The sequence below is a fragment of the Nicotiana tabacum genome, chromosome 20, assembly GCF_000715075.1.
Source record: "Nicotiana tabacum cultivar K326 chromosome 20, ASM71507v2, whole genome shotgun sequence".
NCBI classification, from domain to species: Eukaryota; Viridiplantae; Streptophyta; class Magnoliopsida; order Solanales; family Solanaceae; genus Nicotiana; species Nicotiana tabacum.
Genome location: NC_134099.1, coordinates 155,889,870 through 155,956,921, shown reverse-complemented (window position 1 = coordinate 155,956,921; position 67,052 = coordinate 155,889,870). Strand labels below are relative to the sequence as shown.

Below are 67,052 nucleotides of genomic sequence, written 5' to 3'. Positions count from 1 at the left end.
TATCAATTACTCCTATTTGTTATAAAATAAAAGCAATGCAGTAAAATGTAAACAAGAAGAGATAGAGAGAATGGAGAAGTGTTTTCTTCTTTCACTTTGGTATAATTTTTCATTGCAATTACATGGCCTTTTATAGGCACAAAAAGTAAAGATGATGGACATAAAATAGGAAATTTAATCTTTAAGTTATTCACAACATAGGCATCCAATGTAGCATCCAATGTAGTATCCAATGTAGTATCCAATGTACAAACTATTCATAACACTCCCCCTTGGATGTCCATGTAAGATAATGTGCCTCATTTAAAACTTACAAAAAAAATATTGGGATGTACATAGTTATTTATAATATGCATTGTTTGCTGCCTCATTAAAAACCTTACCAGGAAAATCCAGTGGGACAAAATCTTGGTTAAGGAAAAGAGTGCAGCGTGTAGTTACTCCCCCTGATGAAAAATCACTTAATGTCTTGAAGACGACGCATTCCAATCTTATATATCAGTTTTTCAAATATTGAGGTTGGTAATGCCTTAGTGAACAGATCAGCCAAATTATCACTTGAACGAACTTGTTGTACATCTATTTCACCATTCTTCTGAAGATCATGAGTGAAAAAGAATTTCGGTGAAATGTGTTTTGTTCTATCTCCTTTGATATATCCTCCTTTCAATTGAGCAATGCATGCAACATTGTCTTCATACAATATTGTTGGAATATTCTCTTTCGAAGAAAGACCACATGTTTGCTGAATGTGTTGAGTTATAGATCTTAAACAAACGCATTCTCGACTTGCTTCGTAAATGGCTATTATCTCTGCATGATTTGAAGAAGTAGCAATCATAGTTTGTTTTGTCGAATGCCATGATATGGTTGTACCTCCACTTGTAAATAAATAGCTTGTCTGAGATCAACCTTTGTGTGGATCAGACAAATATCCTACATCTGCATAACCAATCAATGATGGCTTGGATTCAATTGAATAAAATAAACTCATATCAATGGTCCCTTGGAGGTATCTGAATATATGTTTAATATCATTCCAGTGTCTTTGTGTTGGCGAAGTACTAAATCTTGCCAATAAGCTTACTGAGAAAGCTATATCTGGTCGGGAATTATTGTCAAGATACATTAATGCCCCAATTGCACTAAGATATGGTACTTCGGCACCAAGAAGCTCTTCATCATTTTCATGAGGTCGGAATGGATCTTTCTTTATATCAAGTGATCTCACAACCATCGGGGTACTCAATGGATGTGCTTTATCCATATAGAATCGCTTTAAAATCTTTTCGGTGTATGTCGATTGATGGACAAATATTCCATCTTTCATATACTCAATTTGTAGACCAAGACAAAATTTTATCTTTCCAAGATCTTTCATTTCAAATTCTTTCTTCAAACAGTCTACTGTTTTTGGAAGCTCCCCAGGAGTTCCAATGATATTTAAATCATCAACATACACGGCGATTATAACAAATTCAGATCCAGACCTTTTTATAAAGACACAGGGACAAATTAGATCATTCTTGTACCCTTCTTTCAACAGGTATTCACTCAGGCGATTGTACCACATACGTCCTGATTGTTTCAATCCGTATAAAGATTTCTGAAGCTTTATTGAACAAGTTTCTCGAAAATTTTTATATGCTTCTGGCACTTTAAATCCCTCAGGTACTTTCATAAAAATTTCGTTGTCTAATGATCCATACAAATAGGCTGTAACAACATCCATTAGATGCATATCAAGTTTTTCTTGTACTACCATATTTATGAGATACCTAAAGGTGATAGCATCCACTACAGGAGAATATGTCTCCATACAATCAATTCCAGGCCTTTGGAAAAACCCTTGTGCCACAAGTCGTGTTTTATATCTAACGACTTCATTTTTATCATTTCGTTTTCGCACAAAAACCCATTTATACCCTACTGGCTTTATGCCTTCAGGTGTTCGAACTATGGGTCCGAAGACTTCACGTTTTCCAAGTGAAGTTAACTCTGCCTGGATAGCGTCTTTCCATTTTGGCCAATCATTTCTCTGTCTACATTCATTGACAGATTTTGGTTCAAGATCCTCATCTTGTTGCATTATTTCAATAGCAACATTATAAGCAAAAATGTTATCGATAACAATATTATTTCGGTTCCATCTTTTCCCGGTTGAGACGTAACTTATTGATATCTCTTCATTTTCATTATTTTTAGGTACCTAGACCTCCCCTAAGATCTTATTATTTGTTACGTCTTGGGGCTCTTCTTGAGCCACAACCTCTGTGTTATGTTCACTTTGATCACTTGCTCATTTTCTTCTTCGAGGATTTTTATCTTTAGAACCGATTGGTCTACCACGTTTCAAGCATGGCTTAGACTCATTTGCTTTAATTAATTATTCTGTCGGGATATCAACTCGAATTGGAGCATTAGCAGCTGGAATATGTGACTTAGTCACCCTTGGTAGGTTAGTGAATACATCTGGCAATTAATTTGAAATATTTTGTAAATGAATAATCTTTTGAACCTCTTGTTCACATTGATTTGTTCGAGGATCTAATGAGACAGTGATAATGCATTCCAATCTATCTTCTTTTTCAGCTGCTTATTTTCTCCCCCTAATGTTGGATATACTGATTCATTAAAATGACAATCAGAAAATCTTGCCGTAAATAAATCTCCAGTCATCGACTCTAGATATTTTATAATAGAAGGAGATTCATATCCAACATATATCCCCAACCTTCTTTGAGGACCCATCTTTGTGCGTTGTGGTGGAGCAATTGGAACATATATCGCACAACCAAAGATCCTAAGATGGAAAATATTTGGCTCCTCACCAAAAGCCAATTGCAATGGGGAGACTTTATGATAACTTATGGGTTTTATCCCCACAAGTACTGCTGTGTGCAAAATAGCATGACCCCATACTGAAATGGGAAGTTTTGTTCTCATAAGTATTGGTCTAGCAATTAATTGGAGGCGTTTGATCAATGATTCTGCTAGACCATTTTGTGTATGAACATGAGCAACCGGATGCTCAATTGTTATCCCAGTTGAAATACAATAATCATTAAAGGCTTGGGATGTAAATTCACCGGCATTATCAAGACGAATTGTCTTAATTGCATAATCTGGAAATTGTGCTCTTAGCTTTATTATTTGAGCCAACAATCTAGCAAATGTCATATTGCGAGTTGATAGTAAGCACACATGTGACCATATTGTAGATGCATCTACCAAAACCATATAATATTTGAATGGTCCACATGGAGGGTGAATGGGCCCACATATATCACCTTGTATACGTTCCAGAAATGCAGGGGATTCCATCCTAACTTTAATAGTTGATGGTCTAATAATTAATTTTCCTTGAGAACACGCAACACAAGAGAATTCCTTAAATTGAAGAATCATCTGATTCTTCATTGCATATCCATGTGAATTCTTAATTATTTTACGCATCATATTAGAACCAGGATGGCCCAACCGGTCATGCCAAATAATAAAATTATCTTGATTAATAAACTTCTCGTTTACTACGGCATGTGTTTCAATTCTGCTAATACTTGTGTAGTATAAGCCGGAGGAAAGAGCAGGTAACATTTCAAGCACATATTTCTTACCGGACATTATTGTAGTAATATAAAGATATTCAATCTTTTCATCATTTGTAGTCTCAATATGATAGCCATTTTGGCGAATATCTTTGAAACTTAATAAGTTTCTTTGAGATTTACTACAATATAGTGCTTCATCAATAGCCAAATTTATTCCTCCTGGTAGTAATAAATTGGCTCTTCCAGAACCTTCAATTAATCTTGTACTACCGACTATTGTATTAACATTCGCTTCTTTCATTACCAAATAAGAGAAATATCTCTTATCTTTTAAAATAGTGTGTGTTGTAGCACTATCCAGAAGACATATATCATCTTTATTAATCTTGAGTCCAATTGAAGATTGGGGAATTTTCATATTCTTCATAAAAAAACAAATAATACATCATAAGAAATATGAAAGACAAGCGAAAAAAAAACATTAAGAAATACATTAGGAATGTAGAAACTAGCAACACATGATGCATTAGGAAAATACACTCAAGAAAACTAAACTAGTTGCAAACATAAAAATAACAACTTTTATAGCTTCATTCCCAGTAAGATGATTAGTTCTTCAGTCAATATCCTCAAAGAAGTCTCCAACTTCTAAATGAGTAATATTTGTTAGGCCTTCAAAATCATCATCTTTATATGCAAGATGTGCCTTAGAATCATATTTATTTGAGGGACCTGCTTCATCATCATTATTTTGAAAGGTCAAGTGTGCCTCCACATTATTTTCTTTTTTCTTGAGGGAGGCTTGATAAAGTTTGACAAAATGTTCTGGCGTACGACAAATGCGTGCCCAATGACCTCTCATGCCACATCGGTGACACATACTGTAAGCACGTGATTTTTGCCCTATATGAGAATTACTCCCAAAAAATTCAAAAATAAAATGATTTTTCTTTGGTGTACAATTTTGTGATATTTTGAAGAATTATTTGTATTTGTCTGTGCGTGTTTATTCGCTAAATTAATAAAAAATACAAAAATATGTCGCATTTTGCATGTAGGATTTAATTCTACAATTGTTAGTAATTAAAATTGTTTTACAAAAATAAAAAATTACAAAAATAGGCATCGTTTGCATTTTTAGCATTTAATGTCCAAATATACAATTTTATGCTTAATTAATACTTAATTGTGCGTTAATTGTTATTGGGAGTTAATTTGCGCCTTTATAACTTAATTTAGTTCTTAATAATAGTTTAAGTATTTTTTTAATTTAGTTTTAGAAAAATAAAAGAAGAAAAGAGAGCGAAAATATAAAGAAAGTCGGAATTGGGTCTCTTCTTCAATTTCAAGCTATAGGCCCAAAAAATGGCCCAATCTTCCCTACGACCCAGTCCATTTCGAACTGGGTCGACCCAGTCCATTAACCCAACACCCCTTCTTCATTTTTGTCCAACACAAAACAAAACCAAAAAAAAATAAAAAAATAAAAAGTGAATTATCACTATTAATAGTTTTATTTTTTGTTTTTTTATATATAAAAAAATCCGAAAATATTTTATTTTATTTATTATTTTTATTTTATTAAAAAAAATATATATATATATATATATATATATATATATATATATATATATATATATATATATATATATATATATATAGTAATTTCGGAAATGATTTTAAAAAAATAAAAAATAAAAAAATAAAAAAATGTAAAAGAATGTAGAAAATTTAAAAAAAAAGTAAAAAGTTTTAAAAAATTTAAAAGTAAAAGAAGGTTGGAATTAAAAAATAAATATAAAGATATCTGAAAATTTAAAAAATTTAAAGTAATTGAAAGTAGCATTTTTAAAAGAAAAAGAAAAGATAGTGGTTTATTTTTTAAAGAAAAGTTAAATAAAGTGAGATTCTCTTTTAAAAAAAATAAAAAGTGGGATTTTAAATAAGATAAAGTAATTAAAGTTGGAATTTTAAAAATAAAAGTAAATAAAGGTGGGATTTCTTTTTCTAAAAAAATAAAAGCAATTTGTAAGTGGGATTTCTTTTAATTAAAAAAATAATAAAATAATAAAAAAATAAATCTGAAAATTTCGAAAATTTTGCTATAAATAGAAGAGAAAATTTAGGAAGAAGGGTGGAAAAAAAGAGAGGAAAAACTAGATAGAGAGAAGAAAAAAGAGGGGGCGGAGTGAGAAGTATACACCCGATATACATTCTGGATACACTGAATATACAGGGGCAGAATTCATTTTGGAGAGTTTTGAAGTTGAAAAAGAATAGTTACTGCTTCATTGCCTCGCTTAAGATCTGAAATAGTCAGAACCTTCCTACCTTTTACTTCTTCACTATACTTGGAGTCGTTTATAGTCTCTTGGGTTTTCTGCTATTCCTACTGTACTGGTTTGCGATGTTGCTGAATCTGCTGTTGTTGTGTTATTACTGCTGCTGACTTCTCCTTCTTTTGTTCTTGTACTGCTGTTTCCAGGTACACATTTGTACAATCTCGGCTTGAAGCAAAAAATGAAATATTAATCAGGCTTTGTTCCTGTTGAATTCCTCCTGTTTAGATTTGTGGTTGAATATAATTTTTCTTTCTTCGTATAAAGATGTAGTTGAATGATTAATGAATAATGAGGTTGCATATGTATACTTTCTTCATCTAATAATGTTAGTTTAAATTACGGAGAATAATTAATCTGTTTTGATATTATGGTCAATCTCATGTTCTAGTATTATTGAATAACAGAATATAAAATGAAAGCAGTTTTTCTTTGTACAAACTCGATCGCAATTTTCCATTCGCATTAGCCGTAAACTAATAACTAATAAGTTACGTTTTTCAGCATGTAAATAATTAAGAGATTTTCTTTTATTTTAGAGACGAACTTAATAGAAAATATAGTCATTGTAGGTTTATCCTTTAAAAATAAAAATGAGACGAGCCTCGCCAAATAAAACGTATAGATTGCGGGGCCCTCACAAAATGTATGGTTTAATTAGAATTCGGAAGGACCGTTTAGCGAATTTCACGGTCTTCCCCAAAATAATAACGCGATAGTCTCTTTAGGCGCGTGTTTAATATTTTACTTTCTTAAGCCTGGGTGTGCATTTCATGCGACCCGAATCCAAATCCCAAAACATCAAATAAAACGTGTTCCGGATTGTGGGTGCATTTCATGTAACGCAGTCCAAAGACGTGTTTTAAGCGATGTTCATATTTCTTTTAAAAACAATAATAATAAAGCGGTTAAAATATAAAATTTGCACATAAGTTCATATTTGTATAAAATCAGATAATCAAGCCGAATATAATAGTTGAGCGACCGTGCTAGAACCACGGAACTCGGGAATGCCTAACACCTTCTCCCGGGTTAACAGAATTCCTTATCCGGATTTCTGGTACGCAGACTGTAATATGGAGTCATTCTTTTCCTCGATTCAGGATTAAAATTGGTGACTTGGGACACCCTAAATCTCCCAAGTGGCGACTCTGAAATAAATAAACCAATCCCGTCTCGATTGTCCTTTAATTGGAAAAACTCCCACGCACCCTCGCGGGTGCGGAAAAAGGAGGTGTGACAGCTCTGGCGACTCTGCTGGGGAAGAAACCCAGAACCACTGGTTCAGGGTTCAAGAATTCGAGCTTAAAATAATTGTTATAGTTGGCTTTATTTATTATCTGATTTTTTTACATGATATATGCCCAATGTGCTAAATGACACTTTTACCGCTTTAATATTATTTGAATTATGAATATATACAACTGCTACGAAACCCCCTTCTTTCTGAGTCTTCTAAATTTATGGTGCACACGTGCGCGTGGCCCACCTTTCTGTTAAAGTCATACCAAATAAGACGAAGTTGGGACAAGTAACTAGGCCGGGTAGACTTTCGTGCTCCCGGTACGTTGCCCCCGCTTCGGCTCAAACTGTCCGTTTGGGTAAGCCAGGGCTAGATCAATATGCCTCAGGTTTTTTCACTTAGAATAACTCAGCTTCATGCCGGATCCCTAGTAGGAGCGATTGTTTGCATCACGTGCATTTGACTTTGGAGACTCAACACAGGGGTTGGGTCTGTCTAGGACAGGTGTACCAAAAAAAATTGACCATCCTGATGCATCTTACTTGCTGCTACTTGCGCATTTATTTGATCCGGATTTGTGTGTTGACTGACTTTTGAATATCATGAATAATATTTTAAAATTGAAAAAAAGAAAATAGCGGTTAGGGAATTGACTGTTTATTTTTGGAAAAAAAAAACCAATGCCCAAATAACTGTCAAAACTCTGCCGAAATTTTGAGAAAATGAAAAAAAAATGTTTTATTAGTTTGTTTTATTAAAAGCAAAAGAAAAATAGAAAATGAAAAAAAAAGAGTCTTATTTTTAAAAATGGTTTTTTTTATTTTATTTGCTTATGAAAATGCAAAAAAAAAATAAAAAAATAAAAAAAGGTCTTTCATTATTTGTCGCAAATATATATATATATATATATATATATATATATATATATATATATAAATCCGAAAAGTTTTTTTTATTTCCAAAAGATATATATATCTTTATTTGTTGCAAAGAGTATTTGTCTTGCCAAGAAAATTCAAAATAAAATTCCAAAAAAATATGTCTTGCAAAAAATAATATAAATATCTTTATTTTCCATTGTTGATAAAACAAAAATAATAAAAATGTTTTCTTTTAGGAAAAAAAAATCCGAAAATATTTTGATTCCTCTTTCAAAATTGAAAAGAAAATTCAAAATTCAAAAATATTTTTTAGAAGCATTTCTTTTATCAAAAGTAAAATTCCAAAAATATTTTTTTTCTTTAGAATAAAAAAAAAGACAAATGGAATTCGAAAAAAAAACTTCCTTTTACTTTTGAAATTTTCAAAGTTCAAATCAAAAGAAAAGGAATTTTTACGAGTTTTTCTTTTAAAAAGAAATCAATCAAAAAAAAATATTTATACTTCCTTTGAGCAGTTCTTTCACAGTTCCAATAAAAAAAATATTAGTTCATTTACTTATTCACGAGGCCCGAACTACGCGGGTTTGATTCTCACTGGATGTGAGATACGTAGGCAACCCTCATCGGGTCCAACCCCCTTTTTTTGCTAAAATAGCCAAAAACCAATAAATAAATAAAAAACGTGTCAAAATTTTAATTTTGTCATAAATAAGTCGGGCAGTGTCCAGCCTCCCATTTGGCTAAAAAAAAATAGCCAAAAAAAATATGTCTAATTTTAATTTTGTCATAAAGAAATCGGGTGACGCTGTTTTATCAAGACATAGCCGAATGTTCCCGAAAAGGACGCCGGAAGGCTGACTTTGCATAAACAGCCACTTTTTGGGTCATGTGTAGGATTTTGGTTCAGTTGACCTACACGGCCTTAAAAAAAAAATCTTCGTCCCCGAGGCGCTGAAGGGCCGTGTTTGCAACACCCGGTTTTTATTGTAATTTGAAAAAAAAACAAAGAGTCAACGGTTAGGTGAATACCATTTGGATTTTTGGTCAAAATAAGCCGACCCAGCTTTGACCACGTCTTAAACCGTTCTTGCCAAAATAACCCTAGAGTATCTTTCAATTATTGAAAGGCTATTTTCGTAAAAGAATGAACAAGTTTGTAAAGTGTCGTAAAATAATACTCTCCGGCCTCAAAATTTGGAAGGGGCCACATTTGAAAAATAACCGTTTGATTGTCTTTGTCAAACGGGAAAAGAAGCTGGTCGTTTATTTTTGGAGTTTGTAAATCTTTTAATTAGAATATGTGGGTTGTTTGATTTTCGAGTTTGTAGGTCATCTTCAAACCTTTGAAACCCAGTTTTGTTTAATATGAAAATTGAAAAAAAAATGATTAGTATTGTTTATCTTTTATTGGTCCGAACTACGCAAGGTCTGATTCATGCGGGGACATGATACGTAGGCAATCTCTATAAGATTCGACCACCACAATAAAATATATATAATAAAATAAAATAAAATATAAGTGAATAAAATTTTCAAGAAAACTGGGACGACACAAGCAGTCGAGCAAATGCATAATAGAAAGGGGATATTTGTCTAGGAGCATTGCATCTCAACGTGTAATTATATATGTGTTAAATTCTCAAAACTAACAAGTTTGTTCATTTCCAGAATTCAAGCAGTTAGTTTCTCTAAAGAGTATACTGGCATATTATCATTATCACACGAGATCAAAAGGACGAATACCCGAAAGTATGTCTATCCCAGATGTTGACACAGGTATTGAGCTAGAGGAGATGGATGTCGGGAAAATGAAAGAAGAGATGTTTAAACTCAAACAGCAAATGGCTGAAATGTACCAGGCTTGGTCTACAGGGCAGTTACCCCTATCTTACCCAACTAACCCTGCTCCATCAATGACCCAAACTCAGGATAATATTACCACTGAATTATCCCCAAATTTCCCCATTTACCAACACTACCGAGGAACCACCTCTCAAACACCGCAGTCTCCACCTCCTAAACCAGTTTCATACTTTCCTCCACATGTGACTCCTGTTTTCGTAGCACCTCCCCCGGCTACATTCCACAAATCTCCTAGTGAGCCTACATTCCAGGCCCAGGACAACCAATATTACCCCCGGAGCCCACCCTCAAAGCCTCCGAAATCCATTCAACTGCTCCTCGTTTTGATATCCCAACCGAAATTGACAAGCCAGCCAAAAATGCTGAACAAGAAGAAATGTTCAGGAAGGTCAAAAGTCTAGAACAATCATTCCGAGACATGCAGGGATTAGGTGGGCAAGTCAGTGTAGCTTACAAGGATTTGTGCTTGTTCCCAAATGTACAATTACCAGTTGGTTTCAAGATGCCTAAATTTGACCTATACGATGGGCACGGCGACCCAGTAGCCCACTTAAGGGGTTTCTGTAGCAAGATGCGAGGAGCTGGGGGAAAGGATGAATTATTGATGGCTTACTTCAGTCAAAGTCTAAGCGGATCAGCTTTGGAGTGGTATACACGCCAGGACCATGGGAGATGGTACACCTGGGATGACCTGGCACAGGCATTCGCATACCATTTCCAATACAATCTGGAAATCATCCCAGATAGATTATCTTTGACAAAATTTGAGAAGAAACATAATGAAAGTTTCAGAGAGTATGGTTTTCGGTGGAGAGAACATGCAGCAAGAGTGGATCCTCCTATGAAGGAGAGTGAAATGGTAGACTACTTCCTCCAAGCCTTGGAACCAACTTACTATGCCCATTTGGTTTCAGCGGTAGGGAAATCATTCAACGAGGTAGTGAAGATGGGAGGTATGGTGGAAGAAGGCCTCAAGACAAATAAAATTATGAGCTATTCAGCAATTAAGGCAGCTACTCAAGCTATTCAAGGCAGGGTAGGAGAAATCGGAAGAAAGAAGAGAGAGGAAGCAGCGGTAGTTGGTTCAGGAATTTGGTCGGGACCCAGAGGTTCACCGCCTTACTATAATCAACAACGACCTCGCCAATCAACTTACCACCACAATTCATCCCAACACTACTATCACCTTACAGAGCCCCATTCTTCCATTAACCAAACCCAAACATATACTCAGCCTCTGGTTCGCTCGCAATGGCGCGCACCGGCTCCCCAGAACACACATACACCACTGCAAAACACCTATTCACCACCAAGAGCCTACAAGAACCCTCCAGGGGTAGGTTTCCGGGGAAATCAGGCTTTCAGAAATGAAAAAATACAAAGAACATTCACTGAGTTAGGGGAAACCTATACTGCCGTGTTCCACAAATTAAGGCAGTTAGGCTTGTTGAGTCCTGTTGAGCCCAGATTGCCAAATCCCTTTCCCAAAAATATGGACCACTCGGTAAGCTGTGAGTATTGTTCGGGGGCTCTCGGTCATGATACCGAGAAATGTTGGAAGTTGAAACATGCAGTACAAAATCTTATTGACACCAACAAGATTGAGGTTCAGACACCAGAGGCACCCAACATTAATCAGAACCCATTGTCGGCACAACTTGAAACCCACATGATTGAGCTAATGCACGAAGGAGGGAAGCTAAAGAAACCCTCACAAATAGTGATGATGATCCGTGTCGGTTCAAAATAAATGTTAACCAGTGGGAAAACGGTGGTATAGTTGGAAAAGGTGGATAACAAGCCAGTTATGGTGTTGGGAAAAGGGTCCAATGAGGCAGATGTACAGTTTGTGGGGTTGAAAGCAAAAATCAACAATTGAATGGCTACTCCTCTTCCTATATGAAGGGAGTCTTGGTAGTGGGCTCTGATTTTCTTTTTTGTTGTCTGGATTATTCCAGGGTTGTAATCCAAATCTTTCTTGTGCTCGCCAAAGTGTGAAACCTTGCTATCCCGTATTTTAATAAAGTGAAAGTTTTTTTCCCTCATTCCTTATTTTGTTTTAATTTTTCTTCTTATTTTTGTCTTCTGAACAGTTCTCTTTCTACTGATTCTAATGACATGGCATGCACGACGGATCTTCAACCTAGTCTAAAAAAAGAAATCAATCAATCTGATTTCGAACTTATAGTACAAGATTGTGATGATAAGTCGGAATACGATGAGGACTAAGCCTTCAGAAAAATTAACAGAGAGTTGAGCCAAGTTTAAAAAAAAAAAAAAGAGCCCAACTCAAATGACACGGAAGCCGTCAATCTAGGGGATGCGGATGACATCAGGGAAGCTAAGATAAGCATCCACATGGAACCAAACATCAGGGAAGAACTAATCAAAGCACTTACTGAATTCAAAACATTTTGCATGGTCATACGACGACATGCCGGGCTTAAGCACCAATCTAGTGGTTCAAAAATTGCCCACTGACCCGGCATTACCCCCGTCCAGCAAAATTCAGGAAGATCAAAACCAACGTGAGTGGGAAGATTAAGGAAGAAGTGACCAAACAGCTGAATACTAAGGTTATTCGGGCCGCTCGATATCCTGATTGGTGGGCTAATGTGGTGCCAAAAAAAAAAACGGAAAATCCGAGGTATGTGTTGATCATCGCAATCTAAACAGAGCAAGCCCGATGCTTTATGATCCACAGATATCGAAGGGAAATGCGTCGACATGGCTATCAATTCTGACGCAGTTAAAAGATATTATGATTTCTGGTAATTGTAATTGTTGTTTGTTTGTACTTAGCATTTATCAGAGAATGAAATGACGGAGGCAATTCTTTCTTCTATCCAAACACTTTGACCTTTGCTTCCCCTTTTGAGCCTTATTTACTCTTTCATACCCCTCTTTTGGAATCTGTAATGAAAACGAAAAAAGTAATGATAATAAGAACAAAAGAAAAGTCAAGAAAAAAAAACAAAGGAATGGGAACTACGTTTGACCTGATTCCTCAAAGAAGGATACGTAGGCGCCTCACGGCTCGGTCATAGTGTAACATAGTGTGCATAAGGTAACATATTGTGACAAAATAAAAATCCCCAAGCAAGAAAAACTGGGGCAGAAGTTGGCGCTTGTAATTTTGGCAAGAAAGTTTGATTCCAAGAGTTGTACTATTTTACCCCTAAAAATTATTTTTGAACTTTTGATACCCCCTTCTCCTTTCAGCCATACATAAAAATCCCTATTGATGTCCAAAAAAGACCTCCCGATCAGTATCTGAGAAGTGCTAAGTCAATGCAAATGGAAGTCGGGAATAACACTCTGATCCCCAGCAAAGAAGAAGATCATAAGCTGGAACTGAATTGATAGCCGAAAGAATCCCCAACAGAGAGAGTCATATCGGCAACACTCCAATTCCCAGCTGAAAAATAAAATAAAATGAGAGAGTCTTATCGGTGAAAACCTTCACAGGCACCATAAGGCGACAGGAGTTGAGAGAAATGAGAGAGTCTTATTAGTGAAAACCCCTCGAAGGGCACTATGAGGCGACAAAACAAGATTGGCGGGAAGGATCCGCAAAGAGTTGAGTGCCTGTTTATCCCCAGCAACATGAGGCCGTCTGGAAGGTTGATTGATACAAATAGACTGGGTTGATTAATCCGGAATGCGCGACATGATCGTTGGAATCGGTTATATCATTCAGATAAGTTCTTTTCTTTCCTTTTCCCTAGCATTTGTTCAGAAAGACTTCTTCTTTTTTCTATTTTTTGAAATCATCACTTTTTTATTTCTTGGTTTAAAAGACTTACCTTCCCAGCAGTTTGTTTTTGAAAAGGATTTTCAGAGCTTACTACCAGTTGCCAAAATGATGCAAAGCAAAATGCGAATAGGACACGCCAAATATAAGGCGATAAAGAGAAAAGAAGTTGGTCGCAAGACCAAATGATGAAAGGGACCTAGATCCCAATAGGACCAAATTTCCAGGGGAAGTTGGAGAAAAACAGGAAAACAACAGTTGAGAAAATTGTGGACCTAATTCCAAGAGGGCCCCCGACAGATCATCGAGATGTAGGAGCATCCCCAACAGATTTTCGACCAAGTTCCAAGAGGGTCGGACAACATAGAGTGGGGAAGGGAGAAAGGGAAAAACCATCCCAGTAGAAGTATCATAACCAACCACCGGGTTTTTAAACTAACAAATTTTGTTTGGTTTGAAACAGGTAAATGGAATGGCAGTGAAGACCATAAGGGAAAATGCAAACTGGGGCAGAAAATTTTCTTTTCAGTTAGAAAATTTTCTGGAAATCAGGTACCCATTTGGGGAAGAATAAAGATAGCACCAAGGAAGTGGTCTTTGAACCAGGGTTTCCCCCAACATAATAAGCTTCCAATGGAGGAAGTTGATCCCCAGCAGACAAAACAAAGAGATGACATTTGTGCTCAGAAAAGCAAAGAGCCATTATCCTCCCCAGCAGCTTCCAGAAGAATGAAGCATCAATTTGAAGGGATAAAATTCCCCAGCAGCGTTATCCTCAACAACGTTATCCCTAAAAGATAACACTTTTATCCCCAGCAGTGTTAAGAAAAAAAAAAGAAAAAAGAAAAAAAATTGAATTTAAAGGAAGGAAAGAAAGGAGACTCCCCCAGTGGTATTATCCCCAGCAATCAGGCATCCACCTGGAGAACAAGGATGAGTAGTTGAAGTATTAGTAATCAGGCATCCACCTGGAGAACAAGGAAGAGCAATGAAATATCAGAAATCAGGCGTCCACCTGGAGAACAAGGAAGAGCAATGAAAGAAACAACAATCAGGCATCCACCTGGAGAACAAGGATGAAGAAAAGAAATAGCAATCATTTGGAGAACAAGGATGAGTAGTTGAAGTATTAGTAATCAGGCATCCACCTGGAGAACAAGGAAGAGCAATGAAATATCAGAAATCAGGCGTCCACCTGGAGAACAAGGAAGAGCAATGAAAGAAACAACAATCAGGCGTCCACCTGGAGAACAAGGATGAAGAAAAGAAATAGCAATCATCTGGAGAACAAGGATGAAGAACTGAATTAGCAGTCAGGCGTCCACGTGGAGAACAAGGAAGAACAGTTGAAATATCAGAAGTCAGGCGTCCACCTGGAGAACAAGGAAAAACATCAAAACTGGGGCAGAAGATTTTCTGCCATGGTCGAAAATTTTCTCAGAAGAACAAGGAAATCAATTCAAGTTTTAAGAGATAGCAAGACAACAAGATTTGGAGAAAAACAGTCGGAGGTAAGACAATTCCAAGATGTTGAAAATGGGATCATCCGCCCTCGAATAGGATATTTGGGTTCATCCACCCTCGAATAGGATATTCTGGGTTCATCCGCCCTCGAATAGGATATTCTGGGTTCATCCGCCCTCGAATAGGATATTTTGGGTTCATCCGCCCTCGAATAGGATATATTGGGTTCATCCGCCCTCGAATAGGATATTTGGGTTCATCCGCCCTCGAATAGGATATTTTGGGTTCATCCGCCCTCGAATAGGATATTTGGGTTCATCCGCCCTCGAATAGGATATTTGGGTTCATCCGCCCTCGAATAGGATATTTGGGTTCATCCGCCCTCGAATAGGATATTTGGGTTCATCCGCCCTCGAATAGGATATTTGGGTTCATCCGCCCTCGAATAGGATATTTGGGTTCATCCGCCCTCGAATAGGATATTTGGGTTCATCCGCCCTCGAACAGGATATTTTGGGTTCATCCGCCCTCGAATAGGATATTTGGGTTCATCCGCCCTCGAATAGGATATTTTGGGTTCATCCACCCTCGAATAGGATATATGGGTTCATCCGCCCTCGAATAGGATATTTTGGGTTCATCCACCCTCGAATAGGATATTTTGGGTTCATCCGCCCTCGAATAGGATATTTGGGTTCATCCGCCCTCGAATAGGATATTTTGGGTTCATCCGCCCTCGAATAGGATTTTATTTTTTAAAGTTGTTGAAATCAGGAGCCCCCCTGAAGAACAGAATGGCGATGTATTGGTTGAAGAGAGGAATGACATTCATTTTTAAAGTTGTTGTTGAAGTTGGGAGCCCGCCCATAGAACAGAGGCATACATTTCAGTCTTTAATTTTCAAGCATTGAACTTGGGAGCCCGCCCAGATAACAGATGCATACATTTCAAGTCTTTAATTTTCAAATATTAAAATTGGGAGCCCGCCCAGATAACAGAGGCATACATTTCAAAATCAAGTCAGAGGACAATAAAACAGAGGGTTACAATAGGAATCCCCAGCAGGAAACAATAAAATTCCCCGGCACCGGGAAACAGAAGGTTGCAACAAGAGGTCACAGTACAAACTCAAATACATGTGTCAAAAGAAGTAAAGCACCGAAAGAAATGCAAGCAGACAAGGAAGCAAGACAACAAAAACAAATTGTACTCTAGCCTAGCTTCTTGTTTTTTTTAAGCACGGTGTAACAAGGAGATCGGTAAGCAGTAGTAATAGCATGCAACAACAGTAACATTGCAGTCCAACGGTAGTCCCAGCTACCAAAATTTCTCCAACTACATTGACCTGATTCCTGTTTAGCCCAGGATATGTAGGAAACCTTTGAAGCAAAGGTTCGGTCAAATCTTTTTCAAAAAAATGCTTCAACGGAGTACTCGGATGGACAAAAATCGCTCGCTTTATCTTTGCACGAAAACCCTTCGTGTCTCCGGGCAAAGAGGGGCAGCTGTAAGCACGTGATTTTTGCCCTATATGAGAATTACTCCCAAAAAATTCAAAAATAAAATGATTTTTCTTTGGTGTACAATTTTGTGATATTTTGAAGAATTATTTGTATTTGTCTGTGCGTGTTTATTCGCTAAATTAATAAAAAATACAAAAATATGTCGCATTTTGCATGTAGGATTTAATTCTACAATTGTTAGTAATTAAAATTGTTTTACAAAAATAAAAAATTACAAAAATAGGCATCGTTTGCATTTTTAGCATTTAATGTCCAAATATACAATTTTATGCTTAATTAATACTTAATTGTGCGTTAATTGTTATTGGGAGTTAATTTGCGCCTTTATAACTTAATTTAGTTCTTAATAATAGTTTAAGTATTTTTTTAATTTAGTTTTAGAAAAATAAAAGAAGAAAAGAGAGCGAAAATATAAAGAAAGTCGGAATTGGGCCTCTTCTTCAATTTCAAGCTATAGGCCCAAAAAATGGCCCAATCTTCCCTACGACCCAGTCCATTTCGAACTGGGTCGACCCAGTCCATTAACCCAACACCCCTTCTTCATTTTTGTCCAACACAAAACAAAACCAAAAAAAATAAAAAAATAAAAAGTGAATTATCACTATTAATAGTTTTATTTTTTGTTTTTTTATATATAAAAAAAATCCGAAAATATTTTATTTTATTTATTATTTTTATTTTTAAAATATATATATATATATATATATATATAGTAATTTCGGAAATGATTTTAAAAAAATAAAAAATAAAAAAATAAAAAAATGTAAAAGAATGTAGAAAATTTAAAAAAAAAAGAAGTAAAAAGTTTTAAAAAATTTAAAAGTAAAAGAAGGTTGGAATTAAAAAATAAATATAAAGATATCTGAAAATTTAAAAAATTTAAAGTAATTGAAAGTAGCATTTTTAAAAGAAAAAGAAAAGATAGTGGTTTATTTTTTAAAGAAAAGTTAAATAAAGTGAGATTCTCTTTTAAAAAAAATAAAAAGTGGGATTTTAAATAAGATAAAGTAATTAAAGTTGGAATTTTAAAAATAAAAGTAAATAAAGGTGGGATTTCTTTTTCTAAAAAAATAAAAGCAATTTGTAAGTGGGATTTCTTTTAATTAAAAAAATAATAAAATAATAAAAAAATAAATCTGAAAATTTCGAAAATTTTGCTATAAATAGAAGAGAAAATTTAGGAAGAAGGGTGGAAAAAAAGAGAGGAAAAACTAGATAGAGAGAAGAAAAAAAGAGGGGGCGGAGTGAGAAGTATACACCCGATATACATTCTGGATACACTGAATATACAGGGGCAGAATTCATTTTGGAGAGTTTTGAAGTTGAAAAAGAATAGTTACTGCTTCATTGCCTCGCTTAAGATCTGAAATAGTCAGAACCTTCCTACCTTTTACTTCTTCACTATACTTGGAGTCGTTTATAGTCTCTTGGGTTTTCTGCTATTCCTACTGTACTGGTTTGCGATGTTGCTGAATCTGCTGTTGTTGTGTTATTACTGCTGCTGACTTCTCCTTCTTTTGTTCTTGTACTGCTGTTTCCAGGTACACATTTGTACAATCTCGGCTTGAAGCAAAAAATGAAATATTAATCAGGCTTTGTTCCTGTTGAATTCCTCCTGTTTAGATTTGTGGTTGAATATAATTTTTCTTTCTTCGTATAAAGATGTAGTTGAATGATTAATGAATAATGAGGTTGCATATGTATACTTTCTTCATCTAATAATGTTAGTTTAAATTACGGAGAATAATTAATCTGTTTTGATATTATGGTCAATCTCATGTTCTAGTATTATTGAATAACAGAATATAAAATGAAAGCAGTTTTTCTTTGTACAAACTCGATCGCAATTTTCCATTCGCATTAGCCGTAAACTAATAACTAATAAGTTACGTTTTTCAGCATGTAAATAATTAAGAGATTTTCTTTTATTTTAGAGACGAACTTAATAGAAAATATAGTCATTGTAGGTTTATCCTTTAAAAATAAAAATGAGACGAGCCTCGCCAAATAAAACGTATAGATTGCGGGGCCCTCACAAAATGTATGGTTTAATTAGAATTCGGAAGGACCGTTTAGCGAATTTCACGGTCTTCCCCAAAATAATAACGCGATAGTCTCTTTAGGCGCGTGTTTAATATTTTACTTTCTTAAGCCTGGGTGTGCATTTCATGCGACCCGAATCCAAATCCCAAAACATCAAATAAAACGTGTTCCGGATTGTGGGTGCATTTCATGTAACGCAGTCCAAAGACGTGTTTTAAGCGATGTTCATATTTCTTTTAAAAACAATAATAATAAAGCGGTTAAAATATAAAATTTGCACATAAGTTCATATTTGTATAAAATCAGATAATCAAGCCGAATATAATAGTTGAGCGACCGTGCTAGAACCACGGAACTCGGGAATGCCTAACACCTTCTCCCGGGTTAACAGAATTCCTTATCCGGATTTCTGGTACGCAGACTGTAATATGGAGTCATTCTTTTCCTCGATTCAGGATTAAAATTGGTGACTTGGGACACCCTAAATCTCCCAAGTGGCGACTCTGAAATAAATAAACCAATCCCGTCTCGATTGTCCTTTAATTGGAAAAACTCCCACGCACCCTCGCGGGTGCGGAAAAAGGAGGTGTGACACATACTAGCTTTACCTTTTGAATGATTAATTTGAGAACCTTTATTGTTCTCCAATTTATTTCCACCATAATGACGATAATTGTTTCGCCCCCTGCCACGTGCACGTTTACGACCATGTCCACGACCACGGTAATTATTTTGTTTTCTTTCAAACTTATCATATGTTGCTACAACATTCACTTCCGGAAATGGAACTGACCCGGTGTGACGAGCTTCATGATTTTTCATTAATAGAGTATTATTCTGCTCAGCCACAAGTAGGCATGTGATTAACTCAGAATATTTCTTAAAACCTTTTTCACGGTATTGTTGTTGTAGCACCACATTTGAAGCGTGAAAAGTAGAAAATATTTTTTCCAATAAGTCCTCATCTGTGATAGTGTCTCCACATAATTTTAATAGAGAACTTACTTTAAAGATAGCAGAATTATACTCATTTACGGTTTTAAAGTCTTGCAACCTTAAATGTATCCACTCATACCGGGCTTTCGGTAATACTGTAAGTTTTAGGTGGTCATATCGATCCTTCAAATTAATCCATAATTCAAGTGGATCTTTTACGGTTAAATATTCAGTTTTTAACCCTTCATGTAGATGATGACGAAGGAAAATCATGGCCTTCGCTTTATCCTGATTTGATGCTTCATTTCCTTGTATAATAGTATTTCCAAGACCTTTAGCGTCAAGGTGAATTTCAACATCAAGAACCCATGATAAATAGTTCCTTCCGGTGATGTCAAGTGCCACAAATTCAAGTTTTGATAAATTTGACATAGTGAAAACTATCATAAAAGATGAATAAGTTAGAGAAATAATTATAATAATAAACAATTAATGGAAACAAAACGATTAAGGTAAAAGAAATGAAAATAGAGCTATATCATGTTAACAATCTACTATTTCATTTTATTCTTGCCATAAAGTAGAAATTACATACTTGTTTCATTTCACTTTATATTATTGATATATATGTGTTAATAGAATTGAACGTGACTAACATTATTTATATGTTCCAATAAATATAAAGTAATTAAAAAATTATTGCTTGTCAATTCATTTCTCACAGTTCTTCAAAATGCCTTAAAGATATATTTTGATCCAGGGAGTCCATGATATTAGTGCACAACTAGTTTGATGACTTTGAGGTCCTCTAAGAGTTGAGCACGGAAGGAAATAGTTATTTAATCATTGTAATGTACTTAAACTATTTAAGATGCCCAAGCGCACAAGTAATCTGCAAACAGTGAGCATATGATATGTACTGCCATAAATAAGATGATTATAATGATACATACCTTAATAAAATATGGATCAACTTAGCGGGAGTTAAGAATAAAATTAGAGCTTCGTGCTGATAACGTGTTATAAAATAAAAATAATGCAGTAAAATGTAAACAAGAAGAGATAGAGAGAATGGAGAAGTGTTTTCTTCTTTCACTTTGGTGTAATTTTTCATTGCAATTACATGGCCTTTTATAGGCATAAAAAGTAAAAATGATGGACATAAAATAGGAAATTTAATCTTTAAGTTATTCACAACATGTGCATCCAATGTAGCATCCAATGTAGTATCCAAAGTAGTATCCAATGTACAAACTATTCATAATACTATTAACTTATTTCTTTTGTTGACATTGAGAGTTGAGATTTGTTTTCTTAAGTTGAAATTTAATCCCGCTTTTCTTGAGAATAAAATTTCAGTTTCTTTGTCTTAACATTATGATCACCATTATGAGATTTTGAATTTTTTTATTTTTATCGGGTAAATCGATAACGATTGATAACCGACTAATCGGTATCCGATAACCGACTAATCGGTTCGGTTATCGGTTTAGCATATCTATATACAAATAACTGGTATGCCAAACCGATAATATTCACAACCAAACCGAACCAACCGATACTCACTCCTTACCTCTGACACTTGGCACGCTTCGATCTCATGATATATGCCAAATTCACACATCACACATTAAGCTATTAAGATTTCGATGTGTAGCAAAATCATAGTTTAATTTATTGATTGACATGTTTGACATTTTTGTGTTAGTTTTATCATTATTAGTAATGTGTGGTATAATTTTCTTTTCTTGATTATTATCTTCATAATTGTTTTAATAGGATCATAATTTATAGAGGTTGAAAAGATCAAATTCATGTATTGACGCATAAGAGAAAAACTTGTTAATATGTAAGTTAAAGTTAAAGTGTGGTTTTGTTTTACAATTTATGAAAGGAAAAAAAAAGATGTTAATAATATATTTAAAACCACAAAGGAAAAAGTATGTGTATTCGAAATTTTGTGCTTTAGAGCTCAAAAGATGATTGCTAAAGAATTGAATTTGATTCTATTACAGCAAGAGTTTAACAATAGAAATTGAAGTTGTCCTTTGTTCTTGGTATGTACAGACATCAGATGCATGCAAGCAAAATCACCAACTTGCATCTGCCAAAAGAATCAAATGGAAACTATGGAATCTACAAACAGAAGTTGAAAAACAAGATATTTTCTTCAGACTGTAGGGATGTAGTTATTTCGAGAATAGCTCGACTCTGTTTAGGTGGCAAGCAGAGGCAGGATTTAGAAGGCAGTTACAGAAGCTCTCGTCGTCTTTTGGGAATGAAGCTGGCAAAGGATGGTCCGGAATTACACCAACCTAGAAAAGACAATACATACAGAGAAAGCCTGTCAGTCGATAACCCTATTTGCTCGTGGAAACTATACAAAGTGAAAGATAGAGAGAGACTGGACCTTGTCTATATCGTTGTGAGCAGGAGTTTCATACCGAGCAACTGTAACAGCCAAGCCAGAGCCATCTGATAGCTGGAAAACTGACTGGATTTTACTGTATCAGAAGAAGAAACAAGTAAGAATAGCACTCTTCTTTTGCCAGCTATAGCATATTTGCACATAATATAGTTATTACCCCTTGCCATATGTTGGTTCACCAAAAAGCTGGGCTCGCTTATTATCTTTCAGAGCACCTGCTAAAATCTCACTTGCGCTTGCAGTCCCTTTGTTTACCTGCCAAACATAAGTTGGCAAGTTAGGGGGGATGGCCGGGATCAGTGTGTGAACTTGAAATGACGGAAAGAGAAAATAGAACAAGTTTGGTGAAGCCAAAGATAAGCTTAAAATACTGTTAGTGATAGAGAGTGAGCTTCTGACTGGAAAGTGCATTAGTTTGTGGTGCAAATTATGTATTTCATGTTTTAGTAAAGAAACATAGGATTATTATACATCATTAAGCGCTAATATTTGACAAATGAAACTACAGTCCGACTCCATGAGCATCACTAAGACAAGAAATTGACCATGTTATGAAAGTACACAAAGGAAAAAACAAAACCGGCTCCATTTTCTACCTTCATCAGAAAAACTACTTAGCTGAGATTAGGCAGAAAGTGATAACAGCAGTAGGCTATTAGTCTCTACACACGAATGAATAATTTACGGAGTAGACTTACCAGCACTGCTAGGGGTTCTGAAGCAGCTACCACATTGCTCCCATCCGTGTCATAAATATCTCGAACACCACGGCTATCGCAAATGTATACAATCACACCCTTGTTTAACCTGGTTGGCAGCAAATTCAATGCATGACACATCTTAGTCTTCTTGCATAGCCATAATATTAGTGTTAAAGGGGCAACGGGTAAAATGCTCAAGCTGGAAAATCCACATATAAAAAAGCTTACCAAATTTTTGCTATCTCAACTCCTTCTGGGAAGAGACCACCACTGCACAAAGATTTAGACTTTCAGGTTACAATTAAAGAGTTTTCAAAAGTGAAGACATGTTGAGAGCATGTCACCTATTATCCCGAAGGTCCAACACAAAGGCATTAACATTGTTTTTCCTTAAGGCTTCGATCGCTTCTCTTACAGCACCTACAGGGAGATCACATAATTATTAATCCGAAATTTATGAAATACTACCTAGATGTTTAACTCTTTGAACATGTAGCCAAATCATCAGAATTCTAGAGAATTTTAGTGGAAGTATGCATTATCACGACAGAGAAAAGAAAGTCCAATAGCAGCAATATCAAGGGCAGGATTCACTTTCCAAACGATTTCATTGTCTACAACAGAAAGGCTATTTTAAACTATGGTAACAGTGAGCCCACTTGGGACGATGAAGACAAATTCTACACCATGAAGAGTGTATAATTTTTGACAACCAAATCAGAAAGTAGAAAAGAAGGTTTTCTAATTCGATGCAATGTATCTGCATAGTGCCAAAATGCTCCTTTTTTTATTAAATAAAAAACAAGCCAAGGCCAGTAACTCAGATAAATGGGTGTTAAAATGAAACAGAAGATCTGAGTGTAGTCTGTTTGTCTAGTAAATAGGATAATGGTTTTAATACTAGAAGTGGTTCAAAGCATAGTTTACCAGAAGCATTTTGGTTGAATGTTGATAGTTTGATGTATCCAATCTGTGGAGCATCATCTCCTCCAGTGGGCAGCTTGCAGATTCTTGATTTTACAGGATTAAGCGAAACTTTCTCCCGTCTGGAAGTCAGCAGATTATTAGTATCTGCTAAGACTATGAATCTCTAGCTAAAAAGATAAACGTACATAATCATACAAAAATTATTTGCACACATATACACATCTTCACTTGAAGAAAAGCTAAGGAAGAAGGCATGCTCTGAAACTTAATTCACAACACTACAAAGTAGAGAAAGCTTAAATAATAGATGCATAAACAGTTTTTTCATTTATACATATAACAAGTCATGTTTAAAACTAACAAAAGTGTGAAGAACGTAGAGAACTTTAGAAGAGTTCAACAAGATGAACGCACATCAATTGCAGGTTCCTTGTCTCAGATCCACGATGTACAGTTAGCTCCACACCACTTCCTTCAGGTCCTCTGTATACCACGAAAAACAATAACAATAAATGCAGAGGAAAAAAACGTATGCTACAAACAGAAACTGCTCTCTAGTGAACCCAGAATAACTTAACTCGTCAACAATCATGAACAATGAAGTACAAAATGACACTGCACTTCAGGACCAGAAGAAAACTTACTGTAACCGTTCTGCTGCATCATATATACCCATGTTTTCTGTGCTGGTACTGTCAATTTTTAGGATAATATCACCAGATGAGATGCCAGCCCTATTTGCAGGACCTCCTGGAGAAGCGGAGACGACGACCAGTCCAGGAGCTGATTCAGTTTTTCCTGTTGGATAGCCAATTGACAACCCTACTCCAGTAAGCGCATTTTGAGTTCCTGACTGCCTTCAAAAAACATATGAAGAAATCTCTTTAGGAAGCACATTTTCAACCAATCAGGTGAGGTCATTCAGTAGCTAACAAGACAAGAGAAAACAAGAACCATACCCGCAAACTTTTAAACTTTTCAGGCTCCAGAAAACGGGTGAAAGGGTCATCCAGAGTGGCAATCATCTTTTTTATTGCTGCATCTGAAGACAGTGTAGTGCAAGGATTAAACAGCATGTACATTTAAGGGGCGGGAAATTACACCTGTAGCTCAGAAAAGACATTTCAGACTTCAGACAAGTTTAGCTTCAAGGTTGACAATTGGAGTCTGTACATTTCTATTACTACATTGATAAACAGAATTTCCTGGGACAAAATGGCATGGTTCCAGCAAATAGATGAGGGTACTTAAAGTATTTCAGTCATATTGGACAAAATTCATAACTCAAGATACTAGTGCAGTATGCAGGTGACCTTGACCAAAGGTATATTCACAGACCAATGGGCACAATATAGGATCTTGTTTGCTAAAAGATAATACAAACATGTGTCGGGTATCATCTTGCTAAGATGGATTTTGTATAATTAGCTAATATGTGTTCCCTTCTATATAGATTGCACACTCTAGTCCTCTCCAAAGCTACTCATAATAATGAATTCTTCCTTTTCAATTAGAAGCTTCAATGCAGATACGTAGCAGACCAATTTCTTCCCCCAGTATTCTTGCAAAACTTCATGCAGATAATCACCGAAAGATCACCACCAAAAAGGGCACAACTTACACGTTTCCTGCCGTGTGTTCATTGGTTCATTTCGTAGTGCATCTTCTCTGTACCTAAACCAACTTTGACCATTGAAGGTCTTGTCAATATATGCACGGTCAATTGTTCTCCATGCCTCCAAGAAAAGCAAATTTTCTTCAGTGAGAGCAACTGTAAAATGGGAAGGAAGTAGGAGATCCATCACTTATATTCCAATAATTGAGTCTCACAAAATAGAAAAGCTTGATATAATCCATCAAACTGACAGACTTACAAGAAGGAGCTTTCACAACAGCAGCATTAACTGCCATAACCAGCATTAGTCCAATGCAGGACCGAACAAATATATCAGGTACTATATTCCTAAATATTTCTGAATGCTTTACTGTTTTGCGGAAACTGGTTTTGAATTTTCTTGGTAAAAAAGGTAAGCCATTTTGTATAACCAGCAAACGTTGCTTATCAATGAATATTTTGCTATGCCTCCAGTTTGGCTGAGAAAACATTCTGTTTCTGCACATTTGCTCAATGTAGCATAAAGGAGAGCAACTTCCAGAGTTGTCATTGCCACTCTTTTTAAGACACAATATAGGAGGATATAGTCGAGAGTTATTACTTCCACTGTACAAAGAATTCCACGAAAGCACCTGCAAGATGTTTAAAATATGATCTTTGAGAAATTAAGCAAAAGGTTTTATTGATTAGACGTAGCATTAAGCTTGTTCTATAAGGATTCACAAGAACCATTACAAATCTCAGTTAGTTTCTATGCAAATCTGCGAGGTTACTGAAGAAGTCTATTGGACTATCTATGTCATGTACATTGTTTGAATTTTTGCCCCAAAAACACAAAGGAGAAAGACAACTAGCTTTTAGACAAAAGAGAAAGACAGGTGGAATGGATATAGGACTCATATGGCATGCCCCAACTAGTTAGCGGCTGAGGTGTAGTTGATTGATATAGATGAATGAACGAGGCAATCAATTTGACTTCTCTGGTTCAAACCTCTTGAATAATGTTTTCCCATTTGATTCCAAATCACAAGAGTCTTGCAATTTCTATATTTTCATTTGATAGAAAAATATCTTGAGATTATCATAAAACGACAAACATTATAAAGTTTCAACCTTTATTCGAATTATCGGGTCCAAAACCCTTTAAGATACTTAGGTATACTGGTTTTACTACTCAAAATGAAACAAGGATTTCCATGTTACTTAAATGTTCGCAATTCATTAAAAATTGCTTAAATAACGAACTCTCGCTGTTCTAATCTATATTACACTCTTCCCATTTCGAGATGCTCAAAACATTTTACACCATTTCATTGATTGTGTAATCACTAGCTTTTTGCCTCTGCCAAATTCATTTTTACATTTCAAAACTTTCTTTTTATCAAACTAAAATTACCAAGCATTACTTTAATCTCTTATTTCACTACCATTAATATAAAACACAAAGTCAAATTATATCTTAAACTCTATCCGGTCAAACGCCATCATATACAGGGACGGATGTATAGTATAAGCTATGGATTCAGCCAAACTCAGTATCTTTACTCAAACCTGTATAGTGTTAAAAAATCTATTAAAAATGTACAAATATTAAATTTCGAACCAGTAACTCAAATGATCAGTGGTTTAGTGGTATCCCGAACCCATAAAGTTCAAATATTGAATGCGCCTCTGATTTCATATAACTTGAAACTGACAGAGAAATTAATGAAATCTAGAACACCAAGTAGTGAAAATTTGGCCACTTAAACCAAAAAATGATGCATACATACCTTAAAAGCAATAGTGGGGTTTCTTGTGTAGCTGCTAGTGATGATAAACGAAGGAGATACAGAGGCTGAAGGAGAATGAGAGCTTCCCAGAAGAGCTTCCATTGCTCAATTTCAGCCACAAAACATACCTCTGTTTCGTTTTCAATTCTGTTTATTATCGTTTTGCATCTTTCTTTTTTTTTCCTTCTCTTTATCCCCTTTTCCTAGTGGCTCAATTTCTTTTTCTTTTGTTTGACCCGCTAATTTCTGGGGTTTAAAGTGGCTCAAGTTTTTCCCTAGTCTCTTTATCTTCTTTTTCTGTTAAATTTTTCTAATTTAATTATTAAGCTCAGTTACAGGATGTTAAAACAAAATCGAAAAATCGGATTAAATCGACTAAATAAATATATTTTTTGATTTAGTTTGTTCTGATATTAAATCCTATAAAACCCGCAAGATTTGGTTTCATTTTGTGCTGAACAAAAAAAAAAGGATCAAGCCAACAAGGTGACAAAGTGTGTATATCTATATTATTATCATTTTCTTTATACATATAAAAACTTTAGAAATATTTTTAAAAATGTTCGTATATAAAGTATATAAAGCCGAATTTTCTTGGGCTTTATAAAGTTTTACCTTTTGAAATGTGAAAATAGCACGGGCTAGCCAGTTTTCGGACTGGTAATTAAAAACTAGTCAGCGTTTACAAAGTCATTGAAAAATAATCACTATTTTGCTTTAACACGGAAAATTCCATCATAATATACTGGAGATTGGTGCATCTATGTATGAACTTCCAGTATATTATGCTGGAACTCCAGTATATTATACTGGAACTCCATTATATCATGCTGGAAGTCCAGTATATTATACTGGAACTCCAGTATATTATACTAGAATATTTTTCGAATTTTGAACAGTGTTTTCGTTTAGATTTATTTTTACATGAAAAGTGGCTAAATTTCAATTAGTTTTGAAACCGTGACTATTTTTCTATTACCACTTGTAAATCTGGCTATTTTTTAATTTCACCCTTTTGAATTTGGACACTTCTAAGTCCTAACAGTCACTAGGCTGATGACCTTGGGCCCTTTTGTTTGATTGACCACTGTGTTACAACTTACAAATACAGTCACTTTTGTATTCAATAGAGTTTTCTTAATTTTCCTTTCTTTTTTAATTTTTATATTTTTGAGTTAACACTGAGGTAGCACTCAAAGTCGAGCTATATGGATCGTGATTACTAGACAGTATTTAACTTTTTGTTTTAAAATGGAAATAAGGCACATTAAAATAGAAAAGAAATCTTATCATCTGACTGTTTGTTTTTCTTTCACTAGATTTGACAGTTTGTTTAAGGTTCAATTTTTTTTCTTATCTCCTCTTTCAATTTTTTTTTCTTTTTGAAAATTAGTTTAAGATGAAATATGTTGTTGAATAGTTAGGATCGTTTGATCGCTCCTTTTTACTTTCCCTATAATTAATATACATGCATAAGTTATATGCAATCTATGTATTATTTTATGTTGGGATAGAAGATGGAATAAGAATGCCGATATTAATAATATACATGGATTAAAAGAGCCAAATGACAATACTAGCACTCAAAATAGTAAAAAAAATTGGATTTTCATTGTTCATGTCGCCACATTTGAGCGCGCATGTTTCAATCATGGGACACCACAACCATCTATTAAGATAACATAACGTATTTCAAATACTATTCTCTATATTGATCTATATTATCATGCTCAACGTCAATTAATGCTATAAAATAGAAGATCAACTAATTATCTAATTTCTTATGACAATTATGATACGATTTTCCAAGTTTGCAATACTTCATGTCGAAATATATTCCTAAACTGTATTTGATTTTACAGCTTAAGCTCAGGCAGCACAAAGTATGTAGCTATATACATATAAGATGCCATAAATACTAGCTAAACCAGTGAACATAATTAGAGGTAGATTCAGGATTCGAAATTTATAGATCCCCGATCTCAAATTAATACTGCATTAATAACTAGGTATACAGTCAAATACAACCCTCGAGGTCCGCCACCGACCATCATTGGAGTTATATCATAAAGTTTCCCTAACCCAAAACTTATTCTCTCTTGGTTGATGACCTTTTATTCCCAACTGCAAGAAAGTAGTAGCAGTAGTAATATTAATTAGTACTAGTAAAGAAGCAGTAAGAATTGCTTAAATGGAAGAAAATTTTAATACATATTTAACACCCCGTTTCGGCATCAAATATTATTTAAATATTGCAGATACTGGTTTGGTTACCGGTATTTACAAACATTGAACTTCAATGTTTGAAATGTCAGTAAAATAAGAAATATATATTGCTTTGAGAAATATTTAAGCGAAACAATGGTTCCGCGAAGGGGAACCTTGGGGTAACTGGTAAAGTTACTGCTATGCGACTAGGAGGTCACAAGTTCAAGCCGTGGAAATAGCCTCTTGCAGAAATGCAGGGTAAGGCTCCGTACAATAGACCTTGTGGTCTGGCCCTTCCTCGGACCCCGCGCATAGCGGGAGTTGCACCGGGCTGCCCTTAATGGTTTCCGCTCAAATCTTCAACTTTGACAAATTTTTCTCAAGTAAATTTCAAGTTCAAATTAACACAATTTCAACTGCCAAAAACTCTTTTTCAGTTGCAACTTCAAAGTACTTTTCTTTTAATTTTAACAAAATATTATACAAACACTTACTAAGTATTCAATGAAGGAATAGCCAGACTTGTATCATAAGTTGTAGCACTGAAATTGCACTGAAAATCATCCAAATTCCACAAGCCATCCCACATGATGTCTTCATTTGATGAGGATTCTAGCACAGGCACAGGAATATGGTCATTGAGAATGGAATAAAAGAAGTCATCATCTTGCTCTTGATCAGCTATGTTTGGATACAAAATGTCCATTTCTTGGTTCCCTTGAGGCAAAGTAGGTATTTTATTCACATTTTCATTAGGTAATGACGCGATCCTGTTTCCTAACTTATTTAGGATTGAGGCGTAATAGTTCTTCTTGTCGTTGTGTGACACTACACTATTTATGTCGGTTTCAGTGTTAGATTGTTGGTGGTGGTGCTGCTTGAATTTTTGACTTTTCAGAAAACGCGACTTTATTTTTTCAGATTTGTCCCTAAAGTTTTGTGTCTTTTTCTTGAAATGAGTCCTCCAATAGTTCTTGATCTCATTATAAGTTCTCCCTGGCAAGTTTTTAGCAATAATTGCCCATCTGTATTCATTTTTTAACAAGTTATTACTGAAGATTATGGTTAAGAAACATTAAAAAAAATCAAGAATATCCAAATAACTTTAAGAAAAATCACCTGTTCCCCCATCTAACATGGAGCTCTAGAATGAGTTTTTCTGCATGAGAAGTAATTTGTCCCTTTTTAAGATCTGGCCTTAAGTAATTCACCCATCTCAACCTACAACTTTTTGCATTCCTTTTCAACCCTGCAAGTACCAAATACCCAAATATAGATATCAACATAAAATAATTACATCTCAATTTCAAGCAAGTTAGGATCAGCAATACAAAATCGCACTGACCGTACTGCTCCATTTTGAGATGTCTAGGTGCAATAAATATTAGTACCAGTGTAACACTTGAACTTAAAATTTGAAACGGAAAAAGACCCTTCTTGTCTCTATTACTCTATGTTGTTTATTACGCTTGTTTTTTTAATATTTTCCAGTTGTTTCTGCTTGTACTATTGCTCTCTTTTCATCTTTCCTTGACCGGGGGTTCGGAAACAACCTCTGTACCCTCAAGGTTGGGAGGGGTAAGGTCTGCGTACATACTATCATCTTCAGACCCCACTTGTAGAATTATACTGGGTTTATTGTTGTTATTGTTGTTGTAAAAAGACCCTTCTTGATGAAAAATATATGTAGCAGTTTTTGTTGATTGAAGTGATGATAAAATAGTTGAAATAACACTTTTAACATAATATTACGTATGATTTCTTCGCTCTTAATCAGAGATCTCAAGTTCGAATCCTAATAGTAAGCGCTTCCTTGACGGCAAAAAAACATAATATTGTGTGTAGTATTTATTGTTTTGCCTGCAACAGAAGCAACTGAACTCCATCTGCCTTCACCATGCAACTTAACATATTCAATGAGTAATCTGTCTTCTTCAGCAGTCCAAGGTCCCTTTCTCCATCCTTTTGTCATTCCCCGACTGCATATTTCCTCACTCATCACTCCCCAAAGGCTTAATTTTTTTAAAAAACCTAATTAAAGAGCTTTAAGTGGAATTTAATCTCACTAATCTGATTAGTATTTGTGACACAATCTTAAAAGTGTTTGTTGTTTATTTATATTTATATTTGCACCCCATGCCCCCTCTCACTTCATTCCATCAGTCAAAACTTTTATGTCCTTTCATATTACTACATATCTAAACGTGACCAATTGACTAGTGAAATACCCAAACGACCTTTATGTACAGTGGTGAAGCCAAAAATTTTCTCAAGGGTTTTAAATTTGAAGGAAATAAAAAAAAAACCCCGACAAAAGATATTCAATATATCTTATATATATTTTATCTATATACGCAATATAATTTTCTGATAAAGGTGTGGGGTCCAGCCCCTTAATTTAAGGAAGAAGTTTTCTTCCTTGCTTCAGTTTTCAATATAAGCAGCAGCAGCCCACGTTTTCTTTGTCTGTCAAAGAAAGTAGGCTGCAGAACATTAAAATGTCAAGTATAGGAGGCTCGTTTTTGCCTATAAAATGAGAGCTTCGGCTCTCATTTTTGATCATCAATCTCAGAGGAAAATATATCTGAGAGCTAGAAAGAAAGAGTGAGGTTTCACAGACAGGATATAAGAAATAGTCTGTGAAGAAAATAGAGAGTGTGAGTGATATTGTAGTGAGGTGAAATATCAAAAGAGGGTTATTTCTTTTGAGTATTGTAGTGGTCTTTGTAGTATTTTTACTCGGCCTACAAAGTATAAATTCCTTACTATAGTGATATCAGTTGCTCCTCTCGGGGTCGTGGTTTTTCCCTTATTCAGAAGGGTTTTCCACGTAAAAATCTTGGTGTCATTGTTACTCTTTTATTCTTGTTAATTACCGTATCTCGGTGCTACATTATTATTCCGTTTTTATTACCGTGAATATTATTTTGGTAGGGGGTGTATTCCCAATAACTGGTATCAGACCACAGGTTCTGCTCGTTCACTGAAATACTATTCACTGTCGGTAGTACTATACTTGGTGAAAAATAAAAATGTCTGGAGTAAAGTACGAGGTAGCAAAATTCAACGGAGATAACGGTTTCTCAACATGGCAAAGAAGGATGAGAGATCTGCTCATCCAACAAGGATTACACAAGGTTCTAGATGTTGATTCCAAAAAGCCTGATACCATGAAAGCTGAGGATTGGGCTGACTTGGATGAAAGAGCTGCTAGTGCAATCAGGTTGCACTTATCAGATGATGTGGTAAATAACATCATTGATGAAGACACTGCACGTGGAATTTGGACAAGGTTGGAAAGCCTATACATGTCCAAAACGCTGACAAATAAATTGTACCTGAAGAAGCAGTTATACGCCCTACACATGAGTGAAGGTACAAATTTTTTGTCACATTTAAATGTGTTTAACGGACTAATCACACAGCTTGCCAACCTCGGAGTGAAAATCGAGGAAGAAGATAAAGCCATCTTGCTATTGAACTCGTTGCCATCTTCGTACGATAATTTGGCAACAACCATCTTGCACGGTAAGACTACTATTGAGTTGAAAGATGTCACATCGGCTCTTCTACTCAATGAGAAGATGAGAAAGAAGCCTGAAAATCAAGGACAGGCTCTCATCACAGAAGGTAGAGGCAGGAGTTATCAAAGGAGTTCGAACAACTATGGTAGATCCGGAGCTCCTGGGAAGTCAAAGAACCGATCCAAATCAAGAGCCAGAAATTGCTACAACTGTGATCAACCAGGTCACTTCAAAAGAGATTGCTCAAATCCAAGGAAGGGCAAAGGTGAAACCAGTGGCCAGAAGAATGACGACAACACAGCCGCCATGGTGCAAAATAATGATAATGTTGTCCTCTTTATAAATAAGGAAGAGGAATGCATGCACCTGTCAAGTCCAGAGTCGGAATAGGTGGTTGACACAGCGGCATCTTACCATGCCACACCGGTAAGAGATCTTTTTTACAAATATGTAGCAGGTGATTTCGGCACAGTGAGAATGGGTAACACAAGTTACTCAAAGATTGCGGGGATTGGTGACATTTGTATCAAGACAAATGTCGGATGCACATTGGTTCTAAAGGATGTGCGGCATGTACCTGATTTGCGGATGAACTTAATCTCGGGAATTGCTTTAGACCGATATGGATACGAGAACTATTTTGCGAATCAAAAGTGGAGATTCACTAAGGGATCATTGGTGATTGTAAAGGGAGTTGCTTGTGGCACGTTGTACCGGACAAATGCAGAAATATGCCAAGGTGAATTGAACGCAGTACAAGATGAGATTTCTGTAGATTTGTGGCACAAAAGAATGGGTCATATGAGCGAGAAGGGATTGCAGATGCTTGCCAAGAAATCACTCATTTCTTATGCCAAAGGTACAACGGTAAAACCTTGTGACTACTGTTTATTTGGTAAGCAACATAGAGTCTCATTTCAGACATCGTCTGAAAGAAAATTGAATATACTTGATTTAGTATATTCTGATGTTTGCGGCCTAATGGAAATTGAATCAATGGGCGGTAACAAATATTTTGTTACTTTTATTGATGATGCTTCACGAAAATTATGGGTTTATATTTTGAAAACCAAAGATCAGGTGTTTCATGTTTTCCAGAAGTTTCATGCTCTAGTAGAAAGGGAGACGGGTCGAAAGCTAAAGCGTCTCCGAAGTGACAATGAAGGTGAGTACACTTCAAGGGAATTTGAAGAGTATTGTTCAAGTCATGGGATCAGACATGAAAAGACAGTTCCTGGAACCCCACAGCACAATGGCGTAGCCGAGAGGATGAACCGCACCATTGTAGAGAAGGTGAGAAGCATGCTCAGAATGGCTAAACTGCCTAAGTCATTCTGGGGTGAAGCAGTTCAGACAGCCTGTTACCTGATCAATAGGAGTCCATCAGTTCCGTTGGCATTTGAAATCCCAGAGAGAGTTTGGACCAACAAGGAGGTGTCCTACTCACATCTGAAGGTGTTCGGTTGCAGAGCTTTTGCACATGTACCAAAAGAGCAGAGAACAAAGCTGGATGATAAATATGTTCCCTGCATATTTATCAGATATGGAGATGAAGAGTTCGGGTACAGACTGTGGGATCCTGTAAAGAAGAAGGTCATCAGAAGTAGAGATGTAGTCTTCCGAGAAAGTGAAGTTGGAACTGCTGCTGATATGTCAGAAAAGGCGAAGAATGGTATAATTCCTAACCTTGTTACTATTCCTTCTACTTCTAACAATCCCACAAGTGCAGAAAGTACGACCGACGAGGTTGCCGAGCAGGAGGAGCAACCTGGTGAGGTTATTGAGCAGGGGGAGCAACTTGATTAAGGTGTCGAGGAAGTGGAGCACCCCACTCAGGGAGAAGAACAACCTCAACCTCTGAAGAGATCAGAGAGGCTAAGGGTAGAGTCATGCAGGTACCCTTCCATAGAGTATGTCCTCATCAGTGATGAGGGGGAGCCAGAAAGTCTTAAGGAGGTGTTGTCCCATCCAGAAAAGAACCAGTGGATAAAAGCTATGCAAAAAGAGATGGAATCTCTACAGAAAAATGGCACATACAAGCTGGTTGAACTTCCAAAGGGTAAAAGACCACTCAAATGCAAATGGGTCTTTAAACTCAAGAAAGATGAAAATGGCAAGCTGGTCAGATACAAAGCTCGATTGGTGGTTAAAGGCTTCGAACAAAAGAAAGGTATTGATTTTGACGAAATTTTCTCATCTGTTGTCAAAATGACTTCTATTCGAACAATTTTGAGCTTAGCAGCTAGCCTAGATCTTGAAGTGGAGCAGTTGGATGTGAAAACTGCATTTCTTCATGGAGATTTGGAAGAGGAGATTTATATGGAGCAGCCAGAAGGATTTGAAGTAGCTGGAAAGAAACACATGGTGTACAAATTGAATAAGAGTCTTTATGGATTGAAGCAGATACCAAGGCAGTGGTACATGAAGTTTGACTCATTCATGAAAAGTCAAACATACCTAAAGACCTATTCTGATCCATGTGTATACTTCAAAAGATTTTCTGAGAATAACTTTATTATATTGTTGTTGTATGTGGATGACATGTTAATTGTAGGAAAAGACAAGGGGTTGATAGCAAAGTTGAAAGGAGATCTGTCCAAGTCATTTGATACGAAGGACTTGGGCCCAACACAACAAATTCTAGGGATGAAGATAGTTCGAGAGAGAACAAGTAGAAAGTTGTGGCTATCTCAGGAGAAGCACATTGAACGTGTACTAGAACGCTTCAACATGAAGAATGCTAAGCCAATCAGCACACCTCTTGCTGGTCATCTAAAGTTAGTAAGAAGATGTGTCCTACAACAGTGGAGGAGAAAGGGAACATGGCTAAAGTTCCTTATTCTTCAGCAGTCGGAAGCTTAATGTATGCAATGGTATGCACTAGACCTGATATTGCTCACGCAGTTGGTGTTGTCAGCAGGTTTCTTGAAAATCCTGGAAAGGAACATTGGGAAGCAGTCAAGTGGATACTCAGGTACCTGAGAGGTACCACGGGAGATTGTTTGTGCTTTGGAGGATCTGATCCAATCTTGAAAGGCTATACAGATGCTGATATGGCAGGTGACATTGACAACAGAAAATCCACTACTGGATATTTGTTTACATTTTCAGGGGGAGCTATATCATGGCAGTCTAAGTTGCAGAAGTGTGTTTCATTTTCAACAACTGAAGCAGAGTACATTGCCGTTACAGAAACTAGCAAGGAGATGATATGACTCAAACGGTTCCTTCAAGAGCTTGGATTGCATCAGAAGGAGTATGTCGTCTATTGTGACAGTCAAAGTGCAATAGACCTTAGCAAGAACTCTATGTACCATGCAAGGACCAAACACATAGATATGAGATATCATTGGATTCGTGAGCAGGTGGCGAACGAATCTTTACAGGTCAAAAAGATTCACACAAGCAAAAATCTTGCGGATATGCTGACCAAAGTGGTACCAAGAGACAAGTTTGAGCTATGCAAAGAACTTGTCCGCATACACTCAAACTAGAAACTGCGGTGTTATCCCCTTCAGGTGAATGAGACTGGAGGGGGAGATTTGTGGGGTCCAGCCCCTTAATTTAAGGAAGAAGTTTTCTTCCTTGCTTCAGTTTTTAATATAGGCAGCAACAGCCCACGTTTTCTTTGTCTGTCAAAGAAAGTAGGTTGCAGAACATTGAAATGTCAAGTATGGGAGGCTCGTTTTTACCTATAAAATGAGAGCTTTCGGCTCTCATTTTTTATCATCAATCTCATAGGAAAATATATCTGAGAGCTAGAAAGAAAGAGTGAGGTTTCACAGACATGATATAAGAAAATAGTCTGTGAAGAAAATAGAGAGTGTGAGCGATATTGTAGTGAGGTGAAATATCAAAAGAGGGTTATTTCTTTTGAGTATTGTAGTGGTCTTTGTAGTATTTTTACTCGGGCCTACAAAGTGTAAATTCCTTACTATAGTGATATCAGTTGCTCCTCTCGGGGTCGTGGTTTTTCCCTTATTCAGAAGGGTTTTCCACGTAAAAATCTTGGTGTCATTGTTACTCTTTTATTCTCGTTAATTACCGTATCTCGGTGCTACATTATTATTCCGCTTTTATTACCGTGAATATTATTTTGGTAGGGGGTTTATTCCCAACAAAAGGATGGTCAATTGATTATCCTTACCAAAATGTAACTTCGCCCCTGCATATGCAGTACTTTGTTTCCTAAAATTAAATAATTGTGTGAATGTTTTTCATCCATTACTAACTTTGGTGAAAATCAAATAAAGGGTTAAGAATTTACTGGAAGAAACAAAAAAAAGTCTTATTACATGTGTAGTAACATTTAGAATATCACCAAATTATCAAACATCTTATATATGTATTTTCAATAACGAACTTATCTTAATAATCTTTTTAACATAGTTAAATAATATGGGAAATATGAAAGACTCAATTGAGACTGCTAGGAGTGAATAGGAAATTGCTGAAATTCTATACTATATCACTGTGATTCAAATTATATTTTCTTGTCAACTGATCTGTTATTACTATAATTTAAATTGTATTTTTTTAGTTTGAGCTTTTGTTATGAATTCGATTATTTTAATCGGGCCGAACTATAATGAATAAAAAGACAAAAAAAATAATTAATTAAAGTCAATACCAGAAGATTCTACAAGCACAAAGGGTATTTTTAGGAACAAAAATGATTACCAAGTAAGCCCATCCAAAATAGGAACAGTAAATTTCATGGATAAAAGCCACGTATATGACTAGGGTTCTTGCATCTAGACAATAACAACTTTTAAAAAAACCTCTAGAAATCTCACTAATCTCTCTCTCTATATATATATATATTAAAGCAAGAAAGTTATCATATATAACTGACATTATGGTTAAGCCAAGTGGCAAGCTAATAAATATCAATAGTATATGGTAACTTTATTCTATATTTAACTATTTTAGTTAAATACAAACATAGATAAAGTTTTAAAATTTGAATTTAAATTAAAAATAAAAATTATCTTTTTTATCATGTTATCATACTTAATTCGGTTAATGATCATATGCAATCATGTTAGGAACTTTTTTATTTTTTATAATTATTTAAATACTACTTCGCCTATAGCAAAAAAAACTACTACATATAACTATAAAACTCTTTCACATTTAAAATCCTATAAGTATAGTTCTTTGAAACACTGTAGCTAGATTTAAATAAAATGAAATTCTTTTAAAATAAATGTAATATATAGGGTACACGTCTATGTTTATCTAAATAATAAAAAAGAGTTTACAAAAATCAAATAAAAGTTTGCTTACATATATAATAAAGTAAACATACATGCTGGAGAAAGAAACATCACAAAATCAGTCAATATTAAAAAAAAAGTTATTTCTTTTTTCTTCTTGAAGAATATTTGTTTGAAGAGTCAATTTGCATAAATGGACATCAAACAAATAACAAAACTTTGGCTATACAATTGCTATCGTTAATTTCAATTTAGCACATTCAAGGGATTGAAGGGTATAAGCTGAAACTCCTTCATTTAGCTGTAGTCAAGCCAATATTGCAAGGGTATAATATTTTTTCCGTTGAAGAATATTAGTTTTGAATCATTAGATTATGCGAAAGGTTTTTTTTTTCAAACTCAACAAGAGATAAATTAGTTTCTATAACGACTTTTAAGTTTAACAAAGAGTATATATAAAGAAAAAATTGGTATGACTTGAAATATTTTTTTTAAATGTAAACAAATTATTTCGAAAAAACTCTTTACTTTTTTTAATTCAAAGATAATAAAAAGATAAGATATTTTTGAAAATTAGTAGAGAGTTTAAAATTATTATAATAGAGGTTATATCATGGATAAACTCAAAAAAATCGAAATCTTATGGAATATTTACATAATATTCAGCCATATTTATTGTTTGCGTTTTATAGCTAATATAAATAGATGTTATACTGATAAAACACAATTATACACATATTATATATGGATTATATATAAATTACACATCATTCAATTTTTAATTTAAGTGGTCGGGTGAGCACCTATTTAGGCTGATTAGATAAAGCCAAAATAAAATATATGAAATAGTTTCAACCAAAGACTAAAAATATAATTAAAGTTCATATGTAGACAATTTTTATTAAAACTCATCCTTTTATAGTGAAATAAATTAATTTTTTGTAACAAAAGAAATAATGACATAAAAAATAAAATAAAAGAAAATAAATATTGAAAAAAGGTTAGAAAGATCTAAAAACGAGAAATAAAAGATGACAACAAATTTCTTCTTATGTTTCATCTTTGTTGAGTATAAAAAAATTGAAAGTTAATCTCATCGATTTTAAATATTTTTTTCCGACTCAAATACATAGATTATAAGATAAGGATATCTTTGAATATTTTTTTTTATTTACATTATGTGTCGTTTTTAAAAAAATCATTATTACTAACAAACTGATATGATATTCGAATTTGAATTGGGATGCAATTTGAGTAGTTTGCATTGAGGCTAAGCTAAGTATGGTGTCGAAAAATAAACTACTTGACAATTTTAAGACAATATATGCAATGTTTTATAATAATAATCAACTAATTTAACATTTAATGATTCAAAGAACAAAACTTTTGTATATATAGGGTATTAAAAATTCAAATTCTGGGGCTAGAGATATTGATAAACTTAAAGTGGAGTCATACTAAAATAAATCTGGCTAAAGAATCATTTAAATTTTTAGATAGCCGGTTAAAGTGAATTTTAAATTAAGGATAATATCTTCACTTGTATCATTATAAAGATAATCATTATTATAATATATATAAAGTTTTAGAAATTGAAATTTCAAAATAGAAATATTTTTTGAAAGATAAAATCATACCAAATAAGAGTTCAAGTCGTAGTATAAGAGTCACGTCGCAATCAAAGGATCGTTTATATCGTCTCAACTTTTGTGCTTTGCCATAAATATGAGTTATTATTTCACTTTGTGGTTATTTTTAGGTTCCAACGACACCTATGAGAATAGTACAAATATAAAATATCACTACGAGAATTGAGAAAATATTAGTCTTTTTTCATGTAGTGTTTCTTAATTAATATCTAACGATTATCTATAATTATTTAGAAGGTTTAAATGTTAAGGTTATTTACATATAATTCAAATAACTCAGATATTTAACATGGTTAATATCAAATACCAAAATTGAGTAAAAAAATTCACTGGCTAAAGAATTTTTTATATTTTTAGATAGCCAACTAAAATGAGTTTTGGATTAAGAATAATATTTTCAATTACATTATTATAAAAATAATTATTATTGAAAAATAATATTTTAGAAACTGAAATTTTAAGAAAGAAATATTTTTTAAGAGATATCAACACACCAAATAAGAGTTCGAGTAGTAGTAAAAGAGTTAAGTCTTATCCAAAGAGTCATTCATTGTCTCAACATTTGATTGCTTTGCTATAAATATGAGTTATTATTTTGCTTTCTGACTATTTTTAGGACCCAATAACACCGGCAAGAATGGTATCAAAAAAGAAAAATAGAAGAAATGGTTAATTTTTTTCATGTAGTTAATATCCAATGATTATCTATATTTACTGAGAAAGTATAAATTTTAAGATTATTTACATACAATCTAAATAACTTAAATATTTGACATAATTAGTGTCCGCGCATTCGCGCGAGTACTAATACAGTCTTTATGGAAATTAAGAACTTAATATAATAAATTAAGTGGGTGGCTAATTTTTTAATATAGAGTTCCAATAAGAAAGAACCAGGTGTTGGATTTGGTTACTTAATTAAGGCTAAAGGTGCACGGCAATCATCATTACGTGTTTATTAACTATGATTAACAATCTGTTGGATGCCATTTTGGGTATTGAGGCAATCTGAAAACAACATTTTTTTTTAATTAAAAACTAATGGGGTAAGCATGCTTTGTCTTCAAAACGTCAGCAATGGGCAATCTGAAAACATTTGTTTGATTCTTGATCAAAACGTCTAACATTTTTTTTTTTTGTCATTATATAAGAAGATATTTAATTAGGTATACTTCTTTTGTCCCAATTTATGTGAAGTGGCTCATAGTATGAGAGCCATACTTGATTTTTATAGAAAATACGAGGAGAAATTTTTTATAATTTTTAAAATAAAATTTATATATTTGCAGGCTACATAAAAAATACTACAAATCAACATAGTTAATGATTTAAAATATTTAAAAATTATAGCTAAAGAAAAAAAATTCACTCTCGATAATAATACACTCACATAAACAAAAACAGTATAATTTAAGAAAAAGAGATAACTTTTGATACAAAAGTATATGTAACATACCAAAAACATATAACCTATAAGAGAATGTCGTTTAGGAATAAAGTGGAATTTTAAAACTAAATAAATTTCAAATATGAAAGGTTCTGCTCTTTGTGAAATGGACGAAAACTACGCGAAATAATAAAAGTGGGAATCAAGTAGTTACGTTTCATATTTAACCCCCAAGTTTGTGTAAATACCAACTGATTACTCTTCCACTTTAGCCTATGGAGGAGAAGGTTGATATAAGAAGATAAGTATATACATATATAGTCCAAATTAAAGTTAATGCAGAATTTTATTTTTCGCACAAAGGTATATACATTTTAGGAGATCATATGGAGATTGAAGAGATTACTTTCTTATAAATCTCAAATATATAAAACAGAAACTAGAACAAATCAATTAATTCAATTTTATCAGTTAGAAATTAAAGTAAGAATATACATATTCCTACTTAAGAGTTAATTGTGTGTGTTTATTTTTACGTTTTATAATTAAGTATGGTAGAATACTTGCCTAGATAATGTTTTACCACTCAATATAAGAATTTAATTTTCGAGCTTTGAGTATTGAATATTGAATGAGAAATTAAAGTATGACATGACTATAGAATGATAATATGATATTGCATTTTGGAATAATGGCTTATTTGTGAACATAAAACGTAATCTTTTTTCACTTAGAAGAAATAACCAGAGAAAAGGGAAGGATTGAAGATTAATCGGCCCCCAGCCCCCCACACGTTTCCGCGGTTATACTAATTAGGGTTCCATTCATGAATTAATTAATTTATTCAAGAAGAATAAAATAACAAGGGAAAAAGCACATTTAGAATGCGCGCCATTATTTTATAATTAGAATAAGATTTAGTGCTTAAACAACTGTCTTGAAAGCAACTCAACGATAAGATTTAGCTCTTTGTTTTGTTCTCTTCTTACTCTAATTAGTAAGTATAATCATATGTTTTTTTTTTTATTTCTAATTACTTTTTTGATGGTGTCATTCGGAACGGATTATTTGACTAAGAAGCTTTATAATACTATGAATTACATTAAACTATAATAAATGAAACATTAGCCTAAGGCAGAGAAGAGATCCATGAGATGAGGAAGATTATTAAATATTATTCTATAAATTGTGTTTATTGTTAGATTTACTATGTTTGCCTTTGAGACAAGAACATAATGATGAACTCAAAATTCAGATAAAAAGATTATGAGGATATGAATATGATAAAATGATCAAGAAAATTACAGACTGTAATCTTCTATAAGTTTTATTGATGGAAATGCTATATATTCCTAGTAGATATATAGTAATAAACTCTCGAAACATGCAATACGATTTAGTCGTTGTGTCTAAAAGTTACAGAATAAGAATGAGAGTTGACCAATCATGTGTGAGTGAAAGATGAAATATTAAATTTAGATCAACCTGAATTCATATTAAAATAATTTGTGATATATAATTGTTATATATTTATTAATTATAAGATAATAAAGAAAGACACAAGAAGACTCCCAAATAGCTGTCACTCATTAATGAAGCAAGCGCTCTTTCACAAAAAGGCAAAATACAGAATGTGTTTCACTTTATTGGAAACAATGTAGAACTAAGGTTTACGTACACACTATTTTTCTCAGACCTTACGGTATAAAATAATACTGGACATGTTGGTGTTGTCACTGTTGTACAGAATGCGTTTCACTCTCTCAATCCGGAAAAACTTTCTGTAGTTTTTTTGTGAAAAGCTTCTCCAAAACGATTTAGACTTTATTTATGAGGTGTAATTCATGTTTAGCATGTGATTACGTTATCGACCAGTGAAACAAATTAAACAAATCTTTGGTGAACTGTGTGTTCTTAAATTTTCTTTCACACTATGGGTCGGTTTTGTGTAGTTTTCTATTATTTTTGCAGATTTATGATTTGTTTTTGATAAACATTAATGACCAAAGATAATTTGGTTTTGATAACCGAAAACAAATTCAAACACTACGTGTTTGACCAAAAAAGTGTTGAACCTTCTAGTTAAACTAATTGATGATGAGATATAGGATGAATCTTAGTTAAAAATAATAAATTCTAGATCGAATGTGATAGGGAATCAATGTGGTGCACGACGTTTGATAGCGTTAAATAGCACGTTTATATTCAATGAATGCTAGTAATTGTGGTAACATGAATATGCAATAAATGTAAAGAATGACAATAAATGTAATAAGAAGGAATCTACCACCCAATTATTATATGATTTGGATGGTTCCTTCTCCTGACAGCAACGTGGAAAGAAGAGGAATGAAGATGGTTATGGAATCTTCGAATCTTGTGGACAAAAGCCAAATAACATGCGTTTGAGTAATATAATCAATGAACAAGATAACTTTTCGTATATTCTTTCAAGTCAAGATCCCCCATTATTTTCTATCTCTTCCTCTTTACAAGGTATATTCCTAAGAAAACCTAAAAGGTACAAAACAAGAAATATCCAAAGGAATATTCCTTATATTTATTTCTACTTCTATTCTTCCATTATTTCTTTATCCCAGTTGTCTGTCCTCGACTACAATCCTCTTACAGATGGCTTCCTACTATTGCGCCATGGTCGACCTCATCCTCGATCCTGCTTATCTATCATTATTAAGTCGCCAAATTTAGACCAATACAGTTAGTCCCTCCGCTTGTTGAGGTCGTGGCCCTGTACGCCCTCGATAAACGGACCTATTCGCTTCCGTTGAGGAGAAATTTGGCTATGTCGAATAAGTCGGATCGGCCGGGATCGAGAGAACGGCTGCGAAGTTACGGTTGGTGTGGCTATCATGGGGTGACGTAATGGCCACGGGCGTCATCATTACGCATCTTCCTGAGGTTGCGTCTGTGCATCTACCGCTTTGGTTTTGGTGCCATTGACAATCTTTTTGCTTTGATTCTCGCGCCACCTAGCCCTATAAATAGATGGGGGTTTCATTTTTCGGCACCATCCTTTACTTTGCTTGAGTATTGCTCTTCTTTGATCTTCTTCTCTAATTTCTGCTCCTGATTTTACTTCTTCGATTCCATTCCCCTTTTTCTTACCCAGTTATTATCTTCTTCTTCGAGCTTGGTAGAATATGCTTCATTGTTGAAATATGTCACAACCCTCTCACATTCATGATGAAGTTTCTGATGTTACTCCGTTATCGATAGTCCTTCCTTCCGGCGATGGGGAATTTATGGTTGAAGAGGATGATAGCTTTCCTACTGCGGAGGATGATAGCTTTCCTACCACGAAGGAGATAGTTCCCAAAAACCCTTTGGCTAGAAATGATTTCCCAAAAGATCCTGCTCCTGCTCCCGCTCAGGTGCCTTCCGAGACTAGACTGCCTCATATAGCCGACCTTCAGTCCAAATACCGCATCCCCCCATATTGAAATAGTTTCGGCCGGTGGCGACATCGTGGAGGTCCATTGACCCAGGTATTGTTCCTTCTATGTCTATCCATTGTTGATTGATTATAATTTTTCTCACCTTCCGCTTGCGGAGGAATTTTGCCGGTTTTACAATGCCTGCCTACCGCAACTCTCTCCTTACTTGTATAAGACTTTCTTGATGCTAACGAAGTACGCGGAATTGGCTGGCTGCGAGGTTGATATTCGCCATCTGCTGCACTTATTTTCGCCTAGTTTTTACAGAGGCACTATGATACACCTACGACATCGTGGGACCAGGGGATGGTAGTCATAATGGATGATAGAACGAATTGGAAGTTCTGGCATAAGTACTTCTTCATCAAGACCAAACACTTGGTGGAGGACCTGATTAGGTTTCCCGAGCAGTGGAATCATAATCGTAAGTGTCTTTGTCGTATGCTCGTTGTCTTTTTTCGTCCTTTCATTTTCAGTTCACTTGCGTTTTCTTCGTTTTTTAGCTGAAAGATGTGCACCCTCTCCTGTCTTCGACATTGAAGATTGGGTGGCTCGCGTGTTGCCTCATATGGTGGGGATTCGTGATTGGGCGGCTTTCTACAAGCATTTTGGACCCAAGGTCCCATCTAGTAAATGTTACCTTTGCTTCAGCTTTCTGTTGTTTACTATTGCTCGTTGATGCGACCTCCCTTTGGTGCTAGGTCGGCGAATCTCTAAGAAGAAAGCTCCAGTACCAGCATTCCGCCAAGCCATCGCATCGACGGGGATGCAATTTGCTTTGGTCGAGTCTGTCCGGGAAAGTCGTAGTCAAGCTCCACTGGTGAGGGATTTCGCCCCCCAGGCTGTTGTTGTACGAGATGAGATTTCTTCTCGACCCGTCTATCATCTTGTAGACGAGTAGTCTAATGGAAAAGAGTCTCCATCGAGAAAAAGGCAAAGGGTGGAGCTCGGGAAGGCCGTCGTTGCTGATATTGAACTGGAGAAGATCGTTGCTTTAAAAATGGCATCCACATTTGCGCTAGATGTAGGACCATTTTTACGGCGGGTGCCATTATGGAGAGAAGGCCCTCTCGGGACGAGGGTGTGTGTGATGTCGGGGAACCTATAAGGGCCGCAGAAGGTGGCGCGTTATCAGCGGCTGAGGGAAAAAGAGCGATGCCTGCGGGGGATGACGATTCTGGTTCGGATATCGTCCTGAGGAGGTACGAGCCTTTATAGAAAGGAAAACTTATGTGGAGGTAAGGACGGAGGGTCCTAACTGGCACGTAGTCGTCCCCGTGGGTTACGACCTTTTGGCCAACTCAGAATGGGCGGTGCCGTCTTTTGCCCCCCTGTGCGCAGCTTTTGATAATACGGCACTGCAGGCGATGGGCGATGCGGAGTTGTCACTGAATATATCTGGCATGGCTCTGCAAGTAAGTGCTTTTTAATGTTAATATTTGTTTCGCATGTGTAATTTGCTCATACCGACTCCTTTCTTTTGCATGTCAGACTCTTATCATGGGGATCGAGCATGACCGGTGAGAGGAGCGGAGGACGGCTATCTTTAAGAAGGTGACCTCCAAGTACATGGAGCACCGTACTAAGCACCGAACGCTAGCCGGCGTCTTTAACTAGGATAGAGAATTTCAGTTATTCCGTGAAGGGCTTAAATAGAAAGACGAGGAGTTGGCGAAGAAAGATGAAGAGCAAAAGGATAGGGATGATGAGCTAATGAGAGCCATCGATAGGTGCAGCGAGATTGAGGCAGCTCTGAAGGCCAATAAGGATGAACTTGAGGTGAGCAATGGGTGATGGCTGAGAATTCTGACCTTCAAACGCGGGTGGCATCCTTAAATGCTGAACTTGGGCAGAGGGAGGCGGAGGCTGTCGATCTAAAGGGCGAGTTGAGCCCTAAGGTCGAGGAATTGACTCATGCCGAGAAAAGCAGAATGACCGTTATGTCTGAAGCGGCAACCTTAGAAGATGCCCTCTGTGTTTGTAGGTCCGAGCGGGGATAATGAGGTGGAGACGTTGGCACTTAAGGTGGTGAGGTTAGAAGAGCGGATCTAGGATCTGAAGAAGGATTTGTCTAGGTTGAATGAGCAGGTCGTTGTCTTGAAGGCTGAGAAAGTGCAACGGCAGTCACAGCCATCTACAACTCATACTTCTGCCGATCTCGATGTGCCGCGGGAGTTGTATGAGATGTGGGTTCACGCTGAGGCTCAGCTCGATGTGTATAAGTGTTTGAAAGCCGATGGGAAAGTTTCCGAAGTAGAACTCGAGTTCATTCGTATTAAGGCCCATGCGGCCCGTGAAGCTTGTGGTTACGCCCCAGGTATGCCTGGTGGGGATGATGCTGATGATGATACGGACATGATCGCCTTCGATTCTTGGTATGATGATGAGTACGCCAATGGGGATGACGCGGCATAAAGTCATCGTACTTGGTTTTTGTTTTGTTTTGTTTTGCTATTTTTGTGAGGGCGTCTTTTGGGCCCTTTGTAAAAAGTATTGTAATTTGACAGTTGTAATGGAACAACTTCCTTTTTGCTATATATTTCTTGATTTGTGTTCTCTTTTCTTTTTTCTATGTGTTTCTTGATGAGATCGACATTCGACGTGATCGAATGTTGAAGATTTCGAACGAGGTCAAATATTAAGTAGTTTGAGCAGGGTCAAAGGTAAAGTAATTCGAGCGAGGTCGAATGTACAATGATTCGAGCGAGGTCGAATGTAATATAATTCGAGCGAGGTCGAATGTACAACGATTCGAGCGAGGTTGAATGTAATATAACTCAAGCGAGGTCGAATGTAATTTAATTCGTGTGAGGTCGAAAGGTCGAATGTAATATAATTCGAGCGAGGTCGAATGTAAAATGATTCGAGCGAGGTCCAATATAATATAATTCGAGTGAGGTCAAATGTGCAACGATTCGAGCGAGGTCGAATGTGCAACGATTCGAGTAAGGTTGAATGTAATATAATTCGAGTGTGGTCGAATGTAATTTAATTCAAGCGAGGTCGAATGTAACATAATTTGAGCAAGGTCGAATGTAATATAATTCGAGCGAGGTCAGATGTAAATGATTTGAGCAAGGTTGAATGTAACATGTAAAAAGACTTGGTGGAGAGTGAAGGTGCTGCTTTATTTCATTCATTGGAGAATATTACATGTTTCCATTTGTTTCATACATATATTGGAGAAGTTCCCATGTATCCAGTCCTTTAATCGTTCAGCTTGGAGAAGTAGTCGGTAGGTGGGGCGATGAAATATACTTGAACTTCGAGACGTCCCCTTTGTCGCCTCATTAAAAACCTCCCCGAGAAAACCCAGCTGGGACAAAACCTGGGTGAGGGAAAAAGAGTACGACGTGGAGGGCGTCTATTTTCAGAAGTTGAAGTATTTGAGGCAGGCGACGTTCCAATTGTTTTGTAGTAGCTTTCCTTCCATTGTTTCTAGTCGGAATGATCCTTTGTTTGTTGCTGCCGTGATTTTATATGGCCCGTCCCAATTGGTTCCTAGTTTGCCTTCTCTCGAATCTTTGCTTGCCTGTGTTTTGGCCTTGAGTACATAGTCTCTGTCTTTGAGAGTTCGTACTTTGGATTTTTTGTTGTAGTACCGTTCTGCTTGTTGTTTTTGGGCTACCATTCTTATGTAAGCCATGTCTCTTCGTTCCTCTGCTTCGTCGAGGTCTTATTTTCTATTCTCGTCGTTGCTTGATCCGCTATCATTGGAGTATCTCAAACTGGGTTCCCCGACCTCGACCGGTATCATGGCGTCAGTCCCGTAGACTAGTGAATATGGCGTTTCTCTAGTGCTTGTTTTTGGAGTGGTGCAATATGCCCATAATACTTCTGGTAGTAATTCTGGCCATAGTCCTTTGGCGGCCTCAAGATTTTTCTTCAAGATATTTAGTATTGTTTTGTTGGAGGCTTCAGCCTGACCGTTACCGGCAGTGTGATATGGCGTGGAGAGTATTCGCTTGATATGCTATTTTTCGAAGAACTCGACGGTCTTCTTTTCGATGAATTGGGGTCCGTTGTCGCAGTTGATTTCTTTGGGGATGCTGAAGCGACATATGGTGTTTCTCCATATGAATGCGATAACTTCATGTTTGCGTATTTGGGTGAACGCACCTGCCTCTACCCATTTAGAGAAATAGTTAGGTAAAACCAAAAGAAAACGTACATTATCTCACCCTGCTGGGAGGGGTCCGACGATGTCCATTCCCCATTTGTTGAACGACCATGGCGATGTAACAGAGTGGAGGTGTTCGCCCGGTTGATGTATCATAGGATCATACTTTTGGCATTGTTCGCACTTCTTGACGTAGTCGACGACTTTCTTCTTCATTGTGGGCCAATAATAACCTGCTCGGATTAGGCATCTAACGAGGGATTGATTGTCGGTATAGGCACCGGAATGGCCTTCCTGTACTTCCTCGAGCACGTATCTTATTTGATTCGGCCCTAGACATTTCGCCAAGGGCCTCCAAACGTCTTTGTATAGGTCGTGATTTATGATGTTGTACCTTGCCGCTTGCATTCGAAGCTTTTTGGCTTCCTTTTTGTATGTTGAGAGTACTCCTTCCTGCAAATATTATAATGCGGTTGGTCCAGTCCCAAGTCAAATTTACAGAGTGTATCTCGAGTTAGTCTATTGATGAGTGGAAGAGGGTGACCACGTTTTCTTTTGTAATGTTCTTGGTGGCTGCTGCTAACTTGGCAAGGCCATCCGCTTCGATATTTTGTGCTCGAGGTATCTGGTCGAGTTGACATTCATCGAATTCAGGCAGTAGTTTATGGATCTCTGCTTGGTACTTTTGTAGTCTCTACTCCTTATTTTGGAAAGTCCCTGTGACTTAGTTGACTACGAGTTGTGAGTCGCATCTGAGGACGACTCGTCGTGCCCCGTATTTGAGAGCTAGCTTAAGTACTGCAATTATGACCTCGTACTCGGCCTCATTGTTATTCATATCTGGGCACTGTATGTATTGGCGGATAATTTCGCATGTTGGGACCTCGAGTCAAGTCCCAGTCCATATCCTGATGCGTTGGATGCGCCATCGATGTATAGGACCCATAGGACGAGTAGCCCGGGGGATGCACGAGAAGTTTCATGCTCGACCTCGGGCATTATTTTGGCATTGAAATCGGCGACGAAGTTGGCAAGCACCTGCGATTTTATTGCTGTTTGCGGCTGATATGTTATATCGTGCTTGCTCAATTCTATGGCCCACTTGGACAATCTCCCCGACAGTTCGGGTTTATGTAGGATGCTTCGTAGGGGGAAGGTCATCACCACTGATATGGGGTTGCATTAGAAATAGGATCTAAGCTTTTGTGAAGCTATAACCAATGCTAAGGCCAATTTTTCGAGGTGGGGGTACCTCGTTTCGACGTCGACCAGGATTCTGCTGGTATAATAGATTGGAGATTACGTACCTTTATTTTTTGGGACCAACACCGCGCTTACCGCGACCTCTAATACGGCCAAGTATACCAGGAGGCGTTCGCCAAGTTCTGCTTTTGTGAGTAGTGGGGGCGAGGACAAGTATGCTTTTAGTTCTCTTAAGGCCTCAATGCCTTCTGAATTCAATTGGTTCCCGTTGTCCTTTTTGAGTATGTTGAAGAATTTTTGGCACCTGTCAGAGGATCGTGAGATGAACCTTGATAGGGCGACTATACGGCTCGTTAGTTTTTGCACCTATTTCTTGTTGGTTAATACTTCAAATATTCCCTTAATGGCTTTGATTTGGTCGGGGTTGACCTCGATGCCTCTTTGTGATACCAGTAAGCTGTCGCGCCCCCTCTTTCCCTCCACATCGGAAAATCGGGTTTATGACATTCTGGTACGGGACAACTCTTTCCTTTTGGGAAAGGGGTTTGTAATTTTGGAGAGTCGCCACCTAATGATTTAAGGCATATTAGGACGCCTATAGGGTTCATTTCTATGTGTTTGGCTAAGCTTATAAGCTGGTCAAACTCGCTTATAAGCACTTTTTGGCTTATCTACGCGTTTGTTAAATTAAAAGTGCTTATAAGTTAAGTGCTTATAAGCTAAAAATAAACCAAAAACCATAAGTTGGTCTCCCCCAACTTATCAAATTTCAGCTTATAAGCACTTTAGATTTGACCAAAATATTTACTATTCTATCCCTAAAATAATTCTTTTTAAACAAAACTCTTCGTATACCCAATTCTTCAACTGCTTATTATTAATTTCAGCACTTTTATCCAAACACATAACTGCTTATTTTTTGGGAAAGGGGTTTGCAATTTTGGAGAGTCACCACCTAATGATTTAAGGCGCATTAGGACACCTATAGGGTTCATTTCTAACTATGTTTGATAACCAGAGATAGGGTAAGGACTTGAAATTATCCCAAGGGGAAGATTTTAGGCACCCCTCAGGATCCACTAGTGTGGTTCCCGTCCAGACAATTTTTATGAATTTGTACAATTAGCAAATAGGAAAGTATTAGATCAAATAGTAGGGGATTTAAGTTTGAATACACATATGTAAGAAAACAACTAAAAAAGAGGCGAGATTTTGAAAAGAGTTACAATTTAAACATACTTGAGAATGTAAAAGGGAAGGGGGGTCCTAGGTTTGTTTATGATATAGATCACGTCAATGCAATACCCGGTATGACACTCCTCAAAAGAGGGGCTACACATAGTATTAATGCACCGGTCATCATATCCATATCTACCCTTTCCCACCCCGTAAAGGTAATTAGAGCGATGATTGGTCTTGACTCTTATTGCATACTGCTACCCGTCCCTTCCTATCAGTCCCGGAGGAATTTTAGGATTCCTATTCCTATAAGAAGGAGGTTCTAGGCAGACCTCAAGTTTAAAGGTAAAAATGCTAAAGCGACATACAAAACATATAAGACTGCAATTAGGGGGAAACATGTAAGCAGATAGAAGGCTCAGTTATACCTCCGCAAACAGTGCACATAGACAACACGACTTATACACAGTTAAGGTCTGAATTTAAAATACTAAAGTAGAGTGTTTAAGTTGTTGAAGCAGAACCAAATTTATTACATAACTCAGATAAGAAGTACGAATCAGGTCTGCCTGCTGGTTGTAACAGTTAATAATTAAACAAAGGCAATTCCAATTTTATTTAAGTAATTACCTAAGGCTTGCCTAGGCATAAGCAGTATACAGAAGTTATTCAACATTATAAAAAAACGGTTTGGAGCTTATTATTATTACCTAAACATGTTGTTCTAGGTGTTCAACACATAGAATTATTGCCAGTTGATTGTAAAAATTGAGTAAAATTATTTTATTCTTTTTTATGCATTCATAGTTAACCTAAGCATGCTTAAGCGATTATAAATGAAATCCTAAAGACATGGAATCTAATGTACAGAGATGCAGGATGATGTATATGTAGAATCCTAAGCAGGATTTCTATATGCACAAATATTACAGCGTTTAAACATGATTTCTAGAATATGCAGAGATGATACGTTTGTTAGTGTTGTTTAGCCTAAAACACGATCTTTAAGTATGCACGGCAGTAGGGACATGATCGCAGAGAACATCGATTATTAACACATTTAACGCAGGATTTTCCAAGTGATATGATAGTGAAATGGACAATGTGAAAACAGTAAGTGTAAGTCCTAGGGAGCATGATCTGTAATGCATGAAATGAGTCCTAAGCATGGTTTCTATTGCGCAAGTAGGAATATACACCTAATAATATGTTTTCTACCCTTTTGAGAACTAAAGCATGCATAGTCACCCCTTCTCTTTCCACTATCCATCCCTAGAGTTGTTTACAAATTATTACAGACCATGTGATTGAATTACATAAGACATGCAAAAAAATAAGAAGTTACAACCATAGGAAGCCTGATTTTGACTTGCTTTCTGAGTTATGTAATAACCACTTCAAATGCCAATATTGTTCCAGAACCTTTTCAATATCTGGGTGTGCCAGAGTTCCCTAAGGACCTCAAAGGATCCCAAGCAGTGCTCACACCCAGATTACATAACCAAGACAGAGTGAGTGCAGTGTGGAAGGGCCAGCTCTTATGTGTCCAAGTTCAGAGGGAGCTCAAGGGTCCCAAGGCAAGGCTCACACAAAAGGGGCAGAACCTAGTACTCTAAGAATATAGTGAAAGTGCAGAACACGTGTTGAAAGGGATTTGTTTAAAAACTGGACTGGCAGTCCATTCTAAAAGTAATCAGTAACAGAGGTGATTGAAAGCAGTTGTAGTAGTAAACAAAACTCAAACTCCCAAGATAGGATCACACACAGAATCAGTAATCACACAAGGGGGCAAGGGATTTGGGACACACAGACATTTGACTGTAAACACATAACCTCATCAATGGTCTTAGGACTAGTTGGACATGCACAACAATAGCTGATACTAGCATAATTACAGACTAGTCAGAAAGAACATAAGCACATTGAAGGGATATGGACTTGGGATTCATAGGATGGCAAGTACACAATAAATTACTGACAAAGTATGCCTCGAAACACACATAGGGGAGTGCATTAATCTAAAGGGGAAGGGGAGACATTATAGCATGCTGGTAATGTAACTTGACTGCAAGTTTCACAACAGAAACACAAGCAGAAGTAGACCAAAAATGGGAGAAATTGAAACAATTAAAGAAGCATGTTGTTGTTGAGGCTTTAAAAATTAAACTAGGACATACCAGTTCAGAAAGCAAAGTGCAGAAAGGTAAAGCAAGTAGGATTTCATAGTCTAGCCTTGGCTTTCAACCGGCTAGACAAAGTAGTAGCACATGTAGTAGTACAGAAAGAGAGAGTTTTGAGTATGTAAGTGTGTGTTCTGAACTCAGTTGTTCGTCTATTTAGAGAACAGAGGGTATGATATTTATAGCTTTGAAAACGAATAGAAAATAAGGTAACAAGTATTGACTGATCATAATTATAGAAATAATACAAACTAGAATTAATTAAAGACCCGGACTCCCTTTAATAAGGGAGTCATAGTTCAAACGGTACAAGTTGTATCAAATAAGGAAAATAAATGTTTGCAAGACTGATTTTGCCATAATAGAAATAGTAAAACATGATCCATGTAATAGGGACTAAGTACAGAATATTTTTAAGTAAGGAAAGTATAATAACAACATATTGTGCACATAAATAGGCAGATTACAAATTGATTTTAAAAAATTAGTTCAAAGAATCACGGATGAGATTGAAAATCACAAGGAATCAGTACTATCCAAGGAAAGCATCACAAAAGTAAGGAAGCAATTTTTGAAAATCAGTATAAGAGTTACAAGGAAAATACACAGAATCAAAGGTGTAGACATAAGGGGATCATACAGAATCACCATAAATTGTGTGAGCAACCAGTAAAACAAATGGTCGGACCTATAAATAATACGGTTTCGGACAAAATCAAAGAAACCTTAAGAACAAATCAAAATGAGAAGCACAAGAGCATATAGAAAACACATAAAGCTTAGAAGGTTCATAATAATCATGCAAACATACTGCAAACAAATCCAAACTTCGAATCGAACCCAGAAGTATTAAGGTTTCTTGACAAAAAATCAATCGATCTAAAAGGAAAGACTCATGTACCGTTTAAACATACTAAAACCACAGTAATTAGAAAGAAATCGTTTTTTGCAAAAAGGGTTTTGAAACCCTAGTTTGAAAAAATAGAGAACTGTTTGAAATCGGAGAAACATTTTTAGGTAAACAAGTGAAAACCTTAAGAATCCCATACATCCATCACAGATCTAAAAAGATCGGAGGATTTTAGCTAGGTTTTTCAAAGAAATAAAAGAGATGACGAAAAGATAGGTTAAAACCCATGGATTCATCTAGATCGAAGACAGATCTTAAAGAAAAGTAAAAGATCTCAAGGGCTAGGATTTCAGAGAACCCAAAAGAGGATGAGAAAACTTTGAAAAGTTACCGATCTAGTTGGAAAGGCCATGGATCTGACTCAAACGGCTGTGGATGGCCGGAAAAAACCAGAGATAGAAGTTGAGCCAGGACTGGACCAGATCTCTTCGAGATCTGTCCATGAAATCACACAAGCGGGCCACCGGAATATGTAGGAGACAAGCACACGCCTCAAACAACCATGAGAGTCCATGGATTGGGTGAGGGTTGAAGGGGATTAGGGTGGATTTGGGTGGCGGCGACTAGGGTTTGAGTGAAGTTGCAGAGAGAGTTGGAGAGGAAGGGAATTCAAGGGCGGCGGGTTGGTGAGAATGATTTAGGTTAGGGTGGTCGTTTGGGTTAAAAAAGGTAAGGGTGAACAGTGGCCGTTGATCTCCGTGATCATCGACCCAGATTAAATAGGGTAGGTGGGGATCCGGGTTTGGGTAGGATTGAAAAGGGTTAGGGGTGGGTTTTAATTGGGAATTGGGTTGGGAAATTGTGGTCTAATTTGGGTTATATTTGAAAGCCAAATGTGGCTACGAGTTAAATAGCCACTTTTCCCTTTTAGTATATAAAAATAGAAAATAATTTTCTAAAAAATAAATTCAAAGCACTAAAATGATTTATAATACATAATTAACAATATAAAAATACAAGACTCAATTTTATGAATATAAAACACAATTAAACCTTAAAATGGCTAATATTACAATTATGTGCAATTTAGCTTTAAAAATACTAAATGAAATTGTAAAAAATATGTAAAAATTACTTTAGCCATATTTTGGAATAAATATAAAAAACCAATAGATGAATTATCAAAATAGTAAATTTTGGAAATAATTATTGGGATCTTACGGATAAAAAAAAGGGAAATAAATCAATTAAATTTTTTTTAAAATTGTGGAAAAAATAATAAAAACCTTGGACATGCTTATATATATATATATATATATATATATATATATATATATATATATATATATATGCTATTTTGAAGCTATTTTGCATATTAAAAAATATATAGTGAAAAATTGGGTATCAACAACTGCCCCTCTTTACCCGGGAAGAATGAAAGAGTTTCCGGGTAAAGAAATGATGACAAATTTTGTATATATATATGCTATTTTGAAGCTATTTTGCATATTAAAAAATATATAGTGAAAAATTGGGTATCAACAACTGCCCCTCTTTACCCGGGAAGAATGAAAGAGTTTCCGGGTAAAGAAATGATGACAAATTTTGACCGAGCAAAACGGTTTGAGGAGGATTAGGCCGCACCCTGGCTTCTGAGTTGCCTATATATCTCTGATTTTACAGGAATCAGGCCGTATGTAGTTCAGGATCCATTGGCGGATTATACTGATGAAGACTTTTCAAGAACGGACGCAATATCTAGGCCGGGTGACTGGACGACTTGCGGGAATGGTTAGGTTTGATAAGGCTGCGGGAACTGGAGCGGGATCGCTCCTGCCGGGATGGTCGTTGCTCGCCGGTTTACCTGCAATTAGAAATAATACAAGTGTACAATGTGCATAAATTTAAACATGATGCAAATTATTATCGGACCATGAATGTTGTCTTTGGATGGTTAGGATGACGTCTTTAGACCATGATGTCCTAGACCATGAAGCGTATGATAAAGGATTCACAGGCCATGAAATGATGCTCTCGGGCTATGAGGATGGTGCCTCCGAACCTTGACGCCTTTGAATAATGATATGCAAAAGATTGAAAGAGATCCTCAGGCCATGACATGGTGTTCTCGGGCTATGAAGATGGTGCCTCCAAACAATGACGCCTTTGGATGAGTTGGCGATGTTTCAGCCTATGAAGGATGCAGTGGTATGATGCGGACAAGACAGAGCTTAGTCTTGCGAATTGAAGGGCAGAACTTAGCCCGTAAGAAAAACGAGATAAATAGTCCTTAGTTTCGAAGAAGATTGGAGGCAGAGCTTAGCCTCGGAAGGTTGAATGATAGCCTTATGCAAAGATGCGAATGCAGACGGAGGTAGAGTTTAACCTCGGAAGGCAGAATGGTAGCCTTATGCAATGCAGATGGAGGTAGAGCTTAACCTTGGAAGGCAGAATGGTAGCCTTATACAAGTTGGAAGGCAGAATAGTAGCCTTATGCAGATACAGATGGAGATAGCGTTTAGTCTCGGAAGGAAGAATGATTGCCTTATTATGAGCACGTGATTTTTGCCCTATGTGAGAATTACTCCCAAAAATTCAAAATAAAACAATTTTCCTTTGTGTGCAATTTTGAGAATTTTCGTGGCATTTTTGGATAATTATTTGTATTTGTCTGTGCATGTTTATTTATTAGATTAATAAAAAATATAAAATATGTCGCATTTGCATTTAGGATTTAATTCTACAATTAGGAGCAATTAAGTTTGTTTTACAAGAACAAAAATCATAAAAATAATGTAAGTCGTAGTTTTAGTATTTAATGTCCAAATTGTGTGATTTTATCGTCAATTGCTATGTAATTGTATCTTAATTGTTAATAGTTAATTAGTACTTTTATATATTATTTTAGTTCTATAGGTTAATTTAGAATTTTTAGAATTTTAGTTTTATTTTAAGAAAAGAAAGAAAAAGAAGCAATGGAAATAAAAGAAGAAGAAAATCGGATTGGGCCTTTTCTTCAATTTTAAACCACAGGCCCAAAGAACCAAACCCCCACCGGGTCGACCCGACCTGGTCTACCTCATAACCCCAAACAACCACCCCTCTCCTTCCATTTTTCATTTTTTTCAACCCCCCAAAACCCTAAACACCCGCCCCCTCTTCTTTCTCCTTCTTCTTCGAACCCACCTCCCATGGCTGCCTTCTCCTTCATCTTTGTCGAGCTCCAGCCAGTCTGCCATGGCCATTGTTCTTCTTCCTCGTCAGCTCCAGCTGACCATCGACCACCCTCACGTCCAGCAGCAACCAAGCCACAAATAGCAGGCCTGGCGGCGCGCTGCTGCTGCTGCTGCTTCACCTATCCGTGAACGACCCTCTCTCACGCTGCTTCACCCCTCGTCCCAAACGACCACCAGCCCCTGCTACTTCACACGGCTCCTGAGGTTTCCTCTTCTTCTCCAAACTACCATGGCTACTGCTCAACACGCACACACAGTCCGGCGACAATCTCAAACGGCCCCACCCCTCCATTCCCGTCGACGAACCACCATAACCCAACATCCAGCTCCACCATGACCATGTCTCTCTCCAAACCACCATGCCTGAGCTTCGTCTTCAACACCCTCATGACCAACAGCTCTGTCACACGCACACACACAGTACGTCGAGGTTCCGTTCTAGTCCGTGTTTGTTAGTCAAGCGTCGAAGTTGTGTTTCATCGGAAGTTCAACATTGTTCGACGTCGGATCGTTAGCATAAAGGTCATCCATAGTTCGTTCACGGATTTTTGTTGCTTGTTCTTTGGTTTCGTTTTAATATGTGGTTTTAGTTTTGAACATTTTCGCATGATATTCCTACTACATATTTGTTGAAATTGTGTGTGTGTGCATTTTGGATGACTTTTCTACTATTTTGGGTTCGATTGATGCTCAAGTTTAGTGATTGAAATCTACTCGTTTGTTCCGTTAAGTTTGTTCTGATATGAATCTGACTCTGTTGTTAATTCATGAACGTTGTCGATTAGGGGTTTGTTTGGCGAGTTTGTTTAATCAGAGTTTGATTATTAATTGGAAATTGATTAGATAAATTGGTTATAGCTGCTAAAGTTTGGTTAATTGATTAGGAAGATTGGATATAGCTGATGGGGTAGAATGGTAATTTCAGTAGTTTCAGGGGCATTTTCGGGATTTTAAGTTTTAAAAAATGATTAATTTGAGTGCTCCGTCCACTAGGCATTAATAATATTAAAATAATACCTAGTGGGGGACAAGACATGTGGTAGTGGGCAATAATGCATTGTTTAATACATGGTGGGGGACAAGACATGCGGTAATGGGCAATAATGCATTGTTTAATATAGTGGGGGACAAAACATGTGGTAGTGGGAACTAATACATTTGTTTAATATAGTGGGGAACAAGGCATGCAAGTGTGGGGAACAAAACATAATGGTATGAAAAGATTAAAAAAGGATTGATTAAAATATGTTGCCCATACCTGTTTTGGGTTATATATAGAGTCACTTAGGACAGATTTAGGGGCGGAATTTTTGAAGAGAGTTTGGGGCTGGTTTTTGGAGAAAGAAAAATGAGTTCTCTTTCAGTTTTTTTCCAGAGAGTCTAGGCTGGATATTTAACATTTAAAAGTTCAGTAATTTGAGGAACTAGTACTGTTGCGGTTTCAATTGGTTCTTCCTGAGTTTGCTATTGGTTATAGGCTACTGTTTCATTGGTGGTTGTTGTTTAGTCTTTTACAAACTTTTGAGGTTGTTCTTTCGAGCTTGTTTGGTTTTCTTCAAATTTTTCTGAGCCTCGAATTTGGTTTGAACTGTTGTTGTTGGGTTGCTGTTGTTTTGCTGTGTTACTACTGTTGCTGACTGCTCCTTCATCTTCTTGTATTTCCATTATCCAGGTACATGTTCTAAAGCTCTCAAATTTAATGGAAAGGAAGTAAAGAGTTGTTGGAATGGATTTCCGAAAATAACTATTTCTTTGTGTTTAATTTGATGTATAAGCAGTAGTTCACTTGATATTTCATAGTATGTATTGGAATGATTTTGAAATGCATAACTGGACTGATTGAATCTATTTCTACAAACATAAAATATCAATTGTAACTAATCTTAGTTGGTGATTACTAGTTATGAAATATAGTGTAGTTAATTCTTTTTTTTTGTAGTCGTGTAATAGTTTCAAATAGGTTATGCCACGAAACAGGTTCAAATAGTTCATGGAAATCAGCATGTTGATTTAATAGGTCTAATTCTGAAATCGCGAGTTCACTTGAGTAAATAACATCATTTTAAATAGCAATGTAAATAATGTTAGTAACTAATGTTAGTTCTCGAATGTTAGTGATTAATGTTAGCTTGATGTCAGTTTTAAGCATTGATGCATTTTTCAACAAACCGTAAAAAGAGCTCAAAAATGGCTTTGTATTCCACATAGGTTAACTCCAATAATCCAATTCATATAATAAAGCTAAAGTTGAACTGGATCGAAATGGTAGCTAGTTTGTTAATATTTACAACGACAGGCGGCGGACCTTAAGTTAGGTGGCGGGTTCAAACTAGAAGGTGTTTTCTTTTGTTTGGACCCGGACTTGAATTCGAAGCCCGAACTTTTAATGCTAATTGATTAGGATTTTTCTTTATTCTTAGAGACCAATAAATAGAAAATCATAGTCGCTTTAGGATATCCTTGAATAAAAAATGAGATGGGCCTCACCGAATAAAAAATACAAATTGGGGGGCCCTCAATAAATATTTCTTTTAAAATGCTTAGACTTAGGGACGTGTCATTTGGAAAAATTTCACGGCCTTCCCCAAAAGATAACAACGCGCAAGTCACTTCCAGCACGCTTTAAATAATTTACTCTCTTAAACTCGGGTGCACATTTATGTGACCCAAATCCAAATCTCAACGAAGTCGAAATGTGTCGTTAATCACGGGTACATTGATTGTGACGTGGTTCGAGATGCATTTCCATGACGTTGCAAATTCCTTTAAAAAATAATGAATGAGACGAGCCTCGACAAACAAGAATACACAAACTGCGGGGCCCTCAACGGACAGTTATTTCAAATGCTTAGATTTCGAGACAGGCCGCATAGCGAATTTTACGGTTTTTCTCAAAATAACAATGCGTTAGTATCTTTAGGCACGTATTTAATAATGTTATCTTCCTAAACTCGGGTGCACATTTATGTGACCCAAATCCAAATCTCAACGAAGTTGGAACGTATCAAAAATTGCGGGTACATTTATGTGGCACAATTCGAGATGCATTCTCACGACGTCGCAATTCTTTGAATAAATAATAACAAAAGCGGTAAACAGTTAAAATTTGCACATAGGTTCATAGTTGTATAAAATCAGATAATTAAGCCGAATATGACAGTTGAGCGACCGTGCTAGAACCATGAAACTCGGGAATGCCTAACACCTTCTCCCGGGTTAACAGAATTCCTTATCCGGATTTCTAGTGCGCAGACTGTTAAACAGAGTCATTCTTTTCCTCGATTCGGGATTCAACCGGTGACTTGGGACACCACAAATCTCCCAAGTGGCGATTTTGAATCTTTAAATAAAATCCCGTTTCGATTGTCCTTTAATTTGAAAAACTCCCTTTACATATACCCTTTGCGGGGTGCGGCTGAAAAAGGAGGTGTGACACTTATGCAATGTATATGGAGGTAAAGCTTAACCTCGGAAGGCAGAATGGTAGCCTTGTGCAAGTTGGAAGGCAGAATAGTAGCCTTATGCAGATGCAGATGGAGACAACGTTTAGTCTAGGAAGGCAGAATGATAGCCTTATGGAATACAAATGGAGGTAGAGCTTAATCTCGGAAGGCAGAATGGTAACCTTATGCAAGAAATAAGATAACAAATGACAGTAAAGTTTTCTTAGCTGATATCAAATTGCGGCGTTGTGATTACTGGGAACATACGGAACATCAATGGTGTGTACTGATAGCAAACGTTGGTAAGTGCAACGATTTTGAGAGTCGTATTCTTGAACAATGTTTGTTCCATGGGCGTACAGTATGTTTAATGATTTTGCAATCCTAGTGCCTGCATCCAAAGAAAAATCATGAGTTTTGCAAGGGGGAAGGTTAGTCCGTATCCTCGCTGGCTTTTGCTTGACTCGTTCGGCTTTGATCTGGTGATACCGTCTGTATCATTGGGGTAGCGTTGCTAAACAAAGCAGTTTCAATAATAATCATACATGATTTTGTAAAAGTATGACATAAATGTATAATTAAAAATAACCTTTTTAGATAAACCGCCGACTGTGACACAATTTGGGACATCACAACCTCTCCTGCTACAGAATTTTGAGGATCCTCCTCAAAATTCTGACCCAGTTTGATGGGTTGGCGCTTCTAACTGTTGCTCGTGCGACGGTTGGCTGAAATTACTTCGAAATTTTAAGGGTCCTCCTCAAAATTCTGCCCCAGTTTCCAATTGCGGGGGGGGGGGGGGGGGGGGAATGAAATTTTTATTGAATTGTGACCGAACTCATAGGGCTGCCTACGTATCCCCTCTTAAACGGGAATCGGGTCAGGCGTAGTTCAATTTACATCATACAAGGAAAGCATAAAGATTACACATATTAACGCTTGACTACATCTGAATTAATCGGCTTTGGCCAGACTTCTCTGTCCATTACTGCGAGTATGAGGGCTCCTCCTGTCAGAACTCGGTGAACCATGTATGGACGCTGCTAGTTGGGAGAGAATTTTCTCTTGGCTTCATCTTGATGCGGAAAAAATTTCTTTAACACCAGCTGCCCCGGTGTGAACTGTCTTGGCTTGACTCTTTTGTTGAAGGCTCTGGACATTCTGTTCTGATAGAACTGACCATGGCAAACTGCATTCATTCTCTTTCCGCCTATAAGGGCTAGTCGCTCATAACGGCTCTTTGCCCACTCTGCGTCGTCGAGCTCGGCTTCTTGTATGACTCTTATGGAAGGAATTTTCACCTCAGCGGGAATGACAGTCTCTATATTGTAACCAGCATGTAGGGGGTTACCCCGGTTGATGTGCGGACTGTGGTGCGATACCCCAATAAAGCAATTGATAACCTCTCGTGCCACTATTTATGCTTTTCTATCATCTTCCTCAATATCTTCTTGATATTCTTGTGCAGCTTCTACAACTCCATTCATCTGAGGCTTGTAGGCTGTGGAATTCCTGTGTTTGATCTTGAAAGTTTCACACATAGCTTTCATCAAGTCACTGTTGAGGTTGGAGCCATTATCAGTAATGATTGACTCTAGAATCCCGAATCGATAAACAATACGATCGCGGACAAAATCTACCACGACTTTCTTAGTTACTGCTTTGTAAGATGATGCTTCGACCCATTTGGTGAAATAGTCGATGGCTATTAGGATAAACATGTGTTCGTTGGAAGCGGCATGCTCGATTGGTCCAACAACGTCCATTTCCAAGGCGGCGAACGGCCACGGTGAGCTTGTTGTGTGAAGCTCGCTTAGAGGTACCTTTATCATGTCTGCATGTATCTGACAGTGGTGGCATTTCCAGACATACTGGATGCAGTCTGTTTCCATAGTCATCCAAAAGTAACCAGCTCGGAGTATCTTCTTTGATAAGACGAAACCGTTCATATGTGGACCGCAAGTCCCAACATGAATTTCCTCTAGTAGCCTGGATGCTTCCTTTGCGTCGACACATATTAATAATCCTAAATCGGGAGTCTTCCTATATAGGGTTCCTCCACTATGAAAGAAGTTGTTGGACAATCTCCGAAGTGTGCATTTCTGAGTAGGATTTGCAAGCTTTGGGTACTCTCCTTTTGCCAAATATTCCTTGATATCATGAAACCAAGGCTTTCCATCTGCTTCTTCTTCAACATGGGCACAGTAAGCTGGCTGATTATGGATTTTCACTGGAATGAGATCAATGAAATTCTTGTCGGGATGTTGTGTCATAGATGATAGGGTAGCCAATGCATCGACGAACTCATTTTGGATTTTAGGAACATGCTAGAATTCCGTTTCCGTGAATCTCTTTCTCAATTCCTGTACATGATGCAGATACAGGAGTATCTTGGAGTTCTTTATTGTCCATTTTCCTCGTACCTGATGTATGAGCAAGTATGAATCTCCATTCACTAGCAGTTCTTGAACGTTCATGTCAATGGCCATTTTGAGTCCTAAGATGCAGGCTTCATACTCGGCCATATTGTTAGTGCAGGGGAACATGAGTTTGGCAGACACTGGATAATGCTGACCGGTTTCTGATATTAAGACTACTCCTATTCCAACTCCTTTGAAGTTTGCTGCTCCATCGAAAAACATTCTCCAACCGTCATAGGATTCTGCAATGTCTTCTCCTATGAATGATACCTCTTCATCAGGAAAATACGTTTTCAGGGGTTCGTATCCTCCATCCACGGGGTTTTCAGCAAGGTGGTCTGCCAGTGTCTGTCCCTTGACTACTTTCTGAGTTACGCAAATAATGTCGAACTCACTCAACAGGATTTGCCACTTGGCTAGCTTGCCAATGGGCATGGCCTTCTGAAAGATGTACTTCAAAGGATCTATTCTCGATATGAGATACGTAGTATAGGTCACATGTGATTTTTTACCCTCCCAAGATTTTTATATTTTAGCAAGTAAATATTTAGTTTAGGCCTAATATCGCTATTTCAGCTAATTTTGACTCTTTTACTTTATTTCGTCACAAAAATAAAAATTACAAAAAAATATTTTAGTTTACGTATATTTAGTAAATTTAAATGAAAAATATACAAAAATAGTACCTTATTTTTATATAATCTTGAAAACACAAAAATAATTTTATGTTTTATAGTTTAGTTCAATTAATTAAAATTAGTTTTATATTTTTATATTATAATTGTACATAATTTTAGAAGGAGGAATTAGTTTTAGGTTGATTCATCCCGTCTTTATAAATCGTGCAGTCCATTTTTTAGTCTTTGGCCCAACTCCCTAGCCCATAATTCCTAGGCCCATACCCCTAACCTAATCCCTACCCCTATATAATAGTATCTAACACCTAAAATAAGGGACATCCTAAAGATTGATCCGCCGTTTCTCAAAAGGGACGAGACAAAAAGCCAAAACAAAAAAAGAAAATGGCCTGACTTCCAAAAATGGTCCGCCGTTGCCACTAAAATCAGAGGTCATCGTTTCCAAGCTAAAAAGCAAGGCTGCTCCTTCAAAAAAATGGAGGACCTCCTTCCAGCTTCTTCTTAATAGATAACCCAAACGACCTCTGCTCTTTCCTTGGATCTCACACCAACGAGCCCTTTTCTTCTAAAAAACAAAAACAAACTCAAAAACCAACCTTAGCAGCAACAAAAGACCTCTAAAAATCAGTTCAAACCAGCTTTTTCTTTCTCCCTAAATAGCAGGAAACCCGTCCTAATAAGTTTAAAAGAAAACGCATCTTGGACAGGCGCATTTGGATTTTTCGTCGCCGGTCGACGTCGCTAGTCTGAGGTTCCATTGGAGGTCCTGACCGCTGGTCGATTTTTTCCGATTTCTGAATATTCAGAGATGGTTCACCATTGAAATTGCAATTTTGAGGTCCATTTCTCTTAACCCGTTCTTAATTAATGTGATGCACTTTTGATGCCTTACATGTTTTAATGATGAAGAAAGAATTTGATATTTTCTAAAGTGTTTACTTCATTGCTTATGTGTGTCTATATTTTTCAAGACGGGCAATTAGCATGTTTAATCTTGTCTTAATGTTATTTCTGTTTTATTGGTTTGATTTGTTTTTTACTCTTTTTCATTTACCAGTAGTGTTAATTTCGAGTGGCAGTGAGTTTGTTGTTAGGAGAAAAATCGAGATTTTGGGCAAAAGGACAATTGGTTTGGGATTGGTTGTTGATGAAAATTTTCATTTCCATTAAATGGAAAATTAGCCAATACGTGACAGATCACGTGAGTTGGAATAAGAGTTCTAATATGGACATTCACAACTAATTTGCTTATTTTTTTTCCACAATGAAATACATAACTTTGAACAATCTCAAATTAGCTTTAGGACAATAATCATGAACATTTGTAGTTTGCTTTAAATTGAATACAATTCTTTTAAAATAAGTCGAGGCATTCCATGCCAAATAAAACCCCAAAATCCATGGCCCTCACTTAATTAATTTTAATCCTTTAGAAATCGAGGTGTGCCATTTAGTTGAATTTTCCATGTCCCTCACAAACTTGAAAGTGCATAGTTGCTTTAGGCGCTTAATTTAAATTAACTTCCTTAAACTCGGGTGTGCATTTCATGTGACCCAAATCCAAATCTCAACAACGCTAAATAAAATGTGTCATGGGCCGCAGGTGCATTTCATGTGGCGAGGTTCAAGACGTGTTTTAGTTCTTTCCTAAAATTAATTAAAAGTGGTTTTTTTTTAAGTTAGAAATGCACATAGGTTCAAAAGTGTTTTAAAATCAGATAATTAGGCCAATTATAATAGTTGAGCGACCGTGCTAGAACCACGGAACTCGGGAGTGCCTAACACCTTCTTCCGATTTAACAGAATTCCTTACCCGAATTTCTGTGTTCGCATACTGTAATACAGAGTCAATCTTTTCCTCGATTCGGGATTCTAAATCGGTGACTTAGGACACCATAAATTATCCCAAGTGGTGACTCTAAATTTTTAAATGAAATAATCTCATTTCGATTGTCACTTTAAGTTTGAAAAAACTCCATTTATATACCCTTCGGGTGGTAAAAAGGAGGTGTGACAATAGGCACAAAAGTAATGTCTCAGCTTCTAAGCTACCCAAGTCAAAGCACAACATGTGCGTTTCAATAGAGAATATCGGGCCTCGTACGAGGTGAACTTCTTACTGAAATAATAGATGGCTTGTTCCTTCCTCCCCGTTTCATCATGCTTCCCTAGAACGCAGCTGAAAACTCCATCTAATACTGCAAGGTAGATAAATAAGGGTCTACCTGGCTCGGGCGGGACTAAGACTGGCGGTGTTGACAGGTACTCCTTGATTATGTCAAAGGCCTTTTGGCAATCATGGGTCCATTTGGTAGCCGCGTCCTTCTTCAACATCTTTAAAATTAGCTCACAGATAACTGTAGATTGTGCTATGAATCGGCTGATGTAGTTAAGTCTCCCCAAAAAACTCATTACATCCTTCTTGTTCTTTGGTGGTGGTAGTTCTTGAATGGCTTTGACTTTTGATGGATCCAGTTCTATTCCTCGGTGAGTCACAATAAACCCAAGCAATTTCCCAGCAGGAACCCCAAATGCGCACTTTACGGGGTTTTGTTTCAGGTTGTACCTTCGCGGTCTATTGAAGAATTTCCTCAAATCTTCCATGTGTTCAGTGGCTTTCTTGGATTTGATGATAACATCATCCACATATACATCTATCTCCTTGTGTATCATATCATAGAAAGGGGTAGTCATGGCCCTCATGTAGGTGGCCCCTGCATTCTTCAGGCCAAATGGCATCATCTTGTAACAGTACACTCCCCATGGCATGATGAAAGTCGTTTTCTCAGCATCTTCCTCATCTGTCCAGATCTGATGATAACCTGCGAAGCAATCTACGAATGATTGTAACTCATGTCTGGCGCAATTGTCAATTAGGATGTGTATATTCGGTAAAGGGAAGTCGTCTTTTGGACTGGCCCGATTGAGATCCCGGTAGTCGACACAGACTCTAACCTTCCCATCCTTCTTTGGCACTGGCACAATGTTGGCTAACCATGTCGGGTATTCCACTACCCTAAGAACCTTAGCTTTGATCTGCTTGTTGACTTCTTCCTTGATTTTCAAACTCATATCAGGCTTGAACTTTCTGAGCTTTTGCTTTACCAGTGGACACATTGGATCGGTTGGCAGTTTGTGGGCTACAATAGACGTACTCAGACTAGCCATGTCATCATACGACAAGGCGAATATGTCCTCATATTCTTTTAGAAATTCTGTATATTCTTTCTTCTCTGATGGCGATAGGTGAATGTTGATTCGTGTTTCCTTGATATTTTCTGCATGTCCTAGGTTGACAATC

General features: G+C 36.5%; 2 protein-coding genes and 1 long non-coding RNA gene across 4 annotated transcripts in view; 1 reads left to right on the top strand and 2 right to left on the bottom strand.

The window, feature by feature from the left end:
- Window positions 1-21,553: 21,553 nt before the first annotated feature.
- On the bottom strand, window positions 21,554-27,300 carry LOC107762452 (carboxyl-terminal-processing peptidase 2, chloroplastic). The gene is made up of 13 exons (XM_016580810.2): window positions 27,041-27,300; window positions 25,528-25,900; window positions 25,275-25,424; window positions 24,613-24,695; window positions 24,298-24,506; window positions 24,068-24,136; window positions 23,654-23,772; window positions 23,071-23,146; window positions 22,955-22,996; window positions 22,724-22,832; window positions 22,183-22,280; window positions 22,008-22,101; window positions 21,554-21,912 (listed from the first exon to the last, which is right to left on the bottom strand). Exons 1-13 carry the CDS (start codon window positions 27,140-27,142, stop codon window positions 21,787-21,789), a joined length of 1,650 nt encoding a protein of 549 aa, XP_016436296.1. The 5' UTR covers window positions 27,143-27,300; the 3' UTR covers window positions 21,554-21,786.
- Window positions 27,301-29,741: 2,441 nt separating this feature from the next.
- Window positions 29,742-44,046, bottom strand: LOC107829895 (uncharacterized). The gene is made up of 5 exons (XM_075240447.1): window positions 43,934-44,046; window positions 31,109-31,260; window positions 30,368-30,497; window positions 30,086-30,273; window positions 29,742-29,998 (listed from the first exon to the last, which is right to left on the bottom strand). Exons 1-5 carry the CDS (start codon window positions 44,044-44,046, stop codon window positions 29,742-29,744), a joined length of 840 nt encoding a protein of 279 aa, XP_075096548.1.
- A 20,037-nt stretch (window positions 44,047-64,083) lies between these two features.
- The window catches only part of LOC142174949 (uncharacterized), a 14,009-nt gene continuing 11,040 nt past the window's right edge, over window positions 64,084-67,052 (top strand). For both annotated transcript variants that reach the window (XR_012704105.1, XR_012704106.1), the window contains exon 1: window positions 64,084-64,589. This is a non-coding gene — a long non-coding RNA (uncharacterized LOC142174949). The remainder of the gene's footprint in view (window positions 64,590-67,052) is intronic.

Bases quoted from the DNA above. Each gene is read 5' to 3' on its own strand.
- LOC107762452 (XM_016580810.2), bottom strand. From the start codon at position 27,142: ATGGAAGCTCTTCTGGGAAGCTCTCATTCTCCTTCAGCCTCTGTATCT. The intron at 22,833-22,954 runs GTAAGCTTTTTT...GCTGCCAACCAG, and splicing joins GTTGAGATAGCAAAAATTTG to GTTAAACAAGGGTGTGATTG. The intron at 22,102-22,182 runs GTAATAACTATA...CTTCTGATACAG, and splicing joins GAACCAACATATGGCAAGGG to TAAAATCCAGTCAGTTTTCC.
- LOC107829895 (XM_075240447.1), bottom strand. From the start codon at position 44,046: ATGAAACCCCCATCTATTTATAGGGCTAGGTGGCGCGAGAATCAAAGC. The intron at 30,498-31,108 runs GCAAAACAATAA...TGGTACTTGCAG, and splicing joins TTCAGTTGCTTCTGTTGCAG to GGTTGAAAAGGAATGCAAAA. The intron at 30,274-30,367 runs GTGATTTTTCTT...AAATGAATACAG, and splicing joins CATGTTAGATGGGGGAACAG to ATGGGCAATTATTGCTAAAA.